At 35.7% G+C, this 72,089-nt stretch overlaps 2 protein-coding genes across 2 annotated transcripts; both read left to right on the forward strand.

The window, feature by feature from the left end:
- Window positions 1-12,021: 12,021 nt before the first annotated feature.
- LOC147388990 (uncharacterized) lies at window positions 12,022-13,071 on the forward strand. The gene has a single exon (XM_086419704.1). It carries the CDS (start codon window positions 12,022-12,024, stop codon window positions 13,069-13,071), a length of 1,050 nt encoding a protein of 349 aa, XP_086275830.1.
- Window positions 13,072-22,499: 9,428 nt separating this feature from the next.
- LOC147388991 (uncharacterized) lies at window positions 22,500-28,922 on the forward strand. The gene is made up of 2 exons (XM_086419198.1): window positions 22,500-24,276; window positions 26,729-28,922. Exons 1-2 carry the CDS (start codon window positions 23,230-23,232, stop codon window positions 28,814-28,816), a joined length of 3,135 nt encoding a protein of 1,044 aa, XP_086275324.1. The 5' UTR covers window positions 22,500-23,229; the 3' UTR covers window positions 28,817-28,922.
- Window positions 28,923-72,089: the final 43,167 nt, after the last annotated feature.

Raw genomic sequence — 72,089 nt, forward strand, 5'->3', positions numbered from 1 at the left:
AGCTCAAAGATCGGGAAATTGGGCCTTTATTGGCTCATCATGCATCTGGATTCATAATTATCTTCGTCGAACTTTTAGACTTTTGAATAAGATTTTCTTTTTGATCATGTAATTAAGAACAAAACTTTGGAATCACAAAGACTTTCAAAAATGCCCCTAGTTTCAAGGTTGACTTTAACTGGAACTTGACTACGAGATTGATGGAATGAATTACACTTGAAAAATATAGACTTTGATGTATGACATATAGAAAAACTGACATCCCCTTAAATTTAAGACTCTTAAGATTATCATATGTGCAATAAGGGATTGATAATTTTCTTTCGAATTTCTTTAAAAAAATGCTTGAGCTGGACTTAAAAAATCTTGATAAATATTAGAATAGAAAATCTTTCTCTTCAAAGTGATTGATGATTCTACATCTTCCATTAGCAAACACTTGAACAAGTAAACATACTCTTGAAGATCTTACAATATTCAAGATGACATCTGATTTTTTCGACTTCAACATTGTCTTCGTTGGATGTGATCTCTTGGCTTAAATAACGAATGTTGTGGCTTGAATGGTTATGCATTTCCTAGTTTCTGCACGAGCTTCTTTTTGAATTTTTCTTTTTGATGGGACCTTTCCTCCTATTTGATGATGCCTTAATTTTTGCTTAGGTTGTCTTTCTAGGTTTTCAACCTAGCGGATTTTTCTTTTCTTTTTCTAAAGATGCCTTAATTTTTGCCTAGGTCGCATTTTTAAGTTTTCAACCTAGCAGGCTTTCTTTTTTATGGGTATGCCCTAACTTTTGCCTTGTCTTTTCGGATTTTCGACTTAGCGGGCTTCTTTTTTTTCTCGACGATCTTGAATATTCAACTCGGCAGCTTCTTGGTTCCCTAAACCTTAACAGAGTCAATTAGCATCTAAGAGGACTTAATAGGTGGGCTTAGGACATGATTTAGAAAGAAAGAGTAAAAGGCTCGACTTCCCAAAATGCCCCTACTCTAATATTCTCTTTTTTTGTCATTCTTTTCTGTAAATTCTTTTGACTCTTTTTTTCTAATGCCCCTAGTTTGGCATTCTCTTCTTTTGAACATTTCAATAGGGGATTTTCCTTTTGGATGACACTTTTCTTAAGAGAATACATTTTTTTGCTTGATCGGGCCTAAAGTAACTTCTCAAGTTGCCTACGTACCCCAAATATTTCTTTTTTTTTCTTTTGGATTTAGGTCAAAATGTAGTTCATACTAAGATTCCCTACCAAGGTTGGTTGGTGTGGTTTAAAAAGAAGAGGCTATTGATTTTTTTAAAAGGCTACGAGGGACTAAAAAAGGTTATCTTCTTCTTAGTAAGACAAGAAAATAGTTTGACCAAAAGAGGCCTCCTTTGGTGAAATGCTAATTGATTTGATCAAGATTTTAGGAATTTGATGTCTTGATTGCTCTGTCAAGTATGATCTTCTTTTGAGAATGAATATTCTTCAGTCTTCTTTTGTAAAATCGAGTATGATCGAGCTTCCTGTATTCAACTATTCAACTCTTCTAGAACTTGAGAAAATCTTTTATTCTTTTATGAATGAGAACTCTCCTCTCTTGAGTGAAAAACATGGTAGATCTACTTGTAGGTCTTAACACCTTTGTCGATGGTTTAAAGTGTATGATTCTTAACCGATAATCTTTGATTTTGAAAATCACCCTTGACTTTATGTCTTGATCTATTTGGGTGCAATCTATCAATATCCTCATGAGACCATGAAGGAACATTGTTTAATTTCTCAAGTAAGTTTATTATTCTCTCATGTTCCCCTGAGGATAATGTAGTACCGATTTGTACTTCTAGAGTATACTCTTTAACTTCCATATTTATCAAGTTTGATTAGTGAGCTTTGAGTCATTCCTCATGTTAGATTTTATGTTCACATCATTATTGCACGCATGATTAGCTTAATTCCAATAGGAAACATTGAATCCAATTGCCCTATAAGTCTATAATGACCAAGAAGGTGAAAAAGGTAAGTCATAGGTCTGACCCTGATTGGGGTAGAACCTTTGATCAGACGAAATAATTTTGACCCTAGGATCGTATCTATTTGGTATAAAATGATATGAATCTTTGAAAGTAAAACCAATTAGTCCAACCGGTTTGATGTTGATCAGTTTGATCCATTTGTCGATAGAGCCAATTGACTTACATTTCACACATTGGGTCGAACCGATATTGCGGGTCTAGTTTGAACGGTCTGGATCGGTCCGCTCACTTTCCTGTTGGTTGGATTGATTAGAGCAACCTAGGAATACCCATAGTCGGTTCAGGTTGTGACCTACAGGAAGGTTCCTAAACTCTAAGTTTACTACGTGTAATGCAATTTATCTGGCTACCCTTGCCCAAGTATACCTATATACTTCTCGAGCGTACTCAATCAGACGGTACTTGGTGACTTGGTTTGATATACCGTATAAGTGATAATCTAAAACTCCAACCCACTTCTCTAAAGTCAAAAACATCCAATTTAATTCCCAGTTGAGAGGTGGCGTACAATGCTGAGTAAAGGCCCTCTAAAATACCTCTTGTCTGGAATAGACGTAGTCTATCCCCCTCGTACAGTAGAGTACAACGGGGCAGGATCTTGCTTAGGTACTGATTTTGATCAAGAAGTGCAATTGGTGAACTTTGATTATCTTTGATATACCATAGAAGTACGAGTCTAAGGTTGTAGCTTTCATAAATGGTTTAGCATCCCACGAGGGAACCGACCACGTACTAGTACTACGTTGGCATTCGGGACATGTGACTGTGCGGCTTACAATAGGACAAAAGCTCAGGTCGCTTCAACCTGGGTGTATCGATATACCTTTCAGTGTCACCTGATCGAACGATACTGATGCCCTAGTTTTATATACCATAAAGGTACGTGACTGGAGTTGTGATTTTCATGTATGATGTCGCATCTCCGAGAAGACTGTGCTAAACACTAGTGCCACGTTGGCTATTTGGGACATGTAAGCGTGCAATGCAATAAAATAAACGTGTTAGTGGTGTGTGCAAAATAGGGTGGGGTACGCCCGGGGCGTTTTTCGAATAAATGGGCCCGTGGGTCAGATCAAATAATCACAATACAGAGTATCAAATTATTCACAGAATGCACAATCCAACATGTTACAATCAAGGCAACCATATCGAAAATATATCTGTTGAGATCATGGCATAATAGACGAGCAATCATTGAATATAACAAAAGACTAATCAATTTGATCCAACATTGAAACCAGCACAAAGATTTTTATTTTTTAATCCAAACAAATTTTTTTTTATGGTCCAATCAAGGATCGCTTTGGACCACCCAAAATAAATTGAGATTTCAATGAACGTTTAATACTACCAAATAAACAATAAAATTCTATTGCCACACCAGTTTAAAAGTTTGAAAACAATAACCAACACATTTGATGATGTGCTATGTGTAAAGATTGGTGTGATGATAGTGACTCAAAAAGCTCAACGTCCTAACAAAGAAGGCTGCCAACAAGTTTCTTATTTTTTTTTATTTTTTTTTTTTTAGCCTGATTATCCGAAATTTTCCCCTGGACTACCTTGAAGCATGAAACCAGATTGAATATGATCTGATTGGTTAACAAGCTTTTAATCCACCATACAAAGAAAGGGAGGTTCGATGAATACTAAACCGTAAGTGATTGGAAAAGTCACTTTTTTTTAAAATGCCTTTTAATCTCTAAAAATAAAAATTTATAAAAAAACATTTATAAAGAACAAATCTGAATTCTCCAAGGTCTTTTTTTTTTATCGTAAAGAAAAAAAATTCGAAGAAAAAAATATAATCAATTGATGAACCTATAGATTAGAAACCTGTTTCCCTAATTAGTTTTCTCAAGAATTGAACTTCAATTCTCCACCAGAGGCTCACTTACTTCAAGTCTCACAGGTCTTGATGCTAGCTCTGAGATCCAGCATAAATTCTCTACAAGAAACTCTTTGCAGCCAAAAATCCACGAATAATAAACAAATCGAAATTAATCCTTCACCTTCAACAGAATTGAAACACATATTGATAAAAGAGAGAGAGGTGAATTCGAATTTTCTCGCTAGTTCATTAATGAATGGTCGCTGGTTCACAGAAGAAGGAAAAAAGAGAAGTGCACTTAATGCTTCTTGTTGGTTTAAAAGGGTGGGTTAATGGAGAGTGAAAGAGAGTTTTACTATGCTTGGGGATGTCGCACATGCGATAGTGAGTGAGATAGTTCTTGATGAACTCAAACTGTTGATCTCTATATAAGAGTAGCAGCCAGCGTTTAGAAGAGAGCTTTCTCAAGCAAAAAAATCTAGGGAAGAAGGTCCCATGCGACATTTGAGAGAGAGAGATGGAGAGACGTTTCTCTCTTTGTTTGTTGTTTTTCGTCCTCTTCTTTATGGAGAAGAATATAGAAAACAGCATAAACGGATTTCTACTAATGGCACACAATGCAAAAGAAAAATGTTTTTTTAATTTTTTTCTGATTTTTTTTTCTTGGAATCCTCTCCTCATCACGAACAACATTAAAAAAAGTAATTTTATTATTTCTTAACGCATCACTCACAAATAATTTATTTGAGAAGAAGATGAAAAATAAAAAATCATTTTCTGCTAACGGCACATCACGCAAAAGAATACTTTTTTTTTACAATTTTTTTTGCGATTTTTTTCTTGGAATCCTCTCCTCGTCATGAACAACATTAAAATTTTTTTTTTTTTTATTTCTTAGCACATCACTTACAAATAATTTATTTTCACAACTTATCACCCATGCATATTAGCGTGCTAAAAAGAAATTCATCCAAGATTTTTTTTCTTTTTTTAAAAAAAAATCCATAACTCTCATCCCAACCACCATCATTCCGTCCTCAATTCATATGTAATTTTGAATCTTTCATTATTTAGGGTTACCAAAAAGTGACCCTTAATTGGATAAAAAAAATTAAAAATATAATATCCAAAATCCAAATAAATGATCCACAATCAAGCCATAAAAAAAATAAACAAATAAACAAATAAAATAAATCAAACTAAATAATATTTAAAAAAAAACTAAGTCACCCTGGCAATGCTTCTATACTTGGGGTTTTTCAAGTCTGATCCACAATAGTCCCCAGTGGAGTCGCCACTAAAAATGCCCTCGATCCGTAGGGTGCGCAGATCAGCTTTAGAATTTTGAGGTTTGGGAGTTGCCACCTAGTTATTACGGTCTAGGAATCGAACTTCGACTCTAAAAGGGTAAAACAACTAATCTACCAAAAAAAACTAAGTTTGAGGATAAAGTTACGAAGTTGAAAAGTGTTAGGCACTAACCCCGGTCGACAAACGCCGATCTCTACTATTTTTCAAGAAGCCTACATTGTTAAAAGACCTAAATATAAAATAAAAAATATTTATCGTCATGATCGCAATGGTGGTTTTCTCAAAGCTGGCGGAGATAATGTCGTTTATGGGACAGATAGCTGAGTCCCAAAACAAGTTTAGAGAGGAGATGCTTGAGTCACAGGCTATACTAGCCAAGGAGGTGGTAGAGTTGAGGGAGCGTCAGGCTTCTTCATAGGTAACTGATCACATTCCACCTCAGGATCCACCTTAGAGACCACAACCACAGGTTGTACCATCGAGGGTCGTGAGGACTCCCCCGTCCCAAACAAAGAAAGATCCGGGGATGTGGCTAAAAAATTACCAACGACTACGTCCACCCCGATTTGGAGGTTCTTCTGATCCGACTAAGGTCAAAGAATGGGTTTGAAAAACCCGAGAGATTTTGAGTGTCATGTAGTGCCCGAGAGACCAGAGGGTAACGGTGGCTACATTTCAGTTCGACGGGGATGCTAGCCATTGGTGGCGATCCGAGAGGAATGTTTTGGGAAATGGACCTTTCGAATGGGCCGACTTCGAGAGGATATTCTTAGAAAGATTTATATCCGAGATGGCTCAAGAGATCAAATATCAAGAATTTTCAGGGTTGGTGCAAGGCAATCTATCTATTACAGATTACGAGCTGAAATTTACCAGACTGTCACGATATGCACCAGAGCTTATTCCGACTGATCTGCAAAAGCCCGTAGATATTTCAGAGGATTGCAACCCTACTTGAGGGCCAGGATGTCAGTGATTGAGACCACTAGCTACAAAGACACGGTGAGTCGAGCTCAGACGGTTGAGCTAGAGGAGAGGGAGTTGCAGACTTCGAGGAGGCAGACCAGTCGACCCCAGGCTTCTTTTCCACCTAGATCTGATCTGGCTAAGAGGTTGATGTATTCGAGACCAAGTGCCTCTGAACCAGCATATCCATAGTACCAAGCTCCTACTCCATCGAGTTATGGATCGGTTGGGGCTCTAGTGAGGCCAACAGGGCCAAGGGGACCAATCAGGCAGATTTCGAGACCACCGACTCCAACTTCCTGACCAACCGCCCCGTAGAGACCTATACAGGCGGGAGGATTGGCATGTTTTTCTTGTGGCCAGATGGGACATATCAGGAGAGACTACCCTCTATCAGAGCCATAGACAGGGATAACTCCCAAACCCCAAGAAAGGGTTTATCATCTGACCCAAGAAGAGATACCCGTTTCGGACGAGGTGTTAGAAGGTACAATCTTAATTTATAATATAAAGATTTGAGTCTTATTCGATACCGATTCCTCTAGATCCCATATTTCCACTGAGATTATACGGTTGCTAGATTTAGAAATTTCTGACACAGGCCCAGTAATTAAATTATCTACCCTATTGGGAAATCGACAGATAGCCCTGAAACTTTATCTAAACTGTGTAATTAGGATAAATGACCAAGAGATGATTACCAACCTCATGATATTAGATTGTTGCGACTTTGATGTCATCTTGGGGATGGATTTGCTAGTATAAAATCAAGCCCAGGTTGATTGTTTTGCCGGATCAGTAATCTTTAGACGATCGGGATATCCGAAAGTCAAGGTTCAAGGATCTAGGTATAGAAGAGATCGTCAAAAATCAGCCGTCTTTATGTACTGGGATTTCAAAACTTTGACCTTGGATTTCATCTGTTTCGGGATCAAACCGTCCTCCGTCGCATAAGGGAGAAAAGACGACGACATCGAGATATTCGAAACCACCTGGTCAAACTCAAAAATCAACCACCTCGAAGTTTGAACTATCTCGATTTTCATGTCTATCACCTCAATTTTCACGTATGTGTTTCAATACTTTCGCATAGAGATTGTAAGGAAATCTCAATTTCTATTAGTAATGGTAGATTGTAAAAATTGCATTTAGAATTTTATTAAAATTTTGTGGTGATTTTCAAAAATATAGAATTCAATTGGTTATTTCAAATTTACGTCAGGACTTACACATTTGATATGTTTAATTGTATTTTATGACAAATTATACATGGGTAGGATATTTCAACGGGTTATTTTCGTCAATTGGGTCCTGTACACTGTTCGAACCCCATTTTGATCTAAATTTTTTACTTTTTCAATGTTATTGATAAAAATAAATTTCATAATTGAAAAAATAATTTAATATTCAATTAACTCATATTGAGTTGATGAATATCAGAAAGTGGATATTTTGTTTTAGAAATTGAAAACTGTAAAATTCAAAAAAAGGGAAAAAGGGTATGAAAATGATAAAATGTCAGAATCACACCCAAAGGGTGATGTCTGCATTTTACATTGTTGTGTTGTGTGTAGGTTGGTGAACAAGTATCTAGGGATAATATTACTTATTGCATGTTTATTTACTTTCTGTTAAATGAGGTGCTGTTTACTTTTCCATTATGTTATTTATTTTAGGCCGGATGGCCACAGTTGCATGGTAGGAAACTGCATATCCATTATCAACCTTGTATTGTTAATTTCTCTTTTATTTTTAAATGAAAATAATATATATATATGGATTAGGATCCATATACACATAAAGCTACTCATAAAGCTACAACGTGTATTGTCTTATATGGGCAAAAATATTTGGAACGGGCTGAATTTTTGTGAGGATGATCTCTATGGTGAGGAGATCATCCTTGCCAAAAATCAGCCCATTATGAAACTTCTAACCCCATGTTTACAAGTTGAAAATTTTTAAACCGTCCAATTTTTGTAAATCAATTTTGATGAGGTTAGAAGTTTTGGGTCAAACTTGACTTGATCTGAGATATTCCTTTTAGTTGACTTTTTTGGGTCAATTGGGTTGACCCAAAAAGAGTCTAGTCTAAGTTAGCTCTTATTTGCTTTCTTTCTATTTCTCTTTATTTTCTTTTCTGTGATAATTATGCTTGCATGTTGATGATTCGTGAAAATGCCTTGGGTACATCCTGTCCCTTTGCACACACTCTCAAGCATGCATATTTGATGTTTGCATCATTTTTTGTCCCTCGATAGTCCTATAATCAAAACATAGTCAACCTAGTCCATTGGAACATGAGTGACGGATGTGAATACTACAACTTTAGTCTAGTACCTTCAAATATATTAATGTGAAACACCACGTACTGTCTAAAAAAGTGAAACTAGAAGGTATATTGGTGTTTCAAGCTAAAGTGACCTAAACTTTGTTCTAACCTAATCTCAATCATATAGTAAACTCAGAGACCCAAATCTAGGTCCAGTCTCGTTAAGTCGCAATTTGAACAAATTATGGGTGTTCTTGAGTTGCAATTCTTCAATCTAGTTAAAGGTAAATAGGCAGATCGATCTCCAATGCTCAATTTTAAACCCACAATATCAGTCTAGCCCAATAAAATTGGTGAAAATACTAGTTAAAATCGATCAATGTTAAACTGATTAGACCAATTGGTTTTGGATTCAAAGATTTAAACCAGTTCACTAAAACGACTCAATCTTATGATTTAATCAATCCAATTCGACCCAAGGCCAACCCAATCAGGGTTAGACCTCGATCATCCTTTATCACTCCTATGGCCACTATAAGCTTATAATGCATTTGGACTTGATGATCGCCACCAAATTTTGGCTAATACATATTAAATCTTTAATCGTGTGGTTAAAAGTTAGTCTTTCAAAATCAAGAATCCAAGCTCATTTTGACCATTTCATAATTGTTCTTAGACGATTTAAACCATCGATTGTGCCACTTTGGACTTGTCAAAAGAATCGTCTTAAAGAATCAATGAATGAGTTTCTTTAATTTACTTCAATTTAGACCCCACCTCCAACATCACGTCTCTGAGATGGTTCGGATAACAAGCTCAGATTCAGGCAAGAGACACACGGACTATTCTCTGGCAGGGAGGGCCACTATAGTCCAAGTCGATCAGAAGGTATTTGAGATTCAGAAATGTTGGGTGAAGAATAACCAAGCAATCAGGGTAGTGGAGAGGAAGGACAAGGGAGGGTCTGAGCTTGTGTTATTTGAAAAAGAGAAATGGTGGTTGGTGCAGACTTTGAAGGAGGCAAAGAGCTGGAAAACAAACAGAACATTTTGGAAAAAAATCGACGATTTTGGGTCATTGTAAGTTGGCACGAAGATATGAGAATGAATATGGTCGATTTCTCAATATCTCGGAGTACTCAGGGCAAGGATGGTTCCCTTCCCTTCTGATCTCTGAAGGAGTAGAAGGAGTAGGCTGGGATAACCTTGGTGAGGCCTTAACTAGAGGTGGAGCAGTTGATATAGGCCCCTGGAAGAAAGAAGTTGTAGGCAACTCTATGCATGGAAAGCGTTTGAATGACTTCCATAAGCCATCAAAACTCACCAATGAGCTTGACACTCTAGAGAACTTCGACGTTTGGAGATGGGCGATCATCTGTGAATCAAGGAAAAAATCAATTTGTTGGGAAGAGGTAGAGAGAGTGATTAAATCCATAGTTCCTAGCTCTAGGAATTTTGCTCTAAGACCATATGGGATTAGCAGGAGAATACTTGTGTGCCACAGGAGGAAAGAGTTCGATGCTTTCGTGAATCTAAAACAAATTCAAGTCCAGGATACCGTGGTCAGCTTGAAAGCGTGGTATGCCAATTGCAATAGTATCTCGGAGAGTTGGACACAGACTGGCACATGGATAGACATCATTGGGCTCCTGTTCCATAGATGGAAGCCGAGGTCTTTTACCATCATTGGAGATATGCTAGGCGGATTATTGGAGGTTAAGGATTGTACTCGCTCATTGGAAGATCTTACAGTAGCAAGCATCAAGGTTAGGCGGAGGGCCATCAACATTCCCAGATGGATTAAGCTTCCAGCTAGGAATGTTCCATTGATAGTGGGCATCAATTTGTCTATGAACAGGGAGAGCGGGCTGGAGAAGATGATGCTTGGCGTTATCAAATGTGATGTGGGAGTAGCAGGCCAGCTAGTGTCAGAGGCTTTTAATGCAATCCCAGCTAATAACATAGTATCAATGGCAATTCGGAGGGTTGCATAGAAATCATGTCAGATCCTAAGATAGGAGAGAAGGCTATACTTGAGTGTGAGACAAGCAAAGGCAGATTTTCAAATGTTATCTGCTCTGACTCGGTAGAGACAATAGGGGCTAATAAGATAGTTGGAGCATCATTTGGGCCTAGTCAACTAGGCAGCCACATGATAGAGACAAATCGTACACTCATGAGGAGAGACCAGACCGTAGGCTCAATGGACGGTAGAATTGGGCCTGCAGCCCATTTATGTTTGAGTTAAGCACACAAGCCAATTGTGAGAAGGGGCAGACAATTGGTTCGGGCGGCCCAATGCCTTCAGTGCAAAATAATTTGAGGAACAAGCAGCCTCTTTGTGAGCTGGATCTTCCTATTGGGCCCGGTAGCCTAGTATTGTTTGGAGTTTATGCACAGCCCGAACGCGAGGTGGGTTAGACCTCTAGACAAGGCGGACTAGGCCATGAAGCCGACAACATTCAGTTTGTTAGTGTGGAAGACATATTGTCTGTCCAAGCAAGCCCATCGAATGGGCTTACTAATCCCCGGCCCATGGGTACAACGGACCAAATATCCATTTTGGACGAATCAACTCTTCCTAAGGTATGTCCCCAGCCCAATTCTGATTTTATCCAAGTTGAAGGCCCAGGTGGAATTAAGTGTACAGAAGTGGGTATCACAAACTCAACAGTAAGGTTGCTAGTTAATGGTAAAAACAATAAGTCGACAGAGAAGAAATCCTTGGACCTTGTATTTCTAGAAGGTGATCTCATTCAGGATATGCTAAAATCAGAGCTTGCTGAAGCTGGTGGTTTGGATAAGGTTGTTTGTCAGGTAGACAACTCAGAGGCATTACCAATCATTGAGGGGTCTTTGACGCTGAACCATGAGGAGCCAACGGCCTATAAACGAACATCTAGAGTTGGATCTCAACTAGGAGTGTTTGGAGAGCTGCAACACGATCTGACAGATGACTGGAGGAGCGGAGAACGGGTCGCCTTGTCACAGGGAGGCTTTTTACAACTATTACAATCTGTTGAAGACTCAAACGCTCGGAGAGATGGATGTGGCAGTGGAGAAGTATCACTTGGAGGGGACTTTGCTAACCATACCACAAATGATGTGATACAGATGGAACCTGAATTGGATACCATACCCTTAGCCATGGTAGATATTGAGGAGAGCTCGAGGAGTTGGGGAAGGAATAAATCGAAGAATCAGATAGTGAAAGTTTTAGCTGACTAGATTATTAATAATTTGAGTGAGGTTAGTTGGGCTGCTGGGCTAAGTAAAAAAGGACAAACAGAAGGTACTGGCATTCTATTTGAACTGGCACTCAAGAAACGAAACGAGGTTGGCGAGTGTTTCGATTCAGGGATCAGAGAGGAAGGCACTTCAGAAGAGGAACAAGACAATGTCCGGGATGAGGTGGAACTCTTTCTAAGGACAGAAGTAGATCGAGAAGAGTCAAGACAGCACAGATGTTTGGGTAAAAGGAAAGGAATTGGGATGGCAGATGAGAGTAAAGTGAAAAAAATAAGGGTCAGACTGGTTAAAGAAGTTTAGGAATTGCATAAGTCTGGGGATATGGTTAAGGCTGGACCATCTCTAGTCTTAAGAAGCGGGAGAAAACTCAAGGTTGCAAATGTCGATTAGACTATTTTCTTGGAATGTGCACGGACTCAACAACAGATCCAAAAAGGCTTCGGTTAAGGCAATAATTCAAGCTCACAAACCATACATTGTAACAATTCAAGAAACCAAAATGGAACAAGTGGATAAGGCGGTGGTTCGTGACATTTGGGGTAAGCGGTACTTGGGTTGGAAGTATCTTTCAGCCAATGGGACAGCAGGAGGTGTTTGGGTGTTATGGGATAAGAGGTTGATCGAGGTGGAAGATTCATTAATGGGAGCTTTTTCTGTATCTATTCTATGTCGGTGTACAGGGAAGGAAGACAATTGGGTGTTTTCGGGAGTTTACGGCCCCACTAGAGAATGGGAACGAAAACAATTCTGGGAGGAGTTGGATGATGTGGGTAGTTATTGGAACCAGCCGTGGTGTTTGGGAGGTGACTTCAATGTTATTAGATTCGCTTGTGAGAAACAAGGAGGTTCGAGGATAACAACAAGGATGAGAAGATATGGGGAATTCGTGAATCGGAATAATTTAATGGACATCCCACTCCAGGGTAGAAGCTTCACTTGGTCCAACCAACATGATTTACCCACTCTCAGCAGATTAGACAGATTCTTGGTTTCACATGATTGGACTTCGATATTTTGCCAGCTATCTCAAACGGCCATTCCAAACCCAGTATCTGATCATTGTCCTATTCAGTTGGTAGTAGGACCACTCAACAGGGGCCCCATTACATTCCAATTCGAGTTGATGTGGTTGAAATACCACAATTTCAAGGAATTGGTAACCGATTGGTGGAGGAGCTTTTCATTTACAGGAACAGCAAGGGATATATTCAGGAGGAAGCTAAAGGCCCTAAAGATGATTCTAAAAGAATGGAATAAGGAATCCTTCGGAAGGGTGGATGCGCAGAGAAAGGAGATCCTTTCAAGAATTGAAGATTTGGATCGTAGGGAAGAGACGAATTCGATATCGATGAATGAAAGGTCAATGAGATTAGACCTTCGTGAAAAATATCAACGGTTGGCACTTCTGGAAGAAATCAGTTGGAAGTAGAAATCCAGAATCAGATGGCTTAAATAAGGGGACGACAACACAAAATGTTTTCACTGCATGGCCAATGCCCGAGATAGGAACAACCACATCACGAGGTTGCATGTGAACGGGGAGTAGGTGGAAGGCGAAGATGCGGTAGCCAAGGGGATCGTAGATTTTTACTCAGAGTTGTACATCGAAGGAACTAATAACAGACCGAAACCCGACCTTCTCCAGTTTGATAGAGTCTCTGAGCCCCATAGTGAATTGTTGGAAAGACCCGTTGAAGAAGAGGAGATATGGGATGTTATCTCAAGTATGAAGACCGATAAAGCACCAGGGTCAGATGGCTTTCCTATGGAATTCTACAAGACTTGTTGGGAAACCATTAAGAACGATTTTATTACTCTAATCAATGAATTTTTTAAAGAGGGAGTGTTGGATCATGACTCCAACTGTACATTCATTGCTCTAATTCCAAAGGTGGCGGGGACTGAAAATATCAAGGACTTGAGGCCTATTAGCTTGGTGAACACTAGTTACAAAATCATCACGAGCATTCTTGCTAAGAGATTGAAATGTGTCATCCACAGGCTAATAGAGTGCAACGAGAGCGTATTTTTCAAAGGAAAACAAATTCTGGATGGGGTTCTAATAGCAAACGAGTGCATTGACTCTAGAGTGAAATCTGGGAAAACAAGTGTAGTGTGCAAGGTAGATTTTGTGAAGGCTTACGACCACGTCAACTGGCAATTTTTGGAATATATGTTAGAGAATATGGGTTTTGGTAGGAAGTGGATCACATGGGTTATGACGTGCGTGACTTCCCCCTCTTACTCGGTCTTAGTGAATGGATCGCCCCACGGCTTCTTTAGGAGTACAAGAGGTCTCAGACAAGGGGACCCTCTATCTCCTTTCTTGTTTATCATAGTAGCAGAAGCTTTTGTTAAGATGATGGAAAGAGGGGTAGAGAATGGATTTTTCTCAAGGTTCTCAGTAGGCATGGGCACTATTATTATTTCGCACCTACAATTCGCAGATGATACTTTTGTGTTCCTGGATGATTCCATAGAGCAGATAAGGAGGCTAGGCGGATTGCTTTGTTGTTTTGAAGTGGTGTCAGGTATTCCAGTTAACATGAGGAAAAACAAGGTACTTCCAATCGGCTTGGCTAGGTGCACAACTCTTCTAGCAGCTTCGTTGGGGTGGCAGGTGGGTAGTCTCCCCTATTCTTATTTGGGGATGCCTTTGGGGGCCCCCTACAGGAGGGTGGCGATCTAGGATCCAATAGTGGAAAGGATTGAAAGGAAATTAGAAAGGTGGCAAGCCAATAACTTATCCAAGGGAGGTAAACTGACTTTGATCAAAAGTGTTCTTTCTAGCATTCCAATATATTTTCTTTCTCTCCTTTCAATGCCTCGTAGTGTAGAACTAAGGCTAGCCAAGTTGTTTCATAATTTTTTATGGCATGACAGAAATAGGAATAAAAAACACTATCTTGTGAATTGGAAACAAGTTTGCTCTCCTAAGAAACAAGGCGGTCTCAGTATTAGGAGACTTGGGGAAATGAACATGGCCTTGAGGGGAAAATGGTTGTGTAGGTTTGGAAACGATGGGGACAACTTATGGAGACGAGTTATAGAAAGTAAGTACAAGTCCAGTCAGACAGGGTGGGAAAGTGGACCAACCAGACAACCATATGGGTGCGGGATGTAGAAGGGCATCATGAAGATTATCCCCTTATTCAAAATGAGAGTCAAATTCAAAGTGGAAGGCAGTCGAGTAAGATTCTGGGAAGACACATGGTGTGGAAATCGACCTCTAATGGAGGTATTCCCAATGTTGTATTCCTTATCCTTGAAGAAAGGGCAACCAATCACATCCATTCGTCGAGCCATGGACGGAGACTTTGCATGGGACCTTGGTTTTTGAAGGGGCATTAATGAGTTGGAACTTCAAGAAGTTGGTAGGTTAGTCGGTGACGCTTCAAGAATCGAGTTACGTACGGGAAGGGAAGATAAGAGGATTTGGACGGCAAGTAAAGATTGAAGATTTTCGGTTCGTTCCTTCTATCAATCTTTGAATAGCAATGGAGCTTCTCTCTTCCCTCATGACTCGATTTGGGGTCCAAAAGTGCCAAGCAAAGTTGCTTTCTTCACGTGGACAACGGTTCTAGGAAGGATTCAAACGACGGATTTGTTTGATGCGGCGTGGATTGTGCGGGGAGAGTTGCTGTGTGTTATGTATGGAAGATGGAGAATATTCGGATCACCTTCTAATCCATTGTAAATTCTCACATGCCATTTGGACTCATTTTTTTAAAGTTATTTGGGATTTCAACATGCCTACTGAGATCAGTTAAGGATATCTACACTAGTTGGTCGTCAATTGGACACACGTTTGGTGGCACAAAGAGGATGTTGTGGAACATTACGCCATTCGCAATTTGTTGGGGGTGTGGATTGAGAGAAATAGGCGCATCTTCGAGGGGAAGCAGTTAGATTGTCCACAAACAATTATGTCTATCTTGGGTCTTATCTTTTGTTGGTCGAAAGTATTTAAGGAGCTTAGGGGTTTGTTTTTTGAAGATTTTGTGTGTAGGTGGGATACGATTTGTTGTCTTGTTTCGTGATTAGTCTTGTCTTGTTTTTCCAGGTCGGTCATCTCGACCAATTTGATTTTGGTTCTTGAATACAATGCTATTTATAAAAAAAAGTGAATATTGTCGTCAAGTTCGAGTAACCTATCATTGCCTTGTAAAGGAACAACTACCATGGACAAAGTGACACTTCATTAGATTGCTAGCCTGAAAACTAAAAAGAAGAAAGATAAAATTAAATAGCCTCAGGATATATTTGACCTCGATGAAGACCAAAAAACATATAAAATACCCATCAACCTTGTCTTAGCCTATCGAATAACTTAAATTGAAACTGCTCTGAAGAATATCAAAGATTCAAATGATTTTGCCCTTAGATTAAGGACAATGACATTATTTCTTATTTTTCGTATGCTAGAGAAATTCACCATACCAGATATGGATCAGTTTGATAGGATTGGATGCCTCAGAACTCACGTAAAAGTATATATCAGTATCATACAAGCTCAGGGACTGAGTGAGGAACAATTGGCTCAACTCTTTCAAAGAACTTTTATCTATGAATCTATCGATCAAACTAATTAACAAACCTTTTAAAATGAAAATCACCAAATTACCTAATCAATTTTAAAAATCAAAATCATCAATTGACGCAAAATTTGGATAATTAACCAATCGATCGCACTTGGAATTAAATTGACAAATTGAATTTTAGAGTGGATTCATTGCAAGACACCTGAGATGCATGGGATCATTGCCAATGTATTTCAATTGTAGGAGAATTCTCCCACATTTGGTTCACCCAAGAGAAGTGTAAAGAAGGAAAAAAATCGAGTAAGAGAGAGAAAGAGTCCTATGATTACTTGACCTCTTTCCCCCCCCCCCCAAAGGCATAGTTGAAACTACATAAGAGAGAGAGATTCCTCATGGGACTTGACCTCTCCTTATTTTTGTCTATATAAGCAGCACCCTATGCATGTTTAGAAAAGAGAGTTCTCTAATGACTCACATAAAACTAAGGAGATTCGGCTAGAAAGGAAGGAAAATAAGAAAAAAAAATGCAATAGAAAGGTTTCAAAATTAAAATAAAAATGAAATAAATGCGTAGCAAAGGGTTCCACAAAAAAAAAATAGCAAGAAAAAAAAATTAAAAGAAGAAAAATAAGGAATAGGGCAGAGTTACTTACCTCGACCTCCAACACAACTCTCCATTCTCATCACCTCCAATAGTTGAACTCATCACCATTATTATCTTCTTCATTCTTAATCGAACTTCTTCATCACCATCATCTTCTTCCTCCACCAAACCAACCCATAAACATCTTCACTTCACTTTCATCCTCTACCCATTGTTCACATTCTCAACCTCATCACATCCTCTTTATCTCAAACAACCTCTTCTATTATCATCATCTTCATCGTAGCAAACTCATAGCTTTTCTCACTATTTTCATCACATCCAGGCAACCCCAACAGATGTTTCTCTATCATCCTCTTCATTCTTCTTCCCTCCCTTCATTAAACCTCCATAGACCTTTGTTATAGTATCCCAAGCAACCTCCACAAATCCACGTTTTCTTGCAGCCATAAAACCACTTAACAAACCTTCTAGGTTTCATATTTTCATTGTCCACAGCCCATTCTTCACACTTCCATCCTTGAAGCAGCAACACCTTCAACTTGCAACCCTACTCACTACAACTTCAATTTGTAATACCTCTTCATTGTTTGTCCCATCCCGAGCTTTGTAGCAATTCTTTTCGGACTATCACACACATGCGATAAAAGAGATTATCACATATCGGTTTAATCAAACTGTAGAGAAAACATCATGTTGAGACTCTATAGGTTTTTTTGAAGGGATCCTAACAATTGGATTTTTGCACTTCTTTAAGGTTAGTCGAGTTGTTTCTTTATTTTATTTTTATACTTTTTATCGAGTCAATTCAATGCATAAAAGTTTTCTTTTGTTTATTCAATGAGTCATCTCACTTTTTCAAAAATTCACATTTCAAGATTAAAACAAAATATTTTTTTCTAAGTAGGCTAAGTTAATTTTTATCAAATTTTAAAAGTCACCGAGCCAACTCGTTGACCTGGACAAGTTTTTTGAGATTTAACGTGTATTTTTCAAACTACGTTTGGTCTGATCCCAAAAGATATCTAGGGTACGTAAGCAGCCTAAGAAGTCACTTTAGGCCTAACCACAACAAAATATATATTTTTTTATTTTTTCTTCACACTCATTAAGTTTATTTCCGAATTTTTTTACGAGTTGACTTGTTAGCACTTAATTTGATTTTTTTCTTTTATAAAATTTGGTCATCAAGTTGATTCATTGATTTTTTTTATGCATTTGGTATTACATCTATTCACTAATGTTTGCCACATTGGGTAAATTAGGCTTTTTGAGAATTAATATTTCTTTATTAAAAATACAAAATTCGAGAAAATCATGTAATCCAATTTTAGAAAATTTAAGCTATAGGACTCAATTAGCTAATCTAGCATAATATGACGATGATGATGGTCAATCTTTAACCTTGACCTTGATTATAGTCACTTGTAGTTGACTTTGACATCACTTTGACCCTAGTTTGACTTTAGTCTTCATTCATTGATCATAGGATAGTCTTGGATCGTAGTAGAAACTGATCATCTCGATCGGGCTGATTTGATGCCTAACACCTCCCGAAACCCGTAGTTTGACTCCTTACCCATTGTCTTTATCGCAGACCGAATTGAATTCCATTCAGAGTCATCTTATGCTTCCTAAACCTAAACTAGGTGGCAACTCAAAAACATAGAGGATCTGCAGCATCCCACAGATGTCCGAAGGAGCATTCACACTTAGACAAATTTTCATAACTTTCTATAATTTTAACTATTTATTGTTTAATCGCATTTTCTAAATTTTTCTAGTCAACCAGAATCATCATGTAGAATTGGTTGATATGTTAGAACAAAAAATATTTTTAAGAAAGATGTACTTTGATAGGTACCTAGAATTATAGATTATTTATCGATGAAGTAATGAATGGATAAAGGGAACCTATGTTATCAAATGTTTGATGGGTCAGTGATACTAGCATTTTTTAGTGGCTATGTCACGTGAGATGTGATTTATTGATAGATGAATGAATAGATTGATAGATGGTTGAAAATGATGTAACATTGGCTAGATGTCATTACCATACATTTGTTAGTATTCTTTATAGAAAGAAATTATATATATATATATATCCTGTAGTGGGGGCAAACTATGGTTAGTTGTATAGTGAAGATGAATGATTTTAGGGAGAAATTAAGAGGTTTTAAGTTAGAAGTTGAAGAAAATGATATCTAGGTCATTTCCAAATAATATTTGAGAAGTCACAGTCGAGAGGCAAAGTCATCAACAAAAAATTGAAGAGGTGAGGGAGTGGGGACAAATGGGGCATCTAATTAGTTGAAAATATAGAGGTGTCTTAAAGTTCAGTGGGGACAAATGGGGCATGTTATTCATATTTTCAAATAAAAGTTTAGCCTCATGTTGAGGCTCTCCGTCAAATAGATGGTTGAGATGATATAGGTTTTCAACAAAAATGTACCCCTAGAAAAAAAAATTGTATTGGTTCCTAGGCGATCAATATTGATTTTTAGGAAATATTCGTTATTCCTCTTATCTCAATTATTTGTTTGATGGAGGAGTTGGAATCTAGCATTTTCAAAAATAATAAAATGAAAAATGAAAGTGATGTAATTGTCCATAAGTAGATTCGTGGCTTATAATCCAAGACATTGAATGCATTTTTGGATGTGTGGTTCAATTCGAATTATCCAACTAATTAAAAAATTATTCTAGTGAAGCTTATAAAACATTAATTAGATAGAGAAAGGGGTGGAGACAAGATTTTCCTGTAGTGGGGGCAAACTATGGTTAGTTGTTTAGTGAAGATGAATGGTTTTAGGGAGAAATTAAGAGGTTTTTGGTTAAAAGTTGAAGAAAATGATATTTAAGTCATTTCCAATTAGTATTTGAGAAGTCCCGATCAAGAGGCAATGTCATCAACAAAAAATTGAAGAGGTGAGGAAGTGGGGACAAATGGGGCATGTAATTAGTTGAAAATATAGGGGTGTCTCAAAATTTTGTGGGGGCAAAAATTGGAGGGAGGTGAGGGTGTAAGGAGAAATGGGGAGGGAATGGGGACAAATGGGGCATGTGATTAGTTTAAAATATAGGGGTGTCTCAAAGTTATGTGGGGGCAAAATTTTGAGGGAGGTAAGGGTGTGGGGGAAAATGGGGAGAGAGTTGAGGGAGTGGGGACAAATGAGACATGTAATTAGTTGAAAATATAGGGGTGTCTCAAAGTTCTGTAGGGGGAAATTGCCCCCACCAGCTCCTTACTAGCTCTGCCCCTGTATATATATATATATATATATATATATATATATATATATGGGTAGCGTTCAATGGCTAACTTTTTGGCAAAATATTTTTCAAAACATGAGGTAGAAGTTTTGGAATGGGCTGGTTTTTGGTGAGGATGATCTCTACGGTGAGGAGATCATCCTCACTGAAAATCAGCCCATTCTAAAACTTCTAACCCATGTTTACAAGTTGAAAATTTGTGGACCGTCCATTTTTTGTAAACTGTTTTTGATGGGGTTAGAAGTTTTGGAATGGGCTGATTTATGATGATGATAATCTCCTCACCGTAGAGATCATCATCACAAAAAATCAGCCCATTCCAAAACTTCTAACTCAAGTTTCAAAAAATGTTTTGCCAAAAAGTTTGCTAAAAAGTTTGCCATTGAACGTGACCCTATATATATATACATACAATACAAAAAAAATTTTGAAAAGGGTCCTGAAATACCTAAAAAGAATGTTTCGCTGATATATTTTCAGAAGCAATGAGTCAATCTAGGATAACACTTGATTTTCTATTCTTTTTGGAGAATATCTACGTGTAAATGTGGTATTTGTATAGTGTAGAGATAGTCGAGGTTCAAATTGCATCGTTTAATAAGCTTAGACACGAGGAGTCTCTCTTGTACTAATAGATCATTGAAAGTGTAATCATCAAACAAATGATCAACATAATTGGTTCTAGTATTTGGACCTTGTTTAATGGTCAGTTTAAATTGAATAAATGATCATCCAAATATAGTAGCAATGACCGACCACAAAATCAAATAGGAATGGTGAGATTTCACGTCGATAATAATTGTGAATATCAAAATGCCATAGTCAAAGTCGTCATATCGACATGTTCCTTAACACTTTTATCGATTACACTGTCATATTTGTATTATGTATTTTTCTTTATTATGTGATGACTGATAGATGTTTTAAATTTCTAAAGCGTGATAAAAAAAATTTTAACTATAGAACTGATAGATAAATAATTATTACAATTGTTTACTATTTTTCACTTAGTCTTTATTTGAATACTATATTATATCAAAATTTTCATGATTTAAATTTCAGTATGATTATATGTTTCATGTCGTGACTAGATGTTAGGACATTAGATTTTCTGTTGAGTAATTCTCATTACCCTCTTTACTATTCACCATTTTAGATATTTCGACTATTAAGGAGCCAATTTATGAGAAGATATCTAGGGTTGAGATTTCAATGAGTTGCAATCTCCATCAATTTGAGAAATATTTAGAATTTAGGTTATTTATGTTTCAGCTTGAGAAACTTATGTTAGGGCATTGTGTGCTTATATTTAGTATTGTAACTTAGATATGTCTTTTGTTTATCTTGGTGTGATATGTTTTTAGGAGATTTAAGGATTATGGATCATGATTATTATTGATTAGTTTCCACACCCTAATTTTATATTGTCATTTATATATTTTTTGTTGCATTATAATTGTTGGAAACATGAATTGTTATCTTATTATTATATGTAAAATGAGTTGAGTAGTTTATCATGCCTTGAGATCTAGCAAAGAAATCCTGGATTTGTGTTGGATCAAGGGGGTGTGACATATATTATTTTATAAAATAAAGTAGAAAATGAAAATTACAAATATTATTGTTCATTTCAAAATACATCAGTTTTATAAAAATAAAAAAACTTATTTATCAAAATGGTAAATTACCATTATTTCGATAATTTTTCAATTTTCAGGTACCACTTTAGTAATCCTACATAGATAAATTGAAGGTTTTAAAAGGGAATTCAATTAAAATCCCTAATTAAAAACCTAAATAAATGAGGAATTAAAAATTAATTTACAACACTTTAAGTAACCAAAAAATAGAAGAAAATAAACATACACCCTAGATGTATATGTGTTGGGTGGTCAAACAAAATCAATTAACATCCAAATTAAAACCTTGAATAAAAAAATTAAAAAAAAAAACATAAAAAAGGAATGGAAATAATTTTAAAGTAATTAAAAAAAAATTAGTCATATATAAACTCTAATTTTTTAACCACATGCAACTCACTAGTAAAAGAACAATGATAATATTTAGATGTAAATATTTATTTATTAAATTGATTTTTAATGATTTGATTCAACTAAGACGAGATGACTCGAACGATTCAACTTGGTATTAGAGTGAGGATTGAGACGAGACGAGACATCGGGTTTGAACCATGGTTTTTAAACTCGTCCAAGATTGAGATGTATCATCCGAGTTAACTCGGTATCTGAGCTGAACGAGATCAACTCACAGTCATTTTTTGATCGAGTTTTACGTTTTATAGTGTAATTTTTTGAATTATCTCATGAGATGTCATCCGAGACGACTCAATATCGGAGCTGAACGAGACGAGACGCGATACCGACTTTAAAAACCATGGTTTGAACAAATATTGGTCGTTGACTTAGTTAGTACAAATGTTTTCGTTATTTTTCAATGGCTTAAATGATGGATTTAGACTTTGAACTAAAGAGAATTCCAAGGATTTCTTCAGTTTGTGCTTCTAGATGAGGTAAGAACACCTACCTCTGTTCTCTTTCTCAATTTCATGCAATTTTTATTCAAGACGATTCTGCTAGCTTCTTGAGTTACTGTCACCGCACCATCACCATCAAGGGAAGAGAACATTGATTTTGCTGATGACCATGTGTTCTTTTTTGAGGAATGGGTTTTGATTGTTCATGGGTGATATGTTAGAACTCAGTGGAGTTGATGGGTTTTTTGACAGATTATTTGAGAATTCGGAGCTGATTTTGGGTTGATTAAGTTAAGAGATTCATGGGTATTATCGAATTTCATATTATCAGAATTGGTTTTTTTTTTTTTTTTCAGGTGTTGGATTTGGTTATTATGAAGTTCTCTTGATCCTAAACCCTAAATTGGGTTTTCAATTATTTAGACAATCTTATGAAGCTTGATGTCCATAAGTATATTTCATTTTGGTGATTGTGTATTATTTGCTTGTGAAGATTAGGGATCTCATGGTTTATGACTTCTACAAAGAGATTTTTACTCCTCATTTGGAAAAACCGGGCTTGATTGTTAGGGTGCTTCTTTTTTACTTAGATAAATGGTTTAAGTGCACAACTTGTTTATTTATTTATTTATTTTTATATTAATCGGAATATTGGTAGTCTCATCTTGGGTGAAAATGGATGCTTTGCAAGTTTTATCTTCGGCTACACAAATTGTTTCTAGCATGGTAGGAGCTGTTGTTGCATTAGAGCAAGCATCTAGGAATCTAGATGAAGCTCCGAAGAGAATCCAGAACCTAGAGAAGTTCGTATTTGAGCTTGAAATTTTGACCTGGCGGATGAAGCAAAAACACGCGCACAAGCTTCATAATCCTCAATTAGAGCACCAAATTGAAAGCTTGAATGAACTTATCAAACGGTTACATCCAAACATTGGAAAGGCAAGGAAGATTGTGTCCAAAAGTAGAATTAAGAACATGGCTAAGGTTTTTTGGAGCTCTGTTGTAGGAGACCCCCTCTCGAAACTAATACGTTCAATCCAAGATGACTTGAACTGGTGGCTTGAATCTCAAAAGCTGGCTGGGGATGTTGAGAAAGTTATAGACTCAACCGCACAAAACACACCTGTTCGATTGAGAATCAGTGGAGTGCAAGGGTACCCAATTTCTAATAAGTGTCACTATTTGATAAATTTATTGGAGCAAGAATGTTCTCATCGGGTCATCCTCATTGTTGGGTTATCGGGTATTGGAAAATCATGCTTGGCTCGTCAAGTAGCTTCTGCTACTCCAATGAAGTTTATACATGGGGCCATTGAACTTAGGTTTGGTCAGTGGTGCAGTAGAGTTGCTTGCAATGGAAGTAAGGCTGAATATCAAAAACGCCTAGCTAGAAAAATCTGTAAATTTTTGGTGCAGATTGGATTTTGGAAGAAGATTAGGGATGACAATAGTGGGGATCTCGATTATGTATGTTACTTGCTACAAGAAGCCTTGTTTGGCAAGAGTATTTTGATACTTCTTGATGATGTGTGGGAGCAAGATATAGTTGAGCGGTTTGCAAAGATGTCTGATAATAATTGTAGATTCTTGGTAACCACTAGAAATGAGGCTGTTTATGAAATAACAGAGGCAGCGAAAGTGGAAATATGCAAAGACGATGCAAGGGAAATAAGCAAAGCTATTCTTCTCTACCATAGCCTACTCAATCTGGACGAGCTTCCGGTATGAAAAAAACTATATACATTCTTGACCTTCAAAGTGAAATGAATTCAATTATATTATTATTATTTTAACATTTTGTTAGAAATTAATTATGGTTCTCGAATCAATTTTTGAATTGGTCCTCTGCTTCCAAATTTAATTTTTGTTGATCTCCTTCTCCACCACTTTGATCCCATAGTCTTTAGGCCGATCAATATCATAGTGATAAATTTGGGGGTCCAACTCAAAACCAATTAGCAATGAGTGGAGAGGCCCAAAAGCTTATAAAGAGAGAGACATGCAATGAGTGTCTGATGTGAGACTAAACTCAACACGCCCCCGCATTTGTGAGCCAGACCGGGCCAAAGCACGTGGATATATGAATTGGGTGACATAGAGGAGAGAAAGGCCCGCTCTGATACCATGATAAATTTGGGGGTCCAACTCAAAACCAATTGACAATGAGTGGAGAGGCCCAGGAGCTTATAAGGAGAGAGACAAGGCAATAAGTGTCCAATGTGGGACTAAACTCAACACTTGGTATGGTATCTAAATAGAGAGGAACTTTTACCATTTGATCGTGTCGTTATATTCCCTCAGAAATGTTGATTAGAATTTAAAATTTTCCTTAACTTGGTTGGCAAGCAAAGGGTCGAACCAAAAGGGATAAGGGGAGAATTGTTCTTGAGGTAGAAATGGATGAAAACCAAAGATTAAAACTGTTTGAGTTAAAAGTGAGTCACAAAAATAGAAATGTAAAGTGCTGGAAATTAAATTAAAAGTATAGCAATGGAAGCCATTAGAGAGAAGGATCCACCTAGAGCCATCTACCCAGTCTAATCTAGTTTCTATCATCTTGTTATCTCAATCCAAAGAAAAGAATTGCACACAGTTGGGAATCAAAGTTAGGGCTCCTTCACTCACTGTAGTATGAAGCCCTTACTACCCAATATCTAAACTAAGCACAGAACATCTTGATCTTACCAAAGTATGAACCATCAAACTCTAGCATAAAGGGTGCAAGGGTTCATCTCTTAGCTTTGTTCCATGGGAGTTTGACAAGCCTTGAAGAGAACCCATAAACATTAAAGCAAAACATAGAGGAATCGCAACTAAATTACAACATAAATAAAACTTGCTCTAGGCTTCCCCACTCTCTAATGGAGGGAGATTAGCCTAAGGTCATCGTAAGAGTAAAAGAAAGATAGAGAAGAAGAAGAACACTTGTATTCATGAAGATCAAAGTTACACTCTCTCCTCTCTCAATATTTACAAAACTAAAACCTATTGAAAATAGAAAATTATAGAAGAATTGGCTCAAGGACAAAAGACTAAAGGAAGGGACCTAAGGCTAAGAACTTTCTCCATAATAGGCAAGGGTCCTATTTATAGAAGGAATAAGGGCTTTTGGAAGGATCCTTTATGAGACACTACCACAAATTGATTGCTTTGTGCATACATAAATGATCCGCGCAAAATTATGGCGAACTTTCTCACTTTTATAGCACTGCGGGTTGAGCTTGCCGCACCACAGTGAAGTTGACCCATAATTTGTTGGGTCTTAGCTGGAGTCCTTCTAGAACTCTCTTAGTTGCAAAGCAAAGACGAAACTCTATTTTGTGTCCCATTTTGTTCTTCTAATCTTTGACCTACATAATCAAACACGTGCGTAATCAGTTTTCTGATAAATGCGTTATTCATGCAATTATACCTGATTAAGATGATAAATCATGTAAAGAGATAATATGAGGCATAAACATGATTATTCATTAATAACGGTAAAACTGGGACATAAATCGTGATTTGTGCCTGGAAGAAGTGCGGATAAATCAGTGTTTTGAGACACCATTGATCACCATCGTGTGTGGGTAAATAGTTATTTAGTTGCATGGCATTAATAAAATACAAATCCTCTGTTGCTTCGATTATTCTAGACAACTTACATACCTATTTTAGAAACGTGTCGGATTCTGGTGCAACACTTTCATATTCCTTTCGTTCTTCCATTCCTTAATTGAAATATATTAGTAGACATTTTATTACAATAGATTATAAGTTCTATGACATGATCTTGAATGTTGATATATCGTACGAATCATGAGACATTTCATCTCAGTATTCGCTATTCTTGTTATTTTATGAGGATCACTTCTTTTATATAATTCACAGTATTCCACCAAGTCCAAAATTCACTTATTTAGGATTCCCCTAATCCAATACTTAGTGCCCTGTTGGGCTTACACTCTATATCAATGGAATATAATGTGAAAGAGAGCTGATATTGCCACTCCAATTCCTATGTAAATCACCAAAAGAATTGCACAGTTGGTGTGGCGTTAGTAAAAGTTGATGTAGCAATAGTAACTCTCTATATTTATACTTGGGTAACAGATAATGTAACAGATAATTATTAAATATTTTATTCCTTTACTCCAATTTATATACATGAACTATCCCATATTTCATCTTGTAGAGTGTTGCCGAGAGCTTGCTTGAACGTTGTGGCCACCACCCTCTTACAGTTGCTGTCATGGGTAAGGCTCTGAGGAAAGAAACAAGAGCTGAGACATGGGAAAGGGCGATCAGCAATCTCTCTATCTATGCCACATGTGCCCCGGGTCCCATCTCATACGTGAATGAGAAAGAAGCTGAGAACAAATTAACCATCTTTGGCTCATTTGAGTTCAGTCTAGAAGCCATGCTGGAAAACTCGAGACGGCTTTTCATAGCTCTTGCAGTGCTATCATGGGCCGAATCCATCCCAGAAGCGTGTCTAGAAGCTCTATGGTTGGTGCTAGGCCAGGACACATTGTTCCCTCTCGCAGTCTGCAAGCTTGTTGAGGGTTCTCTATTGATCAAAACTGATTCTTATCCCATGTACCAAGTACATGACATGGTTTCTTTGTATCTCGACAGTAAGACCAATGAGGCAGTTGAAATGCTGCTAAGTGTATCTACGCCAGATGTCGCTGCATCCATCACTCCATGGCTTTTCATTTTCGGGAAAGAAGAAGTTAAAATCATTGTAGAGCAGAAGATGAACTCTTCCCTTGATGTATTAAAAGAAAAACAGGCAATAATCACCTTAGAAGCCATTGTTCAAGCTCTCATGGCTAGCAACTCAATATCCGAACTTGAAGCTAGTAGAGCAAGCTTTTGTAGCATATTGGGCCCAAGGACTACAGATTTGATCTATTTCGGTTCACCGGATCTTGTTGCAGGGTTTGCAAGGGCAATTAGTAATATATTTAGTAAGAATGATTATAATGAGTATGTCCAATCACTTGAAACCGTTGGTGCAGTTGACAAGCTTGCTCATGTTTTGGAAAACTGTGAGGACCCCATGACCCAAACCAACATATCGATGGTTCTTGCAAAGTTTGCTGAATATGGAAGCCCAGATACCATTGATAAGGTTCTCCAAAGCATACCCATAAATAGGTTGGTTGATTTGCTCGCGTCTAACACTGAAGAGTGGCATGAGAGTGTGTTCACAATGTTGATTTCATTGACCAAAGCAGGAAAATTGAAGGCAATTGAGAAAATGTTTGATTTTGGGGTCGACAAGAGTCTAATTAAGCTTCTTGAGAATGGATCAGAAGTCACACAACACCATGCAATCGTCACACTGAAGGTGTTCTATGAGTTAGGTGGCCCACATGTGAATAGGTTTCTTCGGTCGGGTACACTCAACCTCTTGCCTTGGCATGCGAGGCTAAGCTTGGAAAGATTTGTTTTGTCCGATAGAAATGTCCCAATTGCACCTAAAATACAGACATTTGAAGATCTCATTCACAAGATTCTCGACAGAGATCAGAACCTAGTATTGGAGGCAATGCAGGAGCTTGTATCTGTGATTGAAAAGGCGGGTGAGGCTACGATCCAAGAAATGATAATCCAAAGTCCCCTGATTGAAAGATTATCAGAGTTGTTGCAACTCGGACACTCTGGAAACAACTCAACAAGATCAGAATCTGCTTTTCTACTAATGAAGCTGGCCTGTTCGGGTGGAGAGCCGTGCATCCGGAAGTTTCTTGAGTACGATGTTGTTCCCGAGCTAGTCAAGATGATGCAATGCAACATCGTGGAGTTGCAGGATTCGGCATACACAACTCTCCATCAGATGCTCTTTGGGCAAGGTGGGACCCTCGTTTTTAATCGAATAGTCCAAATGGGTTTCATCGAGAGGTTGGCTCATTTGGTTGAGAGCAAATCGCACAAAACAAGGGAGGTGTGTGTGCATTGTATACACGACCTTGTTGAGGTGGGCAACAAAGCAAGCATAGATCAGATGTTTTCTTTTCAAGTGGTGGAGAAGCTTGCAAGGCTCGAGAAGAATGTTGGAGGTTCAGGCGACATGGTTGTTGGGTTTCTCAAAGGGATGGATAAGTGTAAGAATCTTTCGACGGCAGAGCGGCGCGTGATGAAGCAACAGGTGGTCAGGAAGGTGAGAGTGGCCTTAAAAGGTTATAAATTTGAAGCTCGGATTGTTGCAGCTGTAGAAGCATGTGTTGGTGAGAGATCAAGAGGAGCCAGTACTAGTAGACAGAAGAAAATCTAGGTGTTCTTTTGTAAAAACGAATTAGTTGTTACAAATTCATACTAGATATTTTGTACATTTAAATGCTCTCTATAAATTAAATCTTAAAACTTAAAGTGGGTTTTCAGATACCATACTTGTTGATCGATCAAAGTAATCAATCTTCCAAAGCTCAATGTTTTCGATACTTAATGAATAAGTTTCGCTTCTCACAAAGAAGAAATAAATTCTCCCATTTTTTTTTTTAAAGTCACCATTAATTTGCAATTCTTGCAATCAATGATTTAATCCAGACTTATTTGTTAAGTTTTGAAAAATATATTTTTATATTATATTTAAAATGAATTTTGTTTAATAATATGAAAATTTATAATTTTGTTAAATGTTATGTTTAATATATGAATTATACACTTCTATATCACTATGTATAATATATGAATGATACCCCTACTTTGTCACTATGTACAAGACCAACTCCAAGTTCTTTAACTAAAATTGAAACCTGTTAATTAGTTTCTTGATTGAAAATTAATTTGCCAATTTTTGTTGGTGTGATACTACAAAAGGCTGGAAGAGGGCTTCTAATTTGTTGATAAAAATAAGTCGACCCTAAGAATTGCTAACCTTTATAGGGAATTTTGTTTTAATAATTAAAAAAAATTTGAGCCCACATTGTATGAACATTGCAACCACTGCTTGAATCAATAAATCAGTTGCGTCTCACATGTCTACAATGTCCTAATTTGATGGAAAACTCATGCTCTTTAAATTTTGGAGTTTGCAATTGGGTACCCATTCTATTTGGGATTTGTTGTGGAGTCCTGTTGTGTGATTGCTCTAGGATATCTTATTCTATACTTCCCAGTCGATTAATTAGAAAATGACATTTTACTTCGAGGATAAGTAGAAAGGCTTCATTTTTAAATAAGGGTTAGGATCCGGTGATTCATGAAAAAAACATATGATCTTAATTGTTTAAATTCAAAATCCAACCATTATTTTGAACATGTGTGTTATGGGAAATGTATAAGTCTTGACTGTTGGAATTTTTATATATTTTTTTAATACAGTTTGGATCATGTCTTTTCTCATGAGTCAGTGGATCTCGACCCACTAAATAAATAACATTATAGTTTCTCTGAGTACAGCTGAAAGTCGCCTCGGTTTTTATTCTACTGGCTTAGGTTTTTGTCTCACATTCAATTGGGCACACGAGCCCTGGACTTACTCTCAGCATGCCCTCAAATAATCAAGCAAGTACATCTTGGCTCCTTTCTAGACATTCCATCAACAACCTCTTTTCTTCTTCTTCTAGATGAACCCCCACCTCAATGAGTTGGTTTGAATTTAGTTCTTGTGACGGAATAATGACACGTGTCATTAAGAAAGAAAAAAAAAAAAGTTCATTTGGGGCATTCTTCTGACCTGTGTGTTGCAGTCGCTCAGGTGGTTCATCGAGAGAAGGAGCTTTAATGTTGGTTGGGAAGATAAAGTTTTATAAGTAGAAAGTACTCTGATCCTTGATTTTTCAGGATTTAGACAATTAAATTAGAAAGGACTCCTAGTAAGGGAATCCCACATATTTCTCATCCCAAAATAGAAGGGATAAGGAAGGAAAATGTGCAAAATAGCAATCCTCTCTCTATAAATAAAGGATCCCCACATCAAAGGTACGATATTTTCTTGCATTAAGACTCTATCAAATTTTCTCTAGAGCTGACTTAGGCATCGGAGGCTTTGTGAAATAGGGAAGAATTCAAGGAGAAGAAGATAGTCCAATCAAGAAGTGAAGATCTCGAGGTGATCAGAAAAATCACCTTTACAATTGGTGCTATTAGTGGGATTAAACAAAAAAACACGACGTACACATGGCAAACACAAGGAACAATGGCCGAAGGGGTGCAACAGGATTTGAAGCAGAGGTGGCCATAGAAACTGCTACAAGAGTTGAAACAATGAGAGTTACAACGAAAGGTGAGGCTCCTGCATCCCAAGGAATGTAAGATAACCAAAATCCCATGGAAGACGTTCGCAACCTATTGGCACAAGTAAGGATAGATCTGAAGTAGAGTATAAAGCGACAATTAAATGAGATCTTAGCCCTCAGAAGAGAGAACGAGCAGTTGTGACAACAAAACACTAAAGGATCAGAGAACAGAGGGGACAACGACGATGATGTTGGGTGTTGAACTAGGAATTGCGACCTCGAAGTTTGGTCTAAGGGAAATTAGATCAATAATGGAAGAAATGTACCACCCAACCATTAACTTTGTTTAAGATGGAAGATTTACTGAGGCGAAGGGAGGATGCTATTGTTAGAGGGGAGCAAGTCGGTTGCCTCGCTTACTCGGTTATCAGGGATCTAAGGATATCATTGTTCACAGAGGCGATCCAAAACTTCAAGCCACAGAGGAAGTTCCACATGCCCAAGTTCAACTCTCTTGACGGAACTAAGGACCATGTAGAGCACATCATGCATTACAAGAACCTAATGATCGTTTATCAGGGAAATGACATGCTCACATGCAAGATGTTCCCATCCACCTTGCAGTTGGGAGCCATCTTGTTGTTCCAAAGTCTGCCACAAGCCTTGGTCGAGAACTTTCAATAATTGGAGGAGCTCTTTGTGGCTAAGTACATTCACAACCGGCGCAGGAAGGTCAAGGTCGACATACTGTTTTACCAAAGGTATGAGGAAATGGAAAGCATCCATGCTTTCATGGTTCGATTTTGCACCCAATTATTATTGGTTGAGAACTCTAAAGATGACATGGTAATTCAGGCCTACGCCAACACAGTCATACTAGAAATAAGGTTGCACAAGGAGCTAATCATCGACCCACCAGAAAGGTTGGAGGATGTATACATAACAATTGAGAAGTACATCACCTTGGAGGAAACCCTGAAGAGTAGGGCTCGAGAAACAGGACCGTTGTTACGCTGACCAAAGCTGAAACCGAGGGCAAAAGGAAAGAAGAGGAAAAAGGGGATGGGCAAGAAAAGTGGGATTTAGGGGTAAAAATTTAGGATATTTCTGATCATTTTTAATGGAATCTGACCTCACTATTAGATTCAAAATGATCGAAAAACATAGTTTAGCCTGTAAGCACGCTCAAATGCGAGTCCGAATATAACAGTTGCAAAATCCTCGATTATCGGGTCGGATCAGGCTAAAACAGTGACTTTTAGTTAGATCAATAATTTTTAAAATTTGATTATACCATTGGGTTCATAACGAAAAATTATTCAACATGAACTATTTATTTGTCATTTTTGGAGATCAGGAAGTCGAATTATCGTTAAAAACGAAAACGACATCAAGTTTAGGGGTCACCTCAGGCAAAAAATGTAAATTTTTGATGGAGACATAATTTGTAGAAATTGACTGCACCATTAGATCCAGAACGAAAAATTTGGTGAAATAGAGTATTTATTTGTCAGTTTTGGAGTCCGGATGATCAAGTTATCATCGATCAAAACAATAGGCGAAATACCGATTTCGTCCCAACTGTTATATAAATAAAATTTAATTTTTTTTTTATATATCTCATCTTCTCCAACCGTCTAACAGCCAACGAAAAAAAAAATTCGTTTTTTTTTTCTTCTTCGAATTTCAACTGTAGATCTACGACAAACGGCCACTTTTGACGATCGCCGCAGAAGAGAAAAATATCCGCAGCCTCAACATCTACAAAACCCACCCAATTTCTTCGTTTCACTTTCTATTTCATCCAATATCGTAAAAAATCAGTCGTATTTGTATATGGAAATTTCAAAACTTTGACTTCGGATTTCTTCCGTTTCAGGGTCAAACCGTCTTCCGACGCAGAAAGGAGAAACGTCCGCAGCCTCATTCTCTACATAACCCAACCAAATTCCTTCCGTTTTCTCGTCTTTTTCACCCCGTATAGTAAAAAATCAGCCGTATTTTTATACGGAGATTTCGTAACTTCGACCTCGATTTTCATCGATTTCGGGGTCAAACCGTCTTTCGCCGTAGAAGGGAGAAGAGACGAGCACATCAAGACCTTCGAAACCACAGGGCCAGTTTCAAAAATCAGCCGCTTTGAAGTTTGGTCTATCTCGATTTTCGTGCCGATCACCTCGATTTTCGCGCCAACGCTTCAATCCTTTCTCCTAGAGATTGTAAGGAACTCTCAATTTCTATTAGTAATCGTAGATTGTGAAACTTGCATTTAGGATTTTATCGGAAAAGTTTTAGATATATTTTCAAAATATAGAATTCTTTTGTTATTTAAAAATTCACGCCAAAAATTGCATGTTTGATATGTTTAATTGTATTTTTAACAAATTATACGTGGGTAGAGTATTTTAACGGGTTATTTCCATAAATTGGGTCTTGTGCACTGTTCGGACCCCGTTTTCATATGAAATTTGTATTTTTTTAATATTATTGATAGAAATAAATTCTATAATTGAAAAATGTGATTTAATATTCAATGAACTCATATTGAGTTGATGAATATCAGAAAATTGATATTTTATTGAAGAGATTGAAAACTGTAAAAATCAGAAAAAGGGTATGAAACGATAAAATGTCAGAGTCACACCCGAGGGGTGATGTCTGCATTTTACATTGTTGTGTTCTGTGCAGGTTGATGAACAGATATCCAGGGGTAATATTGTTAGTTGCATGTTTATTTAAATTTCTGTTAGCGCAAGGCGCTCCGTTATGTTATTTATTTTAGGCCGGGTGGCCACACTTGCATGGTAGGAAATTGGATATCCATTCTCAACCTTGTATTGTTAATTTCTCTTTTGTTTTCAAATGAAAATAATATATATATGTAACTATTTTGTGAAATGTTAAAGAGTTTGTGAATGCCTGAAGGGATAGTGTGTCATATCATCCGGAGTGGTGTACTATCCTGGGATGTACAGTAGGGATTACCAAACTCATATGTGGTATGGGACGCATATGAGAGTGGAGTCACAACTGGAATCCGGAATATTCTTCTCTATCTTTACCAGTGAACTTGTAATGTAAAGGTGGTCGTATACGAATGGTTTGTATATTTGGGAATCACGTGTACACCTAATAGGCATAGACGAAGATGATTAGTCAGTGATCACTAACAATCTATAGTAGTCGAACGTTCTGACACATCGAAAAGAGACCCATTGCTTACGGTTATGTCAAACGGCCAGCCTGAGCCGGATAAATGGTCAACCAAGTGTGGTAAACAGCGACCAGCCACAAAATCAGGAACTAAAAGCCAGAGAAGAATTGTAACATCATGTCCCGACTGGGAGCGATCCAGTCGTGAATCCCAACTCTCTAATTTCAATACTCCACCATTGTGTATTATGTATCTATTGCTTATTTTGATATATAAAATGAAATCCATGTTTAATGTTTCCATTTGATCAATTAGATTTGTATAAAAAGAGAATGTTATAGTGAGTAATGATGATCGATGTAATGTGAGTTTTAAAATGTTTAGTTGTTCATCCCTAACTATATGTACTAGTTAATCATAGTTTCTTCTGTAAAATTTTATATATTTGAGAATGATTTAGTATGCTTATTCGTTCATGTTAGAAGAGGTTATTGGCAGAAATTGTGTTATTCCTTACTGGGTAACCATTGTTACTCACCCTTTCCTTCTCCATTTTTTAGTTTCAGATCTGAAGCTTGGCGAAACAAGTGTAGAAAACGAACGAGGATCATCTGGTTGGTCAGATAGACAACCAGAGTCCGTCACCTGGTAAGTACTAGGGCTATACCCCCTATTGGCGTCAGTTTCTCCATGTAGTCTTATGGATTCTGTCTTGAGTGTTAGGAATTCTGTTAGAGTGAGGAATTTTGTATAATCCTGTATATAATTTTTCTTCTTCCGTACTCTGACCTATCGGACATTATTAGACGTATATACGCTTCCGCTAGTATTATATTTTGTTTGTTATATGCAGGATTCTATGTCGTTTATCAGGTGCAGGTTGAATCGCCTTGGAATGCTAACATAAACAGAGGAGACCATGTCGAAATTTTGAGGCGCCACCTCGTACCTTGAAATCTGACATGGGGATTTGTGTTAGCGTTCGACGGGACGCCACATCTTTTGAATTATAGAGGCAAAATGGGGAAGCCGTACTGCAAATAGAATAAGGTAGAGAATCATCCAATAGGTGATTTCTAGAAGCTAAAACATGTAATCCAGGATATAATCAACTAAGAGAAGCTCAAAAGGTATATTACAATTGCAACAGAGGAACCCAGGAGGCGAGATCCACCCCCTTCGTTGGAGAATTTGGTTCCCTTAGGGTGGTCAGGATTTCACATCTCACCAAGGTCAGGAAATCACAACATGAGAGGGAAGTTCATCAAGTCATAGATGAGGCATCGTGGCTCGGGTCTCTGAGCCAATCTAGGGAAGTAAAATGATCGTGTTCACTCAAGAAGACCTAAAAGGAGTAACCAACCCACACAATGACGCCCTGATCATCACACTAATAATAGAGACGGTTGATCTGAAAAGAATACTCAATGATGTTGGGAGTGCAGTAGACGTTTTATTCCTCTCGAAAATTGAATAGATGGGAGTGCTCGGAGGGTTGGAATAGGCATAGGTCAATATTTATGGGTTTAATGGAGGTCCGGTAATCCCAATGAGAGAAATCACACTATCTGTTGTAATGGAACCCGATGTAGTAATGATCAGGTTCGTGATAGTAGATGCTAACTTGGCATACAACGCTATATTGGGGAGGAGATGGATACATTCCATATAAGTCATGTTTTTAACTACCACCAAGTCATGCGTTTCTTGACCAATCAAGAGCCATGGAAACTAAAGGGGATCAGGTAGTAGCTCGGAACTACCTCACTAATGTAATAAATTAGGAAAAAGGAATATCAGGATTGGATTGAGAAGGTGAAAGTTTACCCACCTAAGGTTGGGAATCAATAGCAATTATAGAAAGAATTGTTGGCGAAACGGATATCAACGGTAGAACAGGTGAATGAGGTGGATCTTGGGGAAAAAGGTATACACCGGACCTTTATTGGGTTGGGTATGGAGAATGAGAAATAGAAAAGATGATAGAATTTTTAAGAGGGAACAAATATATTTTCACTTAGTCATTGGGAGACATGCCTGGTATAGATCTTCAAATCACGTACACATGGACCTTGGGTCCCGACCGATGCAATAGAAACCTCAAAGGTTAAAACCAAGGCTGAAGCAAGTAGTTAAGGAAGAAATGGAAAAATTATTCAAGCTTGGATTCATTAGAGAGGTGCAGTATCCGACTTGGCTTGATTATATAGTGGCAGTGCCAAAGAAAGATAGTCGAGTATGGGTCTGCATTGACTTCATTAACCTCAATAAAGCGTTCCCAAAGGACAGATTCCTTCTTCCAATGATCGATTGACTGGTAAATGCAACTACTAGGCATGAAATATTTTTCTTTTATGGATGGGTATTCTGGCTACAACTACTTGCCCCCGAGGGTTCAGGAGAACACCACTTTCATTACGGAGCAAGGCCTTTTTTACTACAAGGTGATGGCGTTCGGATTGAAGAACGCTGGAGCGACATATCTGTAGACACCCCATTTTTGCATCCGCCTGATTAATCAACTCGTCAACCCGATCGCAATGATTCCTAATGATGGATGTGTATTCCATTGCTTTATTTTGTTATCCGATATGTTTCAGAAATCCGGATGAGGTATCTCGAATTGACAAAACCTTAGAAACCACGTTACGTTAGGAAAATACGACCCCAGAAATATAGAAATCATCATCTTGCATACTAAAAAGAAGTTTCACGATAAACATCACTAAAAATTGACCAAATTACCAAAATACCCCTAACCTCAAAACAACCCTAGAGCCTACGTTACGTTTAGGAAAACTCTCTCGAACACATAAAATAACAAATCGGAACCCAATAAATCTTTTCGCAAAATTTAAAAGAATTCGACAAAATTACGAAAATGCCCCTCATAAAGTTCATGACCATTTCACACAAAAAATTTCATAAATGACACAAACTAATATTTTCATTGAATTTCTTACGAAAAATCGATTCTAAAACATCCTAGAACATTAAAAATCGACTTAAAACGTGAAAAGTCCTCTCCGAGGGCAAAATGGTAATTTCACAATTTTCATAATTACAAAATTTGAAATTAATAAATAAAACATTAAATAATTAAAGTGAAACATTAATGAAATTAATTTAAAATTTTGAACCGAAGAAATCGATCAATCGGATTTTCAAGTAAAATTGTTGAGGGTTCGTGAGATATTTCTTTAAGGACCCCTCCATTTGGGGGTCCAAAGAATTAAAGATATTTTAGAGGGGGGTTCTCCAAAAATTAAAAGTCAATCAAGCAAGACTAAGGTCAAGGTATTAAAGTCAATCAAGTGAGACTAAAGTCAAAATTAAAGTCAATTAAGCAAGACTGAAATCAAGATATTAAAAGTCAATCAATTAAGACTAAAGTCAAAACATTAAAAGTCAATCAAATAAGACCAAAAGTCATAATAGAGTTCTAATTAAATAATAATTCAATCTAATAGAGTTCTAACTTAAAAACAATTCTACCTAAAATAATTCTAATTAAAACACAATTCTACCTAAAATAGTCTAACTAAAACACAACTCTAATTAAAAGAACTCTAATTAAATACTAACTCTATCCAAATCAACCCCTAAAAATATCTATAAATAGAGGTGCTCACACCCTATTTTCGTATCAAATCAAAAACCCTAAGAGAAGTAGGTCTAAAAGTCCCCCTAGCCTCCCATAAACCCCAATTTTGGAGCCCCAACTCCTTACCTAACATCCCTCCTTCGATTTTAGCCTAAAGAACACCCAAAAGCCTTCCAAAAACATCCCAAAATCCGCAACAAACTTGAAGAGTTTAGATCCAAAAATAAGGAGATACCTTGCCTCGGAGATCAGAAATCAAATCCGAAGACAGAACGAAGCAAGGGAGTACGGTACAAGGAGTTATTTTTTGTCAGATCTGAGGGAACAAAATCCTTGCTATCGGAAAGGTATGAAATTTTTTATTTTTATTTTTATCTAGGTTTTTAGCAATGTGATTTATTTGGGAAGTTAGTAGAGACCGGCTTTGGCCGGGCGGGGTTGGTGCCTAACACCTTCCAACCCCGTAACGTGATCCCCGGACTCTCTTTCTCTTTCGTAGATTAGTTTGCCTTTTTTAGAGTCAGTTTGGTTCCTAGACCTTAACAACTAGGTGGCGACTCCCAAACCTCAAGGGTCAAAAGCGGATCCGCGTACCACCGCGGATCGAGGGCGCTTTCAGTGGCGACTCCGCCGGGGACTATTGAGGATCAAACTTGAAAAACCCCAAGTATGGGAGCATTGCCAAGATGATCTAGTTTTTTTTATTATTTAGTTCGATTTATTTTATTTATTTTTTTCTGTTTATTTATTTTTGTGACTTGATTGTGGATGATTTTGGGTATTGCATTTTTTTCCCAATTAAGGATCACTTTTGATGACCCCTAAATAATGAAAGATTCAAATTGACCTATGAAAATGATGGAATGATGAAGGTTGGACAGAAATATTAAAACGTTTTTACAGAATATTTTAGTAAGAATTAAGTCTGGGAACTTCTTAATAAAACTTAGATCTTCTCGAGTAGATTAATTTAGAACCTGAGTTCACTCAATTTCGTTATCGGAAGCCTTAGATATCATCGATGCAAGTTCAATCTGTAAATCTGGAATTGTTGCTGAATGAAGGTTGGGACAGCAATGTTAAAACGTTTTTATCGAACATTCTAGTGAGAATTAAGTCTGGGCATCTGTTAATAAAATATAGATCTCATCGAGTGGATTAATTTAGAATCTGAGTTCACTCAATTTCGTTATCGGAAGCCTTAGATATCATTGATGCAAGTTCAATCTGTAAATCTGGAATTGTTTCTGAATGAAGGTTGGGACAGCAATGTTAAAACGTTTTACAAAATATTCTAGTAAGAACTAAGTCTGGGCACCTATTAATAAAATATAGATCTCATCGAGTAGATTAATTTAGAACTTGAGTTCACTCGATTTTGTTATCGGGAGCCTTAGATATCATCGATGCAAGTTCAGATTGTATTTTCCTAATTCACAGAAAATCCGAATTTATCTAATGTTAGCACAATTAATGTTCCTGAGAGTGAGCTCATCTCAACCATTGTCATTCTATCATCAATGTAACATCTATTGGAATCTCGATTTATTTTGGATCACCCAAAAGTAACCCTTGATTAGACCATAGACAACAAATTTGTGGGCCTTTTTAATGTTGGATCAGATTAATTATTCTTCGAGTTATATGCTCGCATAATGTGCCATGATCTCTACGGATATTTACGATATGTTTGCTTTCAATGTGATGGATTTTTTGTGTTATTTTCTTAATCAATATTCATACAATATCCATATGTTGTAATGGTTTTGATCGGGCCATGGGCCCATTTGTTTGAAAAAGGCCCCGGGCACACCTCACCCTGTTTTGCACACACCACATGCACGTTTACTGCTTTACTCACTTACACGTCCCATTTAGCCAACCTGGCATTAGTGCGTGGCCCGGTCTCTACGGAGATGCGACGTCATTCATGAAACCCACAACTCCAGTCACGTACCTTAGGGTATATCAAACTGAGGGCATTAATACCGTCTGATCAGGTGATTCTGAGAGATATATTGATGCTCCCAGGCTGGAGCGACCTGAGCCTTTTACCTATTTTGAGCCACACAGCCACATGTCCCGATTGCCAACATAGTACTAGTACGTGGTCGGTCCCCTCGTGGGATGCCAAACCATTTATGAAAGCTACAACTCTTGACTCGTACCCATAGGTATGTAAAAGATAATCTAAGTATATCAATTGCACTTCTTGGTCAAAATCGGTGCTTAAGAAAGATCTTGTCCCGATATACCCTACTGTACGAAGGGGATAGACTACGTCTATTCTAGACGAGAGGTATTTAAGTGGGCCCTTGCTCAGCATTGTGCGCCACCTCTCAACTGGAGATCAAATTGACTGTTTTTGGCTTCAAAGAAGTGAGTTGAGGTTTTAGATTATCACCTATACGGTATATCAAACCAAGTCACCACGTATCGAGAGGTATATAGGTGTAATTGGGCGAGGGTGGCTAGATAAAAATGCATTGCACGTAGTAAACCTAGAGTCTAGAAGCCTTCCTATAGGTCACGACCCGAACTGACTATGGGTGTTCCCGGGTTGCTTTATTCAATCCAACTAACAGGTAAGTGGGCGGACCGATCCAGAATAATCAAACAGAACCCGCAATATCGGTCCGACCCAATCTGTGAAATGTACCGATCAATTTGAACTACTTAAACCAGTTGGCCCAATTGACAAATGGATCAAACTGATCAATACCAAATCAGTTGGACTAATTGGTTTCACTTTTAAAGATCCAGACTACTTTGTATAGAAAAACTCAATCTTAGGATCAAATTAATTTGTCTGATCAAAGGTTCAATCCCAATCAGGGGTAGGCCCGTGTCTAACATTTTCTCACTTTCTTGGTCACCATAGACTTATAGTGCATTTGAATTCGATATTTTCCACCGGATTTGGGCTATTCTATATTGAAACTTTAATCATGTGGTTAAGAGTCAAATCTTTAGAGTCAATGGTTAACCTTGGTTTACTTCCAATCAGGTAATAATTGGTCCCAAACGTTCTAAACCTCCATCTGTACCATTTTGGGTCCGTGAAAATAGTCGTCTTTCCAGAGTACCATTGCCAAGTAGTCAGTCTTTACCACGAGAAGAAACGAGTACCATGGATGAAGCTGCACTCCGTCATATTTTAAAATCTTTTCAAACACAGATTATTGCTTCTGTCCAAACACAAATTGAATCTCTGAAAATTAAAAAGGGAAAAGATAAAGCTATAGAACCTCAGGATGTGTTTGACCTCGTTAAAAATCAAGAAGATGATCAGTTACACGTCGACCCTGTCCTAGCTCATCGAATAACTCAGGTTGAAACTGCTTTGAAGAATATTAAAGACCCCGATGATCTTACTCTTGGATTAGGGGCAATGACCTTGTTTCCCACGGTCCGTCTGCCAGAGAAGTTCACAATGCCAGATATGGAGAAATTTGATGGTATTGGATGCCCTAGGACTCATTTAAAAGTTTATGTCGGCATAATGCAATCTCAGGGTCTGAGTGAAGAACAGATGGCTCAACTTTTATAAAGAACCTTTACAGGACCTACCCTACGCTGGTTAATGTCATTGGACTCATCTCGGGTAAGAACGTGGCATGAATTGATAAAGAATTTTATTGGTCGGTATTCATTTAACACGGATATTGAACTCACAAGAAGAGACCTAGAAACTACTAAACAAAAACCCGGGGAAACTTTCACTGAGTTCATTGCTCGATGGAGAGCTAAAGCCGCTCAATTGTGGGACCGACCTCAAGAGAAGGAACAAGTCAAGATTATCCTTAGGAATCTCACTCCAAATTATGCCAAGTACTTGATGCCTCAGTATCTTCCCACTTTTCAATCCCTCCTTGAGGCTGGAAATCAAGTTGAGGATGCATATTCTTCGGGACTTTTTGGTAACTTGTCTGTGTCAAAACCCAAACATTTCAAACCTAATGTCAATTCCTTACAAGTGGCCAACACCTCCTTCGCACTATCTCCTCAAGCTACTCAGCCTTCACAAACTAAGCCTAGGAGACAGTTTGCCAATCTTGGAATGTCCCTTAGTGTTGCTTATCAAAAATTGATGAAAAGGGGATTGTTGACGCCTTTACAACCTAAGCATTTGCCTAATCCTCTTCCTCCAAACATGGATAATGGGCAATTCTGTGAATTCCATCAGATGCCCGGTCATGTTCTTGACAGGTGTATTACTCTCCGACATGCTATCCAAGACCTTATTGAGCGAGGAAAAGTCACCATACCCACTCCTACTACTCCCAATGTTAAGACTAACCCTTTGCCTACTTTTCAAAATCAACCCCCTCCTACTCTAAACCTAATATCAATATCCAAACCCGAATCAGTTGACTCAGTTTCCTTCATTCACCCAATCGGTCTTAACAGTGCATTCGCTCCATGCCAGAATGAGCTCAACTACCCTAAGGCAGTGGCAAAACTGAAGAACAGAGAAATTATTAAAGCAACGGGTTGTCCCCCATCTGACAGATTTGAATCAGAATATGAAGAGATAGTAAAAACAGGCAAGTTCAAGTCATCCATCGAAGATAATCAAAGTGGCATAGACTCTAGAATTGTGTCCCTTCTTTCAGAATGATGTCGTCTTTTAAGTCTTTTTAGTTTCTTTTAGCTTTAGTTGCGTCAATCTTTGAATTCAGTTCTTCATTTTTATTTTTGGGTTTTAGTAAGGTTTGTCAGTCTATGTTCTTTTCAATTCCAATAAATAAAGAAGCTTTTGATTATCATGTGTGCTATAATGATGTGAATATAAAATCTAACATGAGAAATGACTTAAAGCTCACTAACCAAATTTGATAAATATTGAATTAAAGAGTATACTCAAGAAGTGCAAATTGGTAATACGTTATCCTCAGGAGAACATGAGAGAATAGTAAACTTACCTGAGAAATTCAAACAATGTTCTTGCATGGTCTCATAAAGATATATGGATGAATTACACAAAAACATAGATCAAGTCAAGAGTGATTTCAAAGTCAAAGATTATCGGTAAAAGATGATATAGCTGAAAGCATCAACAAAGATGCTAAGACTTACAAGTGGATCTACCATGTTTCTCACTCAAAAGAAGAGAGTTCTCTTTCACAAAAGAATAAAAGATTTTCTTGAAGTTCTAGAAGAGTTGAATAATCAGAAAACTCGATCATACTCGATTTCACAGAAGAAGACTAAAGAATATTCATTCTTCAAAAGGAAACCTTACTCGACAGAGCAATCCAAATATCAAATTCCTGAAACTTTGACCAAGTCAAGCAGCATTCACCAAAGGAGGCCTTCTTTGGTCGAACAATTATCCTATCTTACCAAAAAAGAAAAAAAAATCTTCTTTAGCACCTCGCAGCCTTTTAAAAGAAAAATAAAATAGCCTCTTCTTTCTAAACCATACCGACTAACCTTGGGAGGGAATCTTAGTATGAACTACGTTTTGACCTGATCCCAAAAGAAAAAGAAATATTTGGGGTACGTAGGCAACCTGAGAAGTTACTTCAGGCCCGGTCGTACAAAAAAACTATTCTCTTAAGAAAATGTTATCCAAAAGGAAAATCCCCTATTGAAAGGTTTAAAAGAAAAGAATGCCAAACTAGGGGCACTAGAAAAAAAAAATAAAAGAATTGATAAAAAAAAAAAAGAATGCCAAACTAAGGGCATTAGAAAAAAAGAAGTCAAAAGAATTTACAGAAAATAATGACAAAAAAAAGAGAATATTAGACTAGGGGCATTTTGGGAAGTCGAGCCTTTTACCTTTTCTTTCTAAACCATATCCTAAGTCCACCTATTAAGTCTTCCTAAATGCTTATTGACTCGGTTAAGGTGCAGTGAACCAAGAAGTTATCGAGTTGGTTATTTAAGATCATCAAGAAAAAAAAGAAAAGCCCGCTAAGTCGAAAAGCTGAAAAGGCGATTTAGGCAAAATTTAGGGCATAACTATAAAAAAGAAAGCCTGCTAGGTTGAAAACCTGAAAAGGCGACCTAGGCAAAAATCAAGGCATCATTAGAAAAAAAAAAAACGAAGTCCGCTAGATTGAAAACCTGAAGAGGCAATCTAGGCAAAAATTAGGGCATCATCAAATGGGAGGAAAGGTCCCATCAAAAAGAAAAATTTAGAAGAAAGCTTGTGCAGAAATTAGAAAATGCAGAACCATTCAAGCCACAATATTCATTTTTCAGTCAAGAGCTCACATCCGATGAAGACAATGTTAAAGTCAAAAAAATCAGAAGTCATCTTGAACTTTGTAGGATCTTCAAAAGTATGTTTACTTGTTCAAGTGTTCGCTAATGGAAGATGTAGAATCATCGATCACTTTGAAGAGAAAGATATTCTATTCTAATATTTATCAAGATTTTTTAAGTCCAGCTCAAGCATTTCTCAAAAATAATGATCAATTCTTTATTGTACATATGATAACCTTAAGAGTCTTAAATTTAAAGGAATGTTAGTTCTTCTGTCTGTCATACATCAGAGTCTATGTTTTTCAAGTGTAATCCACTCCATCAGTCTCGTAGTCAAGTTTCAGTTAATGCCAACCTTGAAACTAGGGGCATTTTTTGAAAGTCATTTAATTTTGAAGTTTTTGTTCTTAATCACATGATAAAAAGGAAAATCTTATTTAAAAGTCTGGCGAAGCCCAATGATAATTATGAATCCAGATGCATGATAAGTCAATAAAGGCCTGATCTTTCAAACTTTGAACTCGATTTTGAATCATAAAATGAATTAATAGGATTGTTTAAATTCCTATAAATCTAGGCCCGAGAAACGTGGCTTAGTAAGTTCGAGTCCGAGAAACGAGACTCAAACTTTTTGAATCATAGAATGAATAGGCTTTTTGAAGTGCCTACAAACCTAAGTTTGAGTCCGAGAAACGAGACTCCAACTTTTTGAATCATATAATGAATAGGCTTTTTGAAGTGCCTATAAACCTAAGTTCGAGTGCGAGAAACGAGACTCCAACTTTTTGAATCATAGAATGAATAGGCTTTTTGAAGTGCCTACAAACCTAAGTTCGAGTCTGAGAAATGAGACTCCAACTTTTTGAATCATAGAATGAATAGGCTTTTTGAAGTGACTACAAACTTAAGTTCGAGTCCGAGAAACGAGACTCCAACTTTTTGAATCATATAATGAATAGGCTTTTTGAAGTGCCTATAAACCTAAGTTCGAGTCCGAGAAACGAGACTCCAACTTTTTGAATCATAGAATGAGTAGGCTTTTTGAAGTGCCTATTAACCTTATTTCGAGTCCGAGAAACGAGACTCTAATTTTGATAGGATTGTTTAAGTTCCTATAAACCTTAGCCAGAGTCCGAGAAACGAGACTCCAACTTTTTTGAATCATAGAATGAATTAACAAGATTGTTTAAGTTCTTTATTCGAGAAGTATGGCTACAATAGGCTCGAGTCCGATAAACGAGACTCAAACTTTTTCGAACTTTAAAAAAGAATTTCAAATAAGATTTAATGAAGTTCCTACAATGTTATGACTCCGATTACCACATTGTTAAATCTTTCCATGATTGTTTTCGTTGCATAAGTGCATTTCAATTTTGAATCATTATTGTCAGTGAGAGAAGATCTCTAGGACCTGACACATTTTTACTCAGTAAGCATCACACTTTTGCACACACGTGCACTTTTGCATTAGTCAGGGAGAATTTTCTAAAATTCGAGGATCTGACATCGTCAATGAGAGTTCAAGCTCAACCTTTTAGTTCGGGGAGAGTTTTACACTCAAGGATCTAAACACCCCGACGAATTGCTAAATCAGGCTGCAAAATGAACTGTCACTAGCTTTGGCATTCGGATATCGCACTATCTACCGAAATAGATTTGCTATCTAGTTTGCTTCAACCCTCTGCCAAAGAGGGGCATCTGTAGACACCCCATTTTTGCATTCGCCTGATTAATCAACTCGTCAACCCGATCGCAATGATTCCCAATTATGGATGTGTATTCCATTGCTTTATTTTGTTATCCGATATGTTTCAGAAATCCGGATGAGATATCTCGAATTGACAAAACCTTAGAAACCACGCTACGTTAGGAAAATACGACCCCAGAAATATATAAATCATCATCTTGCAGACCAAAAAGAAGTTTCACGATAAAAATCACTAAAAATTGACCAAATTATCAAAATACCCCTAACCTCAAAACAACCCTAGAGCCTACGTTACGCTTAGGAAAACTCTCTCGAACACATAAAATAACAAATCGGAACCAAATAAATCATTTCGCCAATTTTAACAGAATTCGACAAAATTACGAAAATGCCCCTCATAAAGTTAATGACCATTTCACACAAAAAATTTCATAAATGACACAAACTAATATTTTCATTTAATTTCTTACGAAAAATCGATTCTAAAACATCCTAAAACATTAAAAATCGACTTAAAACGTGAAAAGTCCTCTCCGGGGGCAAAACGGTAATTTCACAATTTTCATAATTACAAAATTCAAAATTAATAAATAAAACATTAAATAATTAAAGTGAAACATAAATGAAATTAATTTCAAATTTTGAACAAATCGATCAATCGGATTTTCAAGTAAAATTGTTGAGGGTTCGTGAAATATTTCTTTAAGGACCCCTCCATTTGGGGGTCCAAAGAATTAAAGATATTTTAGAGGGGGGTTCTCCAAAAATTAAAAGTCAATCAAGCAAGACTAAGGTCAAGGTATTAAAGTCAATCAAGTGAGACTAAAGTCAAAATTAAAGTCAATTAAGCAAGACTGAAGTCAAGATATTAAAAGTCAATCAATTAAGACTAAAGTCAAAACATTAAAAGTCAATCAAATAAGACCAAAAGTCATAATAGAGTTCTAATTAAATAATAATTCAATCTAATAGAGTTCTAACTTAAAAACAATTCTACCTAAAACAATTCTAATTAAAACACAATTCTACCTAAAATAAGTCTAACTAAAACACAACTCTAATTAAAAGAACTCTAATTAAATACTAACTCTATCCAAATCAACCCCTAAAAATATCTATAAATAGAGGTGCTCACACCCTATTTTCGTATCAAATCAAAAACCCTAAGAGAAGTAGGTCTAAAAGCCCCCCTAGCCTCCCATAAATCCCAATTTTGGAGCCCCAACTCCTTACCTAACATCCCTCCTTCGATTTTAGCCTAAAGAACACCCAAAAGCCTTCCAAAAACATCCCAAAATCCGCAACAAACTTGAAGAGTTTAGATCCAAAAATAAGGAGATACCTTGCCTCGGAGATCCGAAATCAAATCCGGAGACAGAACGAAGCAAGGGAGTACGGTACAAGGAGCTATTTTTTGTCAGATCTGAGGGAACAAAATCCTTGCTATCGGAAAGGTATGAAATTTTTTTTTTTTTATATAGGTTTTTAGCAATGTGATTTATTTGGGAAGTTAGTAGAGACCGGCTTTGGCCGGGCGAGGTTGGTGCCTAACACCTTCCAACCCCGTAACGTGATCCCCGGACTCTCTTCCTCTTTCGTAGATTAGTTTGCCTTTTTTAGAGTCAGTTTGGTTCCTAGACCTTAACAACTAGGTGGCGACTCCCAAACCTCAAGGGTCAAAAGCGGATCCGCGTATCCCCGCGGATCGAGGGCGCTTTCAATATCAAAGGTTGGCTACCAAGATGTTCGAGGATAAGGTCGGGGATATTATGGAAATATATATTGACAAGATGCTCGTAAAGAGCAAGCGGTCGAAAGACCATATGGATTACTTGGGGGAGACATTCGCTCGGCTAAGGGGTATGAGATGCACCTCAACCCAAAGAAGTGCACATTCAGAGTGTCATGAAAGAAGTTTCTGGGCTATATGGTGACAGAAAGGAGGATAGAAGCCTAACCAGATTGGATAAGGGCATTGTCGGAAATGCCTTCACCAACCAATGTGAAAAAAAAGTACAGAATTTAATAGGTTGGGTAGATGTACTCAACTGGTTCATGTCAAGAACCTCATATAAGTATCGAACCTTTTTATGTTACTTAAAAAGGGGACCGGATTCGAGTGGATAAAGGAATGTGAAAAGGCATTTCTAGACTTGAAAACCTATCTTGGGACACCTCTGGTTTTGAGCAAACTAGTGGACGAGGAGACTCCAGGCATCTACTTAGCAACTACCCCAGTAGAAATAAGCTTTATTATATTTAGAATAGAAGATAAAAGGGAGCTTATAGTCTATTTCATAGTAAAACATTAGCGAGTCTGAGGTCAAGTACAACCGAATCAAGAAGATCGGGCTAGCATTGGTTTATTCAACTCATAAGTTAAGGCTGTACTTCCAAGCTCATAGGGTCAAGCTAATCACTGACTACCTACTCAGAGAAGTCATGTATAGACCTAAACAGTCCGCAAGGATTGCCAAGTGGGTGGTTGCTTTGAGGCCAAGCTAGAAGGACAAGATAGTGAGCTATCTCAGCTCAAGGGCACTACAAGAAGATAAAAAAGAAAACATGAAAGTTGAAAAGGAAAACCGGTCGATATCTTGTAATGGAAGGGGAACTCTACTGAATGACTTACTAGGGTTGAGGTGCTTGAGTTTGGAAGAGTCACAACTGGTTTTGGGAGAAATACACAAAAGGGTTTGCGAAAACCATTCGGAAGGAAGGTCCTTGGCCTACAAAGTAGTGGCCTAGGGGTACTACTAGCCTTACATGCAAGAGGATGTGAAAAAGTATGTTTAAAAGTGTGAAAAGAGCCAACGACATGCTTGGATGATATATCAGCCATCAGAAGAACTCCACCCTAACGCCAATATTTGATTTTTTGGTATCTAGGGGTTGGACACCATGGGACCTTTCCCCCAAGCAATTTGAAGAAAACCTTTGAACCAAATCAAAAGGTGTACTTGTATGATTCTTGGCTCCAAAGCATCCAGGTAAAGTAAGGTCTAGATGGTATAGCCTTATGGTGGTGCCAATAGGCAAAATATGAACCAACACATTGGTTTGAAAATGACGTCCCAAACAAGAAGACGTTGGAAGAGTTACAAGAAGTTATAACTTTTTAGGGGATGATCTCATGGTTAGAATGTAACTTATTAAGTTACTTCCATCCAATAAAATAAATATTTGGTTTTCTAATTCATTATTTATTTATTTATTTTATAAAAAAATTCAACAATCCCCCACATGAATGCAAAAAATAAAATAAAGATCAATAAAATTAAAAAATATATATTTATATAGAGAGTACACAATGAAAATCATTTGCATCGGAATAGGTGTCTTTTAAACTTGAACCTTCCTTAATGAAGATCAATCGAATTTACTTGGCTATTCAGTGAACATGATGTCTTGAACTGACTAACTGATCTTGTAAATCAAGACAATAGGTATCACACAAAGTCTTTTCCATACAACAGGTTCATATGGTTATGTTCATTACGATCCTAAACAACTCTTGGATTCATAAGTGCTTTAGAGAATTTAGCCTTTAAGAAATAACTCTCATAAAAAAAATCACACTTGTTCACTTATATAGTGACACCTATTAGGAGTATCCTGCTATACTCCACTTAAATTAATAAAATATAAACATCATTAAAATAAACAGAATTAACCTTACATAATTGCAGGTAGCACTTTTACATCATAGAATTTGGGTATAGAGATTTTTCTCTATTTAGTGCTATCTTAGAATTACTCATAACTTAGTTATCCTATTGAACCTAGATCTTGAGATCTCTAATCAACTAAGTTAGGTTTCTATTAAGGTAATTTATTTATAAGCTTTAAACTCATTCTCCTCGATGTATTATAAACTTGCTCTGTAGGTAATCCTTTAGTAAAAGGATCTGCTAAATTATCTTGAGATATCACAAAATCAATAGAAATGATTCCATTACAGAGTAGTTGCTTCACATTATTATGTCTTAGACGTATATGTCGAGATTTTCTATTAAATACATTATTGTATGCTCTAGCGATTGCTACTTGACAATCACAATGTATACAGATTACAAGAATTGTACTTTGTCAAAGAGTGATATCCTCCAAAAACTACCTCAGCCATTCAACTTCTTCACTAGTCTTATCTAGTGCAATAAAATATGATTCTATAGTGGATTGAGCAATACAAGTCTGTTTGGAAGATTTTCAAGAGACAGCTACATCCCAAGAGTAAATACATACCAACTGATAGTTTCAGACTCTTTTGAGTTTGATATCTAGTTAGCATCACTATAACTTTCAATTACAACGGGATACCTCGAATAATGCAAATCATAATCAAATGTATATTTTAAATATCTTAATACTCTTATTAAAGCTTTCCAATGATCATGTCCTAGGTTACTAGTGTATCTACTTAATATATTAACAGAATAAGTTATATCACGACGAGTGGAATTCATAATATACATTAAGCTACCAATCACATGGGAATATGTTAATTGTGATACACTATTTTCAATATTTTTTTTAAAATTAAAATTTGCATCTAAAGGAGTTCTAATGGGTTTATAATCAAATTGATTAAATTTCTTAAGTACCTTTTTCAATATAATGAGATTGTGATCAAACAAGACCATCAATATTTCTAGATATTTTAATGCCTAAAATAATATCTGGAAGACTTAAATCTTTCATATTAAATTTTTTTGATAAAATTCTTTTAATAGATTTAATAATATCAAAATTAGTACCCATTATTAACATATCATATATATATAAACACACAATCACCTGTGAATTATTTATATTTTTTACATGTATATATTTATCATACTCATTTATTTTAAAATCATTAGTTAATATTACATTGTTAAACTTTTCATGTCATTATTTAAGAATCTATTTTAAATCATACAAAGATTTAACTAGTCTACAAACTTTATGTTCATGACCTCTAGTTACAAATCCTTCAGGCTGATACATGTATATTTTTTATATTTAATTTACCATTTAAGAAAGTAGTTTTAACATCCATTTGATGAATTTCTAAATTATATAATGTTGTTATACCCATTAACATTATAATTGAAGTTATTCTAGTTACTAGTAAATAAGTGTCAGAGAAATCTAATCCTTCATTTTATCTATACCCTTTAGCTACTAGTTTAACGTTATATTTATCAATAGACTCATCTAATTTTAATTACTTTTAAAAATCCATTTACATCCTATTGTTTTACTATCAAAAGGTAAATTCACTAATTCTCAAGAATTATTTTGTATTATAGATTCAATTTCACTATTAATGACTTATTTTCAATAAGGAGTTTCTAAATTAGACATAGCTTCTTTAAAAGTTTGGGCTTCATTCTTAATTAAGTTAAAAAAATCGGGTTCAAATGAAGTTTCTACTCTATCCCTTTTACTTCTTCTAGGTTCTAAGTCATTTTATAATTATTTTGATTGTTATTTAAACCTTCTTTTAATTTTCTTTTAGGAACAAGTCTAGAATTATCTTTCTTTAAAGGAAAAATATCTTCAAAAAATTCATCATCTCTAGATTCAATAATACTATTTTTCTCAACACCTAATACATTAGATTTGAAAACAAGAAATTTGTAAGCACTACTATTGTTAACATAACCTATAAACACACAATCAATAGTTTTAGATCCAAGTTTAATTCTTTTAAGTAATAGAACTATAACTTTCTTAAGCACCCCCACACTTTCAAGTATTTAAAAATTGGAATTTTTCTTTTTCAAAGTTCATTAGGTGTTTTATCTAATTTCTTTGAATGAATTTTATTCAAAAGATAATTTACTGATAAAACTGCTTCACCACAAAAATTATTAGGAAATTCTAAACTATTTAACATTACATTTACCATGTTTTTAGAGTTTTATTCTTTATTTTTACTATGACATTTTATTGGAGAGTGTAGGATGCAAAAGTTTGATATATTATTTCATGATTTTCACAAAATTCATTTACAATTTTATTTTCTTAGAAAATTAATTTTCTACTTCATTTTTATAAATTCAAATTTATGTAGGTTTCATCTTTACTACTTAGTAAATAAACATAACAAAATCTAGTGTTATCATCAATAAAAATAATAATATATAATTTTTACCGTACCTAGTTTGTGTAAATTTAAAATCACTATGAATTAGGCCCTGCTTGTTTGCACCGTAAACCACTGCAAATGTAAAATTTTGTATTTGCAAAGATTTACGTTTATTGAATTTTATGTAATTTTACTATTTTGATGCTTGGTTGTGTCGAATGCAAAATTTTACGTTTGCTTGGTTATCCTGCAAACACAAAAAAATGTAAATTAAAGAAAATTCTTAATTTTTTTTAAAATTAAATAATAATTGACATATGATTTTATTTCACTTTAAAATAAATTAAAAGATAAATTTAATTATTTCAACTAAAAATCTCATACAACTCATAGAATTGTTCAAAATTCAATAAATTAAACTCTAAGAATTATTCAAAAACTAATAAGATAAGTTAAACTATATAAAAAAAATCTCCTACAGCTCCCCAATCTTTTCATGTAAAAACTCAAATTCCATCAATCTATATTTTTCACTTTTCACGACAAACATTTCTGTAGCATAAGGATCCTTCCTTATGATTCCAAAAGCTGCCTCTAGATAGTCTTCACTAAATCCTTATGTCTTCATAACTTCCTCGTACAACTTCTTTGAAATAGAGAAAGGGTCAATAGTCTTCCTAAGCTCCTTCGTATTTTCATTAATCCCTTGTATTATCTCCTTAACATCTTCAATAGTTTATGATTTTTTACCGTGTCGTCTCCTTTTCATAGAAGATGATATTTTTTTACCATAATTTCCAACTGTCACACCAAAATCATCTTCAATATCTTCTAATCTTTGATCTAGTTGTGTAGTATTATCTCCACCATCGTTTGGATCTAAATCCATATATTCTATAGCTCCAGATGTATGACTTCCCGTGACATGATCACTGATAATTTCTCAAAGTTCCATCGTAGTCCTCTATCTCGAAATTGTTTGAACTTCTTGTCTTCATTCTAAAACAACATACAAAAATATCAATTTTATGCTATAAAAAAGTTAGAAAAACATGTCATATTAAAAAAATAATGTAAAATTCAAACTAAAATGTAAATAAATACTTAACTGGATTTTGTAGAAGTTGATCCCATTGATCATCTGTAGCTAACACGACTTTTCTGACGTTATCCCATCCAAATCCACTTTTACCTTTTAGCTCTAAAAAATTCCTGTATTCTGTCTTCATAGTTCATAAACGACTTTCAATGTTTCTCTTTGTAACAGGTTGTCGACATTTTATAGATATGATGGAAATGATAGGTGCCTAAACATTATTATCCTAATGATTGCCACTCTTTTTCCCTTGTCTCGCATCTTTAAGTAACATTTCAATCAAAATATTATCCATGCTGGTATTCCATCTGAATTGACTTTTGAAGTTCACATCAGATTTATCTTCATTTGCTACAGAATCCATGTCTAATAAACATCATTATAAATAAATTCAACAATAACCACCAATAACAATTGTTAATGAAAGAAATAATAACAACAATAATCATCAACATTTTAAAATAAAAGACTAATAATTAATATAAAAAGATAATTGAAATTAACTAATAAATTGATAAAAATTGTTGACATGTTCTAAAAATTATTAAAAAGGTTAACACTCAAAATTTATTGATGACTTCTAAAATCATTAAAGATTTGTTGAGCTACATTATCTTCAAATTGAGCCCATCTTAGAATATTTACTCTATGAGTAGTTTGAGTACCAATAGGCCTATTGGTTCCAATTTCATCAACAATTTCAAAATCCTTTTGAAGTTCTAGATCCACTTCTTCTAATAGTGGATTACTTAAATCAACCCCCATGATATGATTATTCAATATAAAGTATGCAATCACAATCTTTACTTGGGTTCTAAATGGGTAATGTGACTCTGTCGATAGTATAGGCCACTGTTTCTTTACAACTCCAAATGCTCACTCGAGTGCATTTCGAAGTTGTGAATGTCGCTTGTTGAATATTTCTTTTCCATTTTATGGAGTGCATCCTCTGTGCTCGTTGATATGATATCTTGTATTACGATAAGGGGCAAGAAATCCAGGTTGGTTACTATAACCAGCATCCACGAGGTAATATTTTCCTATATAAAATAATACCTCAAATTTTAGTATTTCATTTGTAAATATTATATAACTTAATCTTTAAAAAAAATTATTCTAACCAACCTGAGGGGAATGTGAATGGTCTACTTCGTACAAGGCCATCATCCAACATTTTTTAGTCATGTGCAGTCCCTTCCCATCCAGCAAGGATGTATGTAAACTTTAAATCAAAAGAACATGCTGCCAACACATTTTGTGTGGTCCTACCCTTTCTACCTCGAAATCTATCTTGTTCTTCTTCTAATACAGTTGCTACGATATGTGTATCATCTAATGCACCAATACAATCCTAAAATAAAACCAAAAATGTGATTATTTACTCGTAAAAGATAATTTTTAGAAGTAAGTAATTTGTGTGTTTACCTTAAAATATGGCATAAATCTAGTGTCATAACTAATTTCTAATGGGGTACCACCTGTATAGACTACAACTGCATGATCTTCTACCAACACTTATATAGTCGAAGCACACAATTTAAAGTCTCATTAAATTGTCTACTGATAGTCTCTCGAGATCGATAAAATCTTCCTTCTAACACTCTATGCCGTACATTATGTCCAATCAAATGTAGAAATCGCATCATCAGCTCTTCAACTTTACAATGCATGGTGTCTTTCATAAGTCTTTGATCTCTCATTAGTTTACATAGATTTTGAAATACATTAGTCCCCATTCGTGATTTAGCCCAACATTTGTGATCATTATACATGATCAGTCTATGTATTCTTCTCTCTCTGCATCCCTATTAGTATGGGACTCTCTCGGTATATCTAAAATGTGATTGGCGGCAATCACAGCTGTAGCATACTCAGTATGTGCAGCTGCTACTATGGCAACTCATTTTTGCTGTGCACTTTCACTATTCCAATCGTCCATCTATAAATTTTCATTATGAAATATTAGAATTGATTTAAATTCCAAACACATATTGACAATGTAAAATAATAATGGTAATTTATAATGAATAAAAGTGGGCACCCACACACTATCCAATGTCAAATTAGATTTAAAGACTAAAAATCCTTATTGGATTTTGATATTTTCAAATAAATACAATATAATTCAAGATACACCAAAAAATAGAATCCAATGATGATCCACTTTAGGCCGAATGGGGTAGTCTAAAACATTGTGTTAAAATAAATAGCCATGTCTTCCTCTTTACCTTAAACACACTTAAATTCCTTTTTTTTTTTATAGATATCCCAACAAATTCCAAATGGAATAACCTCCAAAGCAATCATCTTCCTAGAGAAAAAAATGATATGCACCAACTTAAAAAAAAAAAACCTCTAAAACTGAAATGGGCATAGTCCAACTAACACTACAATGTATTAAACTCATAAAATGGATTTCCAAATAATCATTATTTGCTTTGCCCATGTATTAGAATCAATTGTGATCTTTCTTCCTAGATATTAATGACCTATTGTAAAGATTTTACCAAATGATCAAGTCTTAAACAAAAAAAAATATTTTGAAGAGAATCCTAGAATTCGAAACACAAAGGAAGCAGGATAAGAAAAATCAGACTAATTGTTCAAGGCTACATAAAAATATGGGTGTCCTCTATAGTCCATCCCTCCAACTCGTACTTCATTATTGAAAAACTTTATGTTTCATTTCAATAATTTCCTCAAAAGAACAAACCAAACATTACAAGAACATATGTTGGTCAAGGGATGGCCCAACATACAGGAGAGTATAATTTAAGATCAACCCTTGAAGGTGCCAACCTAGCTTAGTTGGTAAGGTTTGTGGATGTTGTCATCATATAACTATGTTCAAAACCTGCACTTAGCTAAATTATTGAACCCATTTAAAAACAAGTTTAAGTGGCAACACTAACATTTTCTCTATAAGATATATAGATAAAATATGTGATGATAGGAAAAATCTGATATATAAGAGGTTTCTAGGCTTAGTTTTGTCCAACAATGTCACATTAGAGGTGCACTATGTACTGCCCAATTCGTTGTATTCATGAACTGTTGAGAAAGTATTTGAAATAGATATTTTTTTTAGTTGCTAACTCATGCACACAATTCAATAAAGTAATGGAGAACCCTCTAAATCTTGTCTTGCTGCCCTCAACTTTAATGAGTAGCCTATGATGTGTAGATGTGGCCTATGATGGGTTGAGAAAGTCTTTGACATAAATATTTTTTTTATTTGCTAACGCATGCATACAATTCAATAAAGTAATGGAGAACCCCCTCAAGTCTTGTCTTGTTACCCTCAACTTTAATGAGTTGCCAACCCTATTGATGTAGATGTGGCCTATGATGGGTTGAGAAAGTCTTTGGAATTAGAGAAAGTTAATGAGACCCCCAAAGTCTTGTCATATTGTCCCCAAACTTTAATGACTTGCCAGCCCATTGTCATCTTCAACATTAAGTGTCTTATAGATCCACATAAATAAAATGAGAACAAATTTACACAAAAAAGAAAACGTATTTGTCGCCATTGAAAATAAAACTGAAACTTCAAATCTTTGAAATTTCTTCTAATATCCGAACCCTAGATTCGAACACCCCTTCATCTCAAAACTTCGTCATTCTTTATCGATCTTCATCCCATCATTTTTTTTTCTTGGATTCTCTACAAATCGAGAATTGAAAAACTTAAATCGTTGTTGTTTCATGAGGATTTTTCTAGAGAGATTGAATATTGCATCTAATCATTAAGGTAAGTTCACTCTATACCTTATGTGTAAGTAAAGATTTAGTACCATTCGTCAATCACAGAAGAGTTGAGTTCTTCTTCATAAACACATCTTTAATGTCTCTATTCGTAATAATGTTTGATTCTAGAAGAGATTTGAGATAGCAGAAGGGATTTGAGATACTATAGAAATCATTGATGAAAAATTTGGAAACTTTACCTTATTTTGTAAAATCGATCTGAGAGAAGAAATTTTGAAAAACCTTCCTCCTATTCGTCCGCCAAGTTTATGAAGAAAACTTGTCGTATTTATCATAAATTGTCAATTGACGTAAATATTTCTGGAGCTATTTGTTGGGATTTTAACAAAATTTACGGTGGGGCCCACTTATTAAATAACAACCAAGCAAACGTATTACGCAAAATATGGAAAACGTTTTTGTTTCCGACTGTTTGCAGTGCAAACAATCAGGGCCTTAATTTAAGAAGTTTGCTAGTTCTTTCAATGGAATGAAAATGTTTTCTTTGAAATTTTGATTTTATGTAAATTTCATTTTTATGTTTTCTATCTATTTCAAATTTAGGTAAAAATCCTAAATTATTCATTCTTTGCAAAGATCTAAAAGTTACATGTCCTAATCTAGCATACCAAACATTAAATAACTCATGAATATAAGTAAATGAAAAAACTTTATTATTTATTTTAATAGATACATTTAGTTTGAACAATCCATCACTCAAATATCTTTTTCCCACAAACATCCAATTCTTAGTTAAAACAAATTTTTTTAACTCAAACACTAACTTAAAGCCTTTCTTACTTAATAATGACCTAGACACTAGATTCTTTCAAATATCTGGTACATGTAGAAAATCATTCAATATGAGAATTTTTCCTGAAGTTAATTCCAGCACAATCTTTCCATGTCTCGTAATTGAGGAAACATAAGTGTTTTCCATGTACAGTTGTTCTCCATTCTTTACCTTATGATATGTAGAAAATAAATTTTTATAAGAGCATATGTGTCTAGTGGCCCCAGTGTCCACCCACTAATCTTTGTTTTCATTCACAAAGTTTGCTTCTAAAATAACTACTTCAAAATTCTTTGTTTCGCTCGTATTCATTTGAACAAGTTTGTTAATTTTAAAAAAATCATGTCCCTTGTGTTTTCGACAATCTTTTGCTCGATGTCCAAGTTTCTCACATACAAAACACTTGCCTAATATTTTCTTGAAATTTTTATTTTTGGAATCATTGTTCTTCCATTTTTTATTTTTATGAGAATTGGATTTGAGTTTGGATGAATCTTCTTCCACAACATTTGCCTTGAATTTCATGGATGAAATCATAGTTTTCTTCTCATTATTTTTATTATCTTCTTCGATTATTAATCTCATAATCAAATCCTCCATAGATATCTCTTTACGTTTATGCTTAAGGTAATTTTTGAAATCTTTCCAAGATGGTGGAAGTTTTTCAATTATAGATACAACTTGGAAAGATTCATTGATTGACATACCTTCGGCATGAATCTCATGAATTAAAATTTGAAGATCTTGGATTTGATTTCCGACTGTTTTGAAATCCATTATTTTAAAATCTAAAAATCTACTAACAACAAATTTCTTTGTTTCGGCATCTTTCGTTTTATATTTTTTGTATAGGGATTCCCAAAGTAGTTCTGTGGTTTGAATCTATGAGTTCACTTTGTACAACGCATTATCCAGCTCATTCAGAATATAGTTTTTACATAAGAAGTCTGAATGATTCCATGCTTCTAATGCAATAATTGTAGTTTCATCTCCCACATTTTCATTAGGAATGGGAGGATCCTATTTAAGAAGATGGGTCAAATTCAACGTAATAAGATAGAGCAACATTTTCTGTTGCCAGCTTTTAAAGTCACTACCATTAAATTTTTCTGGTTTGTCTTGATGATTCATTTTCCAAAAAAACTAATTTACACTTTTGAAAAAAAAAATATTGTCTCAAGATTGTTGGGTGCAAATCAGTTTTATTAAGAAAATAAATCAACTACATAATTAAATGAGAAATTAAGTTGAATCCAAAATAAATATTATGAGAGAAAATTTAAAAAAAAAATAAATTATATATATATATATATATATAATTAAAAGAACGCATCAATTTGTATAAGCAAATTAAGATCAAGGCTTCACATTGAACATGATGTCTTTAAGACAGATTTCGCTTCTACTTCGATGCCAACAGTTCGTAAAAATCTGTCTCCCAGGATACAATGATCTATAATAGAGAGGGTAGCACTCCAATCTCTGTTTATGGCAAATCCGAAAATATTTGGTACTGTCTTTTTTTATATATCTCACAAATAAAAAAGAGAACAATTTAAGCATAATCGATTGGATGATGTTAAACTCAAGAATCTCAAAATATTTTCTTTAGACTAAATCAAAAAAAAAAAATTTGATCTCCTTGGATTAACTCAAATAAATAAACAATGAGGAGTTCCCATTGTTTCAAAGAGGTGTTAAAAATTGGGGTGCCAATAGGCAAAATACGAACCAACACATTGGTTTGAAAATGACATCCTATAAAAGAAGAGGTTGGAAGAGTTACAAGAAGTTATAACTTCTTAGGTGATGATCCCATGGTTAGAATGTAACTTATTAAGTTACTTCCATCCAATAAAACAAATCTTTGATTTTCTAATTCATTATTTATTTATTTATTTTATAAAAAATTCAATATAAAGAGTTTCTGAGCTTTTGGTTCCTAAGTGCATAATATGTTATTAATTGATTTTTAGTTGTTCAGTGTGGGGATCCTGAGCTAGTGGAGACCTTCACATTGAACTCATTAATTTGAATGCAATCAGGGGATCAATTGAACCAAAAAGATTAAAGAGATCATAGATTAGAAATTCGGAGCACTATAAAGAACTTACTGAAGAAATTCAAGTGTGCCAATAGTTTAACAAAATTACAAGAAAAATTCACAACAAAAGTGGAATATCAAAAAGTGAAAATCACTACGGTGCGGTTGGAATCTCACATAGTTGGCCCCACTTTGGCGGAAAGCCTCGAATAAATTTGTATTCCCTATTTATACTCTTGGTGACTCGCGAATCAAGGTAGATTTCGTTTTGATTACTAGAAACTTTTATAAATAAGTTTCCTGAAATCTAATTTGTTTTATCTGACCTATCTTTTCCCTCTTTCTCATATTTCTTTGGAAAAAAACCTTTAGTTTTCTCTTGTATGGATTGTTAAAATCCTAGCCTAGGCTAAGAGTGAATTCTTTCAATAAAATAATGCTATTGTGGACACCTCATTTTTGCACTCGCCTGATTAATCAACTCGTCAACTCGATTGCAATCGTTCCCAATGATGGATGATTATTCCAATGCTATATTTTGTTGCTAGATATGTTTCAGAAATTCAGATGAAGTATCTCAAGCCAAATTCTAGAAACCACACTACGCTAGGAAAATATAACTCCAAAAAATATAGAAATTATCATCTTGCAGACAAAAAGAAGCTTCACGGTAAAAATCACTAAAAAATGATCAAATTACCAAAATACTCCTAACCTCAAAACATCCCTAGAGCCTACATTACGCTTAGGAAAATCCTTTCAAACATATAAAACAACAAATTGAAACCAAATAAATTATTTCGCCAATATTCACAAAATTCGACAAAATTATGAAAATACCCCTTATAAAGTTCACGACCATTTCGCACAAAAAATTTCATAAATGACAAAAACCAATATTCCCATTGAATTCCTAACAAAAATCGATTCCAAAACATCCTGGAACATTAAAAAATGACTTAAAACGCAAAAAGTCATTTCCGATGGTAAAATGGTAATTTTATAATTTTAATAATTAAAAATTCTGAAATTAATAATTAAAACAGTAATTTATGTAAAGTGAAATCCTAATTAAAATTAAAGTCAATCAAGTAAGACTTAAGTCAAAACCCTAATCAATCTAATAAAACCAAAGTCAAACCCCAAACCTAATAGAATTATAATTAAACTCTAAAACTACCTAATGTAATTTTAATTAAATAATACTTTTATAATTCTAATTAAACACTAACTCTATCTAAAAAGCACCTAAAAAATCTATAAATAAGGGTCTATACAACCTATTTTCATGTCCAAGAGAAAACCCTACAAAAAATAGGTCAAGAAGCCTCCCCAACCTTTCCAAAATCCTAATTTTGAAGTCCTAACTCCTTACCTAATATCCATTCCCTAACTTTAGCTCAAAAAACACCCAAAAATCCATCAAAAAATAAAAAACACTCATATCTAGGAAGAAGATACTTCATCTTAGAAGATCAGAAGTGAATCCAGTGACAAAAATGAAGTAAGGAATCTCTCCGCCAGTTCTGAGGAAATCATTATTGTGATCATCAAGGTAAAATTTTATTTTATTTTATTTTATTTATTTGTTTTAGGTCCTTTAGCAATGTAATTTTCTTTGGAGAATAGTAGAGATCGGCGTTTGCTAGGCGGGGTTGGTGCCTAACACCTTCCAACCCCGTAACGTGATCCCTGGACCCATATTTTCTTTCGTAGATTAGCTTTATTTGCCTTTTAGAGTCAATGTTCGGTTCCTAGACCGTAATAACAAGGTGGCGACTCCCAAACCTCAAAAATCAAAAGTAAATCCACGCACCCCGTGGATCGAGGGTGCTTTCAGTGGCGACTCCACTGGGGATTATTGAGGATTAAACTTGAAAACTCCCAAGTATGGGAACATTGTCATTTAGACGTAGTTTTTTATGTTTGTTTTGTTTATTTTTAGTTTATTTGATTCGTTTATTTTTGGGATTGTATTATATTCTCTCGGCATCATTTTTAACGTATTATTATAAAAAATTATTTGCTATGATTCAATTTAGGGACATTTGGAATGACCCTAAATAATGCAGGATATCAAAAGGATTTGACCCATTTTTATTGTTTTGATTATTTTTTGATTTGTATTATCGTTTATTGGTATCTTTTGGTTCAATTTTGGATATTTTAGATTTGGCATATAATTTTTTTCTTTTTGGTTCAATCGAGAGTCATTTAGAATGATCCTAAATAATGAAATATTCAAATTGACATATGAATTGAGGACGGAATAATGGTAGTTGGGATGAGAGTTATGATTTTTTTTTTAAATGTTGGATGAATTTTTTTAGCACGTTACTGGGTATAGGCGACGAGTGGTGAAAATAAATTATTTGTGAGTGATGTGGTAGAAAATAAAAAAAATTATCTTTTTTAATATTATTCGTGATGATAATTGAATTAAAAAAAAAGTTAAAATTAAAAAAAAAAGATAAGTTTAAAAAAAAATTTAAAAAAAACGTTAAAAAAAATGTTTTAAAAAAAATCGTTAAAAAAAAAGGAAAAAAAAACGTTTTAATAAAAAAAAACGTTAAAAAAAAATTTTATTTCAAAATTTTTTATTTTAAACAATATTCAGTTTTTCTTTTTAAAAAAATGGAACAATTTTGTTAAAACTGAATTCAATATTTCTTTATTTCTTTAAATTAAAAAAAAAAATTCATAACTCTTCATCTCTTCAATTATCGATCTACCCTCAATTCAATGTTCACAGAAATCTCAAATTATTTTGAGTCACCCAAAGTGATCCCTAATTGGACAATAAGAAAAAAATTTGTGCCTATCTCAATGATTGATATTATTTCCATGCTATTCTAATTGATTGATCATAATTGCTCTTTGTTTCATTTCCCAGATTGATTACTATTAGATATGCCATGATCCTGATTGTTATAAACTTTGATGTGCGTGTCTTGATATGGATCTCAATGCTTGGATTTTATGTGATGTCCATATTTTGATTGATTTGATTTGGTCCATGGGCCCATTTGTTTGAAAAATGCCCCAGGCACACCTTACCCCGTTTTACACACACCATTTGCACATTTACTATTTTGCACACTTGCATGTCCCAATATAGCCAACGTGACACTAGTGCGTGGTCTGGTCTCTTCAGAGATGTGACGTCATTCATAAAAATCATAACTCCAGTCACGTACCTTAGGATATATCAAATTAGGGCATCAGTATCGTCTGATCAAGTGACTCTGAAAGGTATATTGATGCACCCAGGCTGTAACGACCTGAGCCTTGGACCTATTGTCAGCAACACGGTCACATGTCATGTTTGCCAACGTAGTACTAGTACGTGGTCGGTCCCCTTGTGGGATGTCAAACCATTTATGAAAGCTATAACTCTTGACTCTTATCCATAGGTATATCAAAGATGATCTAAGTACATCAGTTGCACTTCTTGGTCAAAATCAGTGCTAAGCGAGATCCTGCTCCGATGTACTACGGTACTAGGAGGATAGACTACGTTTATTCTAGAAAATAGGTGATTTAAGAGTGCCTATGCTCAAGCAACGGGCCCCACCTCTGATTTGGGGATTAAACTGGCTGCTTTTGACTTTAGAGAGGTGGGTTGAAGTTTTAGATTATCACCTATACGGTATATCAAACCAAGTCACTGCGTAACGTCTGATTGAGTACGCTCGAGAGGTATATAGGTGTATTTGGGCAAAGGTAGCTAGATAAATTGCATTAAACGTAGTAAACCTAGAGTCTAGGAGTCTTCCTATATGTCACGACTCAAACTAACTATGGGTGTTCCCGGGTTACTCTATTTAATCCAACCCAAAGGTAAGTGGGTGGACCAGTCCACACTACTTCAATCCAACCCGCAATACCGGTCCAACCCAGTAAATTTAATTGATGAGACATATTGATTAATATCAAATTAAACTAGTTAGCCCAATTGGTAAATAGATCTTATAAATCAACACATGGACCGATTGGATTAATTAGCTTAAAAAAATAGTTGATGAAGTGATTCAAGTAGAATATTTAGATCCATTGGGTCAAACCGACCCAAATTCAAATGGGTACATGGTCCCAATCACCTTGTATCGTCCAATTTAATTCAATGGACTGAATATTTCATATTTAACAAGATCAGGATCAGTAAAAATCATATTAAGAGATGTACTGATTAGTACAATCCGGATCTTACTTTTAGAAAATCGTACAACCTTTAATCGTGATTCAAAATTTTTTAAGATTCATAATCAATTGGTAAATCATCTTTATGTAATGTTTTGTGATCGGAATATTTCATCGGTTAGAGTTTTTGAATCTAGGGGGCTAACCAATGCTATCAAGAGGGACCTTTATTTTTAATTACTAAAAGTCTACTCCACCTTTGATAAGGTTTCAGGATTATCATTGCACCTAAGCTCAATTGTCCACCGCCTAGTTAGGGTTGGAAGTCTGGTCAACTAGAAGAAATGTTAGTACCAAGTCAACAATCAAAAATGGCCTTGGAATCTCTCAAAATTACAATTGTTCCCTAAAGATCACATTGCCTCAATCCTGCTGGTTGTAAGCAATATCCAGAGTCCTTAGCCTATAGTCAAGTCCGTTGTGTGTGCGTAATTGTCTTTCATGAGTTTTAAATTAAGTTTTTTTTTTCAATTCATCAATATCATGTTTTTTTTAGATCGAGTCTACTTTTTTTTTCTGTTGAATCGAGTTAATTTGTTGAGTCATAAAGGTGTCTGTCGCCCCTTCTGAATTTGATTGGATAAAGATAATTTTTGAATACCTCGAGCGTATTAATGAATTAACTAATAATCTGGCTTCAAGGATATATTTTTCTCTTGAACAAGAAGATAAGGGTTGGGTTCAACAACTTTCAATCAAAAAGTAAAGGTCATTGAACCTTAGAACAAAAAATAATTTCCAAGAAATTCAAATAGAAACTATCGTATTCCTAGAGGAACACGATGGGATAATGAATTTACTCAGAAATTTCAAAAGACTTGTTCACGTGGTCTGATGAGGATATGTTAGGTGCTAGCTTGGGTGTTGTTCAACACGGAATAGATACTCGCCCAATGAGATGAAAATGTCGATAGAGATGTTATAAAATGTATCAGTGCCATCCTCACTGCATTTTGAGTTACAAATCACGTATTATCAACCGATATAGGGGTACCTTTTGAACCGATCTCTGATAATGGGTCGTACTCCAATACTTAAGTCATTACTCTATGTTCAAAGTTCAATATCCGGCATCACAAATCATCCCCTTACTGTCCTCAGATTAATGGAGCAATTAAAACAGCTAGTAAGAGTCTTAAGATAATCATCGTGAAAATGTGTCAATCGCACTAAGATTGGTTAGAAAAGCCACCATTCACACTATGGAGGTGTCGTATTTCAAATACAGTCTTCCACTGGAACTATTCCCTACTCCTTAGTATATGGCATGGAAGCAATCTTGCTAGCCCAAATGAAAATCCCATCTCTTAAGGTCTTGTTGGAGAGTCAGTTGTCAAAAGCGGATTGGATTCGTCAACGGTATGAATAATTAAATTTGATCGAAGAAAAAATGACTAAGAGCTCTGTACCATATGCAAGCTTATCAGAGAAGAGTCGTCCGTGCATTTGGCAAAAATATCTAGGCCCGTCACTTACAAGTCAGGGATTTAGTACTCAAAGAGAATCGGGCACCTATCTTTGACTCTAGAAGGAAGTTCAAACCAAATTGGGGAGGACCGTTCATCATCAAGGAAATATTACCAGGAAAAACTGTCAGACTTCAAGACCATGATAGATTTGAATTACCAGAACCAACCAACCTTAACCAAATCAAACGGTATTACATCTAAGGAGGCCATCTTTGGCTGAATCAATTCTCCTATTACCTAGTTCAATATATCATTTCTCAACCCCTTTGCAACTTTTTCAAAAGAAAAATACATTTTTCGTTCTCAACCTGATCACCTAACCTAGGGAAGGGAAACATTCGAATTACGTTTTGGTCTGATCCCAAAATTCTAGGGTACGTAGGTAACCTGAGAAATTACTTCAAGCCTGACCACATCAAAATAATATATATATATATATATATATATTTCCCTACACAAAAAAAAAATCCAAAAAAAAAAAGAAATATTGTCAAAGTGGGGAAGAAAATTCAAAGAAAAAAAGAAAATACCACACAAGGGGCATTCAGGTTTTTTAGCCTTATAATTCTTTTTCTTTTTATACCCAGTCCTGCCTACCTATAAAAGTCCTCCTAAGTACCGTGTGAAAAAGTTAAGGAAGGTAGCAAAGCATGACCAGACAGTAACTCTAGAAGTTCAGAAGAAAAAGAAAAAGAAAAAAGAATAAAGCCTGCTAAGTTGAAAACTTGAAACGATAACTTAGACAAAAATTAAGGCAAGCTCGCAAGGCTGAAAATCCGAAAGGACGGCTTTGGCAACAATCAGAGCAAGAGAAGAATTTAAGCTCGCTAGATTGAAAACCTAAAAAGGCGATCTAGGCAAAAGCTAGAGCATGCTCGCTAGATTGAAAACCTGAAAGGGCAATTTAGGCCAAAGTTAGAGCAACAAAGAAAAATAGAAGAAAATATCCACCGAGTTGAAAAGCTAAAAATGGTCCGAGCGAAAACATTAGAAGTCCGAATAATCAAGTTCAATATTTAGCTTAAACCAGGTATAAACTCAAAAGTCACAAGTATCTTGTTTACGATTGATCTGAAAAATTTTGCTTCCCCAAATGATCTGAGGGGGAGAAGGGTGAATTCTATGATGAGTCTCAAAAGGAAATATTTTGTTCTCTTTAGGCTGACTCAAAATCTTCAATAAAATTAATCAAAATTAAAAGTTGATTCTTTATTGCGCTTATGGTAATCAAATATTTCAAATCTTCATACAATGGGCATTTTCTTTCTTCTCTGATATGTAGTTTTCCCCATATACTAGGGGTATTTTTTGTTTTTTTACAAGATATGTTCAATATAATGTTTCTTGTCAAATTAGGCGCATTTTTTATTTCAAGCCTGCTCAATGTTAATCCTAAAAGATAATGGTGTAGACACCCCATTTTTGCATCTACCTAATTCGACAATTCGTCTTCCGGTTACCGTGAATTCCTAATGATGATCACAAAGAATTCGAAGGCTTGTGAGTACTGTCCCTGATTCCCTATGTTTCCACTCTTTTCATTTTCCCTACTCGTTACAACTCGACATAGAAATTTAAGCACGCTTAGGATCGCCCCACATTACACCCGATTTAGCAAGCACGTACGCTTAGGTTCGCTACACAGTTCAATAACCTAGAGACCTTGCCACGCTAGGAAAATACGACTTTGAAACATAGAAATAATCACGTTGGGACTAAAAGAAACCTCACGAAAGAATTCGTAAAAAATCTACAAAAATCGATAAAATGACAAAAATACCCTTCACGAATTTCGGACCTTCGAAAGACCTTGAAAGTGTCTTCATTCCACTCAGAACATGATTTCGAGTCTAATGGGATCCAAACCGACGAAAACAGAGGAATTTAAGAAAAATCATAAAAATGACCGAAATGCCCCTCAACCTCCAAATTCAACTTAGAGATTCCGATCCTTAGGAAAATGTAACAAGAATCAAACCTAATTAAAAATCCAATTTAAACTAAAAATAAAATTCAAATTGAAAAACTTAAACAATTCAAACTCAAGTTTAAAATTAAACAATTAAAATTTAAAATTTAATTCAAAATTAAACAATTCAAACTCAAATTTAAAATTCAACAATTAAAAATTAAAATTTAATTCAAAATTAAACAGTTGAAACCTAATTTAAAATTAAACAATTAAAAATGAAAATTTAATTCAAAATTAAACCATTGAAACCTAATTTAAAATTAAACAATTAAAACTTAAAATCAAGCACCAATTAATTAAACGACTAAACATTTCAAATTAAAATCAAGCAACAATTAAAATTAAACAACTAAACATTTAAAATTAAAATCGATCAACCAATCAAATCAAAATCAAAACACAACCTACAAATCGAATCAACCATTAAAGTTAAACTGAAATTCTGTCAAAATCTTATCAACAAATTTAAAATTCGAAGTCAAATTCAATCGAGCAACCAAATGAAATCGAAATCAAATGGTCAATTAAAATCAAATTAAAATTTTTTACTAAACCCAAAAATTCAAAATTTGTCAACTAATAAAACTCAAAAATAAAAAAAATTAATTAAGCAACAAAAACTTGAAATAAAGTAATTAACCAATCAATCGACCAACCATAACTCGACAAACAAAGTACGAGTAGCGTGGGATCGCCCCACCATCATTCTCCTAAAAGGGAATACGTGTTAATTAAAAAAAAAAAAAAAAAGAAACACAACAAAATTAGAAAGAAAAAAAAATAGAAACTAATATGCTATATAAAGGAGAGACGTCTCCTTCTTCAGATTCGGTTGGTATCCTTCATCTCTTCTTCTCCATTGGGCTGAACGAAGATCTTTGGTGGTCTCTACATCGGTTCTTCTCTCCTTCAACGATCTCTCTCTACTAACTCGGAGGTTCATCTCTCTGCGCTCCCACTCTCTTCTTCTCTCCTTCAACTCTCTCATTCAAGTCTCTCATTCCTCTCTGCTCACGTCCCTCATCTCTCAGCTACTCTAACAGCCCCTACAACACAGCCATCCTCCCTCCTCCACGTCTCCATTAAAACCTGCAAATCACTTCTCACTCACCTCTCCTCCAACGATCTTGCTCTACCAACGCACCAGCCACCTTCATATAGCCCTTGCTGCATCATAGAACACCTCCTTCTCTTCTCCATTAACGCCCCAGCCACCTTCATACAGCCCTTGTTGCACCATAGGACACCTCTCTCTCTCTTTTCCATTAACACCCCAATAGTCTTTTCCATCTCTCCAATCTCTGCAACGCAGTCCCATTCCCGCCATTAAAATAATCCAACCGCCCCTCCCCTTGCTATCTTTGACACCTCAAATAGCCTCCATTGGTAGTCCCGAGTCAGTCCAAACCAGTCATAATCATCATTCCTTATCCTCCATCAACAACCTCATCACCCACGCCACTGACCTTCTCAGCCTTTTTCTCATTGTCAAAAAAAATAGAGCAGCACAACACTAACAACAACCCCACCTTTATAACCACCAGATCCTCATCTCTCTGAGCATCTTCTTCTTCGTCTCTATAGCGTGCACGACTCAGCAGCCATGCTGCCATCATCTCCCTCATGCAATCTCATCTTTCTCATATATTTTGGCAGCGAGCAGTCGGATAATTCTGAAGGGATTCCGAGTAGCCAGATTCTTGCACGTGGTAAGTGTATTTAATCATTTATTTTATTTATTTATTTATTTTTCCTTTATTTTCTTATTCTCCTTTGATCATTATTTCATGTGTAGACTTTCTTCATGAGTGTTAATTTGAACATTTGTGTGAACCAACTCACTGATTTGTGCGCGTTAGAAGCTTAAAATGGATTTTTTATATATGCACGTGAGTCCACTCGCTGAGTTTTTGTGCACATAGGGATTTAAAATTGATTTTTTATATATGCACGTGAGTCGACTCACTATTTTTTGTGCACATAGAGATTCAAAATTGATTTTGTTTTAACAGTGGTGTGAGTCAACTCACTAAATTTTGTGCATATAGGAGGTTTTAAAATCGGATTTTTTATTCACTTTCCACAGTTCACTGATTTGTGTGTGCAAAGGAACTCCAAGATTGTTTTTATTAATAAAATTGGAATTGAGTCGACTCACTGATCTTTTATGTACATGAATATTTAAAAATCAATTTTTCTTAACAAAATAAGCATGAGTCAACTCACTGATTTCTATGTATATGGGAATCAATTCACCGATCAATTTATTGATGTTTACCACATGTCCTTTTTTTAAGGAAAATTTGCATGTATGTGTGAGCGGTTGATTCACTAATTTGCCCCATGTCCCTAATATTTTGATTGTTGAAGCGCGGACTTGTTGTTCTGCAATGTGTTCGTAATTTGAAAGTTTGCATGTTTACAATACCCATTTTTTGTAAGATTTATTTTTGGGAACATTCTAATTTTGAAATTGTCATTTTCTAATTTAGGAAACCCAATAATGATAATTCTTCAATTTGGAAACTTCTCATATTTTTTATAAACTCTCAATTTAGGAAGTTTCTAATTTTTTAAAAATTTCATGAATTCCCAAATTAGAAGTTTCATATTCCCAATTTTCCATTTTAGAAAGTTTTCACAAATTCCTATTTTAGATGATTTGGAAAATCTTCACGTATTTGGATTTGTAATTGAAATGTTGCCATGTGGACTTTGGAGTATAGGTCGGAATTAAGGTTTTTTTTAAAATATTTCCATTTTTATGCGAAATTCGAGAAATTATATGATATTTGGAAAATATTGGTCTTGAGATTCGTTTGGCACACTAGATATAATTTGATAATGACGGTGATGATGATTGGACCGTGATCTTGACTTTAGTCTCTACCCGTAGATCGTAGGATAGTTTGAATCGTAGTAGAGACCGATCATCTCGATCGGGCGGGTTCGGTGCCTAACACCTTCCGAAACCCGTAATCTGACCCCTTACCCAATTCTCTGGTCCGTGGACCGACCCGATCCATTTTGGAGTTATTTATGGCTCCTAGACCTAAACTAAGTGGCGACTCCCATTTCCCAAAAGTCACCCATTAATAAATCAGACCCTATCCACTATTTGGTGAAGAAGGGTCGAGGCGATTTCAGTGGCGACTCCACTGGAGATTTTAGAGTCAAACTTGACCCGATCCAAGGCTATCCTTAAGTTGACCTTTTACTCAAGTCAACCCAGTTGACTCAATGAGACTCTCTGATTAGGTTAGATTTTGTCCTTTTTTTTCATTGGGTTGTGATTGGATGTAATCAATTATTGTACTCATTGTGATTGGTTTGATGATGGAATGTATGTGGCTTGTATGATTGGATATTCGCGAAAACGCCCCGGGCGCACTTTGTCCTTTTGCACACATTCACGAGCATGCATATACATATTTGTATCACGACATGTCCCTATAAACCCCGTAGCCGGATCCAAACTAATCATGTCCTTCGGGACATGGGGGATAACAGTGAACGCTACAACTTCAGTACAGTACCTTCGGGTATATCAAACTGGAGCACCACGTACTACTTGACCAAGTGAAACTGGGATAGTATATCGGTGTTCCGGGCTGAAGTGACCTAAGCTTTGTCCTAACCTAGCCTCAATCATATAGTGAGCTCAAAACCTTGAACTTAAGTGCGGTCCCACTAGGCCACGACTCGAATCGACTAAGAGTGCTCCCGGGTTGCTTTACTTAATTTAACCAAAAGGTAAGAGGGTGGACCGGTCCACACCGCTCAAATTGAACCCGTAATACCGATTCAACCCAATAAATGTAACTGATGAAACATGCCGATCAATGTCAAGTTAAACTAGTTAGTCCAATTGGTAAATAGATCTTATGGATCAACACATAGACCGGTTAGACTAATTGGCTTAAAAGTAGTACATGAAATGATTCAAGTAAAATTTTCAGATCCATTGGGTCAAACCGGCCCAAACTCAAATAGGTACATAGTCCCAATTATTTTTATTGGCCAATTTAATTCAATAGACTGAATATTTTATAATCAACAAGATCAAGATTGGTAAAAATTCATATTAAGGGATGTATCGACTAGTACAATCTGGATCTCGCTTTTTGAAGGTCGTGCAATCCTTAATTATGTTTTAAAATTTTTCTAAGATTCTTGATCAATCAACAAATCATCTTCATGTAATCCCTTGCTCGAAATGTTTCATCAGTTAGAGACTTTGAATTTAAGGGGTTAATTTAATAAATGCTATCAAGAGGGACCTTTAGTTCTAATTGTTAAAACCTAACCCTCGGATCTTCAACGAATAATCTACCTTTGATGGGGTTTCAAGATATCATTGCTTTTAAGCTTAAATGTCCACCACCTAGTTGGAGTCGAGAGTCAGGTCGTTTGGGACGAACTTCAGCACCAAGTGAACCATCAGAAATGGCCTCTGAATCTGAGCTCGCGGAGATTTGTAAGATCTTAACCGTCTTTGCAATGGATATAAACAACATAAAAAACAAGGTAGAAGTGCTAGAACAGATCTCTGAATCGACAAGAAATCCCCCTGATGATCAAAGGGCCAAAGGACCATAAGGAAGCACTGTTAGAAATCTAGAAGATGTCTACGAACTTGATGGAAATAAAGAACACTTCAATGAAAATCCGGTGCTGGCTAATAGAATGACTCAGTTGGAAACAGCTTTGAAAAACATAAAAGGAATTGATGAAATCACAATAGGCATCGAGGCCCTAAATCAAATCCTCAGAATCCGTTTGTGTGAAAAGTTTGTAACGCCAGAAATGGAAAAATTCAATGGGGTAGGTTGTGCAAGAACACACCTCAAAGTATATGTTACTAACATGCGCACTCTGAGCTTAAGTGATGAACATATAGCATCATTATTCCAACGTACTCTATCGGGATCAGCACTACGATGGTTGATGTCTCAAGATCCGTCTACAATCGGGACATGGGAGAATATGTCAAAATTGTTTTGGCACCAATACAAGTATAGTACTGAGATTGAAACCTCTCGAAGGGATTTAGAGTTAACTAAGCAAAAGAACGGGAAAACATTTACTGACTTCATTGGTCGCTGGAGGGCCAAAACTGCACAAATGTGGGATAAACCATCAGAAAAAGAACAAGTGGCGATCATATTGAAAAATCTTTCACAAGAGTATGCTCAGCATTTAGTCGCCCAATACCTCCCCATATTCGAGTCCCTGTTACAAGCCGGTAGCCAAATCGAGGATGCCTTCGCTTCCGGGGTCCTTTCCAACCC

This window comes from Akebia trifoliata, chromosome 12 (genome assembly GCF_017979445.1).
Source record: "Akebia trifoliata isolate Shusen 1 chromosome 12, ASM1797944v1, whole genome shotgun sequence".
NCBI classification, from domain to species: Eukaryota; Viridiplantae; Streptophyta; class Magnoliopsida; order Ranunculales; family Lardizabalaceae; genus Akebia; species Akebia trifoliata.

Coding starts and splice junctions, on each gene's coding strand:
- LOC147388990 (XM_086419704.1), top strand. CDS start 12,022: ATGTCGATTAGACTATTTTCTTGGAATGTGCACGGACTCAACAACAGA.
- LOC147388991 (XM_086419198.1), top strand. CDS start 23,230: ATGGATGCTTTGCAAGTTTTATCTTCGGCTACACAAATTGTTTCTAGC. Junction 24,277..26,728: donor TCAATCTGGACGAGCTTCCG/GTATGAAAAAAA, acceptor TTCATCTTGTAG/AGTGTTGCCGAGAGCTTGCT.